Source organism: Aegilops tauschii, chromosome 7 (genome assembly GCF_002575655.3).
Source record: "Aegilops tauschii subsp. strangulata cultivar AL8/78 chromosome 7, Aet v6.0, whole genome shotgun sequence".
Classification (NCBI taxonomy): domain Eukaryota; kingdom Viridiplantae; phylum Streptophyta; class Magnoliopsida; order Poales; family Poaceae; genus Aegilops; species Aegilops tauschii.
Window position 1 is genome coordinate 33,505,193 of NC_053041.3, and position 72,089 is coordinate 33,577,281.

At 45.5% G+C, this 72,089-nt stretch overlaps 2 protein-coding genes and 1 long non-coding RNA gene across 3 annotated transcripts; 1 reads left to right on the forward strand and 2 right to left on the reverse strand.

Moving 5' to 3' along the window:
- Window positions 1-24,582: 24,582 nt before the first annotated feature.
- On the reverse strand, window positions 24,583-31,138 carry LOC141027649 (uncharacterized). Its single transcript, XR_012189314.1, has 2 exons — window positions 27,878-31,138; window positions 24,583-26,898 (listed from the first exon to the last, which is right to left on the reverse strand). It is a non-coding gene; the product is annotated as an uncharacterized lncRNA (long non-coding RNA).
- Window positions 31,139-32,131: 993 nt separating this feature from the next.
- On the forward strand, window positions 32,132-33,878 carry LOC109770799 (uncharacterized). The gene is made up of 5 exons (XM_020329510.3): window positions 32,132-32,282; window positions 32,389-32,904; window positions 33,043-33,204; window positions 33,405-33,488; window positions 33,605-33,878. The coding sequence occupies exons 1-5, from the start codon at window positions 32,253-32,255 to the stop codon at window positions 33,710-33,712; spliced, it is 900 nt and encodes a 299-aa protein (XP_020185099.1). The 5' UTR covers window positions 32,132-32,252; the 3' UTR covers window positions 33,713-33,878.
- A 4,717-nt stretch (window positions 33,879-38,595) lies between these two features.
- Window positions 38,596-40,531, reverse strand: LOC109770798 (protein ENHANCED PSEUDOMONAS SUSCEPTIBILITY 1-like). The gene has a single exon (XM_020329509.4). The coding sequence runs from the start codon at window positions 40,252-40,254 to the stop codon at window positions 38,842-38,844; it is 1,413 nt and encodes a 470-aa protein (XP_020185098.1). The 5' UTR covers window positions 40,255-40,531; the 3' UTR covers window positions 38,596-38,841.
- Between the last annotated feature and the right edge of the window lie 31,558 nt (window positions 40,532-72,089).

Consider the following 72,089-nt stretch of genomic DNA (forward strand, 5'->3'; position numbering starts at 1 on the left):
AAACTCATAATACCGATCGTCACCGAACGTTAAGCGTGCGGACCCTACGTGTTTGAGAACTATGTAGACTGATACGTCCCGAACGTATCTATAATTTTTTATTGTTCCATGTTATTATATTATCTGTTTTTTATGTTTAATGGGCTTTATTATGCACTTTTATATTATTTTTGGGACTAACCTACTAACCAAAGGCCCAGTGCAAATTGCTGTTTTTTTGCCTATTTCAGTGTTTCGCAGAAAAGGAATATCAAAAGGAATCCAAACGGAATGAAACCTTCGGGTGAGTTATTTTTGGAACGAACGCAATCCAGGAGACTTGGAGTGGACGTCAAGGAAGCAACGAGGCGGCCACTGATACGTCTCCGTCGTATCTACTTTTCCAAACACTTTTGCCCTTGTTTTGGACTCTAACTTGCATGATTTGACTGCAACTAACCCGGACTGACGCTGTTTTCAACAGAATTGCCAGGTTGTTATTTTTGTGTGCAGAAATAAAAGTTCTCGGAATGACCTGAAAATCAACGGAGATTATTTTTGGAATTAATAACAAATATTGGCGAAAGAATCAAGGCCAGGAGGCCCACACCCTGTCCACGAGGGTGGGGGCGCGCCTACCCCCCTGGGCGCGCCCCCTGCCTCGTGGGCCCCCTGGTGCTCCACCGGCCTCAACTCCAACTCTATATATTCACGTTCGGGGACAAAAAAATCAGAGAGAAGGATTCATCGTGTTTTACGATACGGAGCCGCCGCCAAGCCCTAATCTCTCTCGGAGGGCTGATCTGGAGTCCGTTCGGGGCTCCGGAGAGGGGAATCTGTCGCCATCGTCATCATCAACCATCCTCCATCACCAATTTCATGATGCTCACCGCAGTGCGTGAGTAATTCCATCGTAGGTTTGCTGGACGGTGATGGGTTGGATGAGATTTACCATGTAATCGAGTTAGTTTTGTTAGGGTCTGATCCCTAGTATCCATTATGTTCTGAGATTGATGTTGCTATGACTTTGCTACGCTTAATGCTTGTCACTAGGGCCCGAGTGCCATGATTTCAGATCTGAACCTATTATGTTTCCATGAATATATGTGAGTTCTTGATCCTATCTTGCAAGTCTATAGTCACCTATTATGTGTTATGATCCGTTAACCCCGAAGTGACAATAATCGGGATACTTACCAGTGATGACCGTAGTTTGAGGAGTTCATGTATTCACTAAGTGTTAATGCTTTGGTCCGGTACTCTATTAAAAGGAGGCCTTAATATCCCGTAGTTTCCGATAGGACCCCGCTGCCACGGGAGGGTAGGACAAAAGATGTCATGCAAGTTCTTTTGCATAAGCATGTACGACTATATTTGGAATACATGCCTACATTACATTGATGAATTGGAGCTAGTTCTGTGTCACCCTATGTTATAACTGTTGGAAATATGCCCTAGAGGCAATAATAAATTGGTTATTATTATATTTCCTTGTTCATGATAATCGTTTATTATCCATCCTAGAATTGTATTGATAGGAAACTCAGATACATGTGTGGATACATAGAAAACACCATGTCCCTAGTAAGCCTCTAGTTGACTAGCTCGTTGATCAATAGATGGTTACGGTTTCCTGACCATGGACATTGGATGTCGTTGATAACGGGATCACATCATTAGGAGAATGATGTGATGGACAAGACCCAATCCTAAGCCTAGCACAAGATCGTGTAGTTCGTTTGCTCAGAACTTTTCTAATGTCAAGTATCATTTCCTTAGACCATGAGATTGTGCAACTCCCGGATACTGTAGGAATGTTTTGGGTGTACGAAACGTCACAACATAACTGGGTGGCTATAAAGGTGCACTACAGGTATCTCCGAAAGTGTTTGTTGGGTTGGCACGAATCGAGACTGGGATTTGTCACTCCGTGTAAACGGAGAGGTATCTCTGGGCCCACTCGGTAGGACATCATCATAATGTGCACAATATGACCAAGGAGTTGATCACGGGATGATGTGAGTTACGGAACGAGTAAAGAGACTTGCCGGTAACGAGATTGAACAAGGTATCGGGATACCGACGATCGAATCTCGGGCAAGTAACATACCAATAGACAAAGGGAATTGAATACGGGATTGATTGAATCCCCGACATCGTGGTTCATCCGATGAGATCATCGTGGAACATGTGGGAGCCAACATGGGTATCTAGATCCCGCTGTTGGTTATTGACCGGAGAACGTCCCGGTCATGTCTGCATGGTTCCCGAACCCGTAGGGTCTGCACGCTTAAGGTTCGATGACGCTAGGGTTATAGGGAATAGAGATACGTGGTTACCGAATGTTGTTCGGAGTCCCGGATGAGATCCCGGACGTCACGAGGAGTTCCGGAATGGTCCGGAGGTAAAGATTTATATATGGGAAGTCCTGTTTTGGTCACCGGAAAAGTTTCGGGTGATATCGGTAATGTATCGGGACCACCGGGAGGGTCCCGGGGGTCCACCAAGTGGGGCCACCAGCCCCAGAAGGCTGCGTGGGCCATGTGTGGGAGGGGACCAGCCCCAGGTGGGCTGGTGCGCCCCCCACCAAGGCCCAAGGCGCATGGGAGAGTGGGAGGGGGCAAACCCTAGGTCCAGATGGGCCTTAAGGCCCACCCTAGTGGCGCCCCCCCTCTCCTCCCCTTGGCCGCACCCTAGATGGGTTTGGGGGCTGCCGCCACCCCTGGGGAGGGAACCCTAGTTGGGGGCGTAGCCCCTCCCCTTCCCCTATATATACTTGAGGTATTTGGGGCTGCCAGAGACACGAGAACACCTCTCTCTTGGCGCAGCCCTTCCCCTCTCCTTCCTCCTCTCCCGCGGTGCTTGGCGAAGCCCTGCGGGATTGCCACGCTCCTCCATCACCACCATGCCATCGTGCTGCTGCTGGATGGAGTCTTCCCAACCTCTCCCTCTCTCCTTGCTGGATCAAGGTGTGGGAGACGTCACCGGGCTGCACGTGTGTTGAACGCGGAGGCACCGTTCTTCGGTGCTTAGATCGGAATCAACCGCGATCTGAATCGCTACGAGTACGACTCCCTCATCCGCATTCTTGCAACGCTTCCGCATCGCGATCTAGAATGGTATGTAGATGCACTCCCCTTTCCCCTCGTTGCTAGATTACTCCATAGATTGATCTTGGTGATACGTAGAAAATTTTGAATTTCCGCTACGTTCCCCAACAATAACTATTACATGAGGAATCGCATCTGGCATAATTCTCCATCACTGATCCAATTCCTACGAGCTTTTCACATATTGTTCTTCACTTATTTACTTTTCCGTTGCTACTGTTACAATCACTACAAAACTATCACTGTTACTTTTGCCACCGTTACCGTTACTTCCATACCACTTTGCTACTAAATAGTTTGCTGCAGATATTAAGTTATCCAGATGTGGTTGAATTGACAACTCAACTGCTAATACTTGAGAATATTCTTTGGCTCCCCTTGTGTCGAATCAATAAATTTGGGTTGAATACTTTACCCTCGAAAACTGTTGCGATCCCCTATACTTGTGGGTTATCAAGACTATTTTCTGGCGCCGTTGCCGGGGAGCATAGCTCTATTCTTTGAGTCACTTGGGATTTATATCTGCTGGTCACTATGAGGAACTTGAAAGACGAAAGAACTAATATTTTCCCCTCAACTACGAGTGGAGGTAAGGAACTGCCATCTAGCTCTGCACTTGATTCACCTTTTGTTTTGAGTAAGCTTGCGACACCTAAACCTGCTTCTGCTATTAATTCTGATATGTCGCATGTTATTGATTATGCCACTTCTGCTATGCATGATACTTATGATGAAACTACATCTATGTTTGATACTACTGTGCCACTTGGTGAATTTCTTGATGAACAACTTGCCAGGGCTAGAGAGAATGAAATTATTGAAACTGATAATATTGATGAAAGTGATGATGAAGATTCTCCCCCTAGATATGAATTGCCTGTTGTGCCTGAGGGTTATGTTATGGATGAAGAAACTCCTAGAGACTTTCTTGCTTGCAATGATAGGAGTGATCTTAAGAAATTATTAGCTAAGCTGAAATAAAAATCTATGAATGCTAGAATGAAATATGACCCTGCTTTTGCTACTTCACCTATCTTCATTACTGATAAGGATTATGATTTCTCTGTTGATCCTGAGATAATTACTTTGGTTGAATCTGATCCTTTTTATGGCTATGAATCTGAAACTGTTGTGGCACATCTTACTAAATTAAATGATATAGCCACCCTGTTCACTAATGATGAGAAAACTCGCTACTACTTTATCCTTAAATTATTTCCATTCTCATTAAAGGGTGATGCTAAGATATGCTTTAATTCTCTTGATCCTGGTTGTGTGCGTAGTCCACAGGATATGATTTATTACTTCTCTGCTAAATATTTCCCCGCTCATAAGAAACAAGCTGCTTTAAGGGAAATATATAATTTTGTGCAAATTGAAGAAGAGAGTCTCCCACAAGCTTGGGGGAGGCTTCTCCAATTACTTAATGCTTTGCCTGATCATCCTCTCAAGAAAAATGAAATACTTGATATCTTTTATAATGGACTAACCGATGCTTCCAGAGACCACCTGGATAGTTGTGTTGGTTGTGTTTTCAGGGAAAGAACAGTTGATCAAGCTGAATTGCTATTGAATAATATGTGGACTAATGAAAATAATTGGACACTTCCTGAACCAACTCCTAAGCCAACTCCGAAGAATAGGGGTATTCTATTTCTCAGTCCTGAAGATATGCAAGATCGAGGCAAAGAAATCTATGAAAGAAAAAGGTATTAAAACTGAAGATGTTAAGAATTTACCTCCTATTGAAGAAATACATGGTCTTAATTTGCCGCCTGTTGAAGAAATACATGGTCTTGATAACCCGACACAGGTAGTAAAGGTAAATTCCCTCTATAGATTTGATGAAGGTGACATTCCTCGTTATAATTCTGCTAGCCAATGCTTAGATGAGTTTGATAATTTTATTGTCAAACAAGAAAACTTCAATGCTTATGTTGGTAGACAATTGAAACACAATGCTGATATGCTCGAACACTTGAGTGATTATATGTCTAGAGTTAAAGGTGAACTTAAACTCATTAGTAAACATGCTTCTATGGTTACCACTCAAGTAGAACATGTGCTTAAAGCTCAAAATGATTTGCTCAATGAATTAAATAGTAAGAAGAATGATAATGCTGTTAGAGTTATGACTAGAGGGGGTAAAATGACTCAAGAACCTTTGTATCATGAGGGCCACCCTAAGAGAATTGAGCAAGATTCTCAGAGAACTAATGTAGATACACCTAGTCCTTCTAAAAAGAAGAAAAAGAAAAATGATAGAACTTTGCATGCTTCTAGTGAACCTGTTGTAGACACACCTGATAATCCCAATGATATTTCTATTTCTGATGCTGAAACACAATCTGGTGATAAACATGAACCTACTGATGATGTTCATGTTGATGCTCAACCTAGTAATAACAATGATGTGGAGATTGAACCTACTATTGATCTTGATAATCCACAATCAAAGAATCAACGTTATGATAAGAGAGACTTCGTTGCTAGGAAGCACGGAAAAGAAAGAGAACCATGGGTTCATACACCCATGCCCTTTCCTCCTAAACCATCCAAGAAAAAGTATGATGAGGATTTTGAGCGCTTTGCTGAAATGATTAGAACTATCTTCTTGCGTATGCGTTTTACTGATGTGCTTAAAACGAATCCTTATGCTAAGTTTATGAAGGATATTGTTACAAATAAGAGAAAGATACCGAAAGCTGAAATTTCCACCATGCTTGCTAATTATACTTTTAAGGGTGGAATACCTAAGAAACTAGGAGATCCAGGAGTACCAACTATACCATGCTCCACTAAAAGGAACTATGTTAGAACTGCTTTATGTGATCTTGGAGCCGGTGTTAGTGTTATGCCTCTCTCCTTATATCGTAGACTTGATTTGAATAAGTTGACACCTACTGAAATATCTTTGCAAATGGCTGATAAATCAACTTCTATACCTGTCGGTATTTGTTAGGATGTGCCTGTTGTAGTTGCAAACGTTACTATTTTAACGGACTTTGTTATTCTTGATATTCCCGAGGACGATAGTATGTCTATTATTCTTGGAAGACCCTTTTTGAATACTGCAGGGGCTGTTATTGATTGCAACAAAGGCAATGTCACTTTTCATGTTAATGGGAATGATCATACGGTAAACTTTCTGAGGAAACAACCTCAAGTCCACAGTATCAATTCTATTGGAAAAATTCTTACTATTACTATTGGAGGTTTTGAATTTCCTCTTCCTACTGTCAAAAAGAGATATGATATTCTTATTGTTGGGGATGTGCATATCCCCGTTGAGGTAACCTAGTGTTATTCGAAATTTCTCCGGTTCCATGTTATTCGGAAAGAGTTTGTTAACAAGACCTGATCAACCTTGTTAGTGGATTCCTTTTGATGAGCATGAGATGGATGAAGTTAGAAATCACAACCTTCTGTACCCTTCTTTTACTTTCTATAATTTAGATTAAATAAAGCAAAAATCGTATTTTCTGTGTGTTTTCTGATTTATCCGTGCAATAAAAAATAACCCGAAAATAAAAGTTCTCGAAATGCCCCGAAAATGAAATATGATTTTTTCTGGAATATTTGAGAATATCTGGCACTAAGAACACATCAGGGGGAGCAAGCACCTGGCCACGAGGGTCCAAGGCGCGCCCACCCCCTGGGGGCGCCCCCTGCCTCGTGGGCCCATGGTGGCTCCCCTCTACTTATTCCAGCCACCACACACTCCTTCTTCCTCCCAAAAAATCACCAACTAGCTCAAGCACGAGTTCTAGCTCATTTTGCTGCGATTTTCGATCTCCTAGCTCAAAGCTCCAATCACAAAACTGCTTTGGGGGATTGTCCTTCGGTATGTGACTCCTCCAATGGTCCAATTAGTTTTTGTTCTAGTGCTTTATTCATTGCAAAATTTTGCTGCCTAAGTGACCCTGTTCTTGAGCTTGCATGTCAAATTTATATGGTCCCAAGTAGTTCTAATGCATGATATAGTCTCTAGGCACTTCTGGGAGTAGTTGCTATCAATTTTGTTGAGCTTGGTTCACTTTTATTTTAAGTTACTAAAATTTTCAAAAAAATCAGAGGAGGAAATATGTTTAGGAAAATGTACCAAGGAGGTTCTTCAAGGAAGCAAGGACCTAGGCCCACAATAGGTGAGTCGGACCATGAACCACCAAGAGAAGCTCAAGTGCGGCCTTGTGAATGGCCGTCAGAAGATTTCATGGTTCGAGCGGGAATTAAGGAGGAATTTGATGCATATGTGTGTAATGATGAACTCGAGGGCTTCATGCTAGATAAGTGCCCTCAATACTATCACCTAACTGATTCCTTTGTGAGAAGGTTCAAATTTTCATCTTCACGTAATTCTCACACTGTCCTATTTGATATCTATGGCCAATCTTATACTATGGACTTAGAGGATTTTAGTATTGCTTGCAAACTTCCACAATGGGGTAGTGTCAGTGAACCCCGCAAATCTGAGTTTAGAGATTTTCTTGCTTGTATTACAGTGGGGGAATCTAGAGATGTAACACAAGCTACCATAGGGAGTATTCATTTTCCTGCTATACATTATTTTGCTCTCTTCATACGTAGGTGCATAAATGGTAAGGATGAAGCTTGTCACATGTGTGTCCCTGACCTTAGTGTTCTCAAGAGTGTTGTTTTAGGAGATAAACAATGTAACTTGGGGGCCATTGTGGCACGGTGCTTGCATATTAATGGTTTAAGTGGAGACTTGTTTGGTGGAATTTATGCAACCCGTGTGGCTAATTTTCTTGGGATACCCATACATGAAAGTGATATGGAATTGCCTCCCACTTATCTAGGATATGAGGCTATGTTTCGCCATCAGTTTATTGAGAGGAACGAACAACCTCTCCAGTACCGACTAATGTTTGACAGGCACCGCATTTTCCACGTTGCTCTCCCTGCTCCTACTTTCTTTGACTTTCAGACAAAAGGGAGATTTATTATAACCAGGGAGGAGGCGAACGAGTATGAGAGGAGGACGAGGCAGCCCACCTCCAAGCGGCAGCTCATGAGGCAATAGCTGCTGCATCACAGTACGACCCCAACTACAACTTTGCATATTCGCCAGGCCAGCCGTGGCAGTAGACCAACTTAGGCCAAAAGCCTAAGCTTGGGGGAGTATGTACTTCTCGCGGACATTTCATTCATATTCACACTCATGCTAGTTGTCGGTGCTCATACTTTTTCATTGTAATATCCATGTTAGTTTATTTTCTTTTTCTTGCTTTCTTCTTGTGTGTTTGAAAAACATTAAGAAAAACAAAACAAAATTAGTTGTAGCTTTTAGCTAGTTTACCTTCCATGCTTGTAGTAGTAATAATTAAAAGAAAACCCAAAAAGATTTCTCGTTCTTCTTTTGCTTGTTGGGAGCTTTCCCGTGTAAATAGTTTTATTTCTTTTCTTCGGGGGTAGAGAGGAGAAGACCATAATGAAAATGTTGAAGTGGCTCTTATATGCATTATTTTTTATTTAACAAAGAGCCCATATTATATTGTCTTCTCCAGTGTGTGAGATGCCTGCAGATTCCAGCTTAGTCCAATGCACGTGCACTATTATTATTATTCACATCGCTCGGTCGTGCAAGTGAAAGGCAATAATGACGATATATGATGGACTGATTGAGATTAGAAAAGCTGGTATGAACTCGACCTCGCTTGTTTTTGTAAATATGATTAGTTCATCATTCCTGATTCATCCTATTATGAATAAACATGTTTGCCATGACCATTAGAGATTATAGTTGCTTATGCCATGCTTAATTAGCTAGGAGTTTATAATGGTTTACCTTGCGTGCCAACATGCTATTAAAATGGTTGTGATGTGGTATGATAGGGTGGTATCCTCCTGAATGATTCAAGTGACTTGACTTGGCACATGTTCACGCATGTAGTTGAAACAAAATCAACATAGCCTCGACGATATTTATGTTCATGGTGGAGTATACCCTATTCATGCTTGCACTCAATGTTTATTAATTTTAATGCATGTTCATGACTGTTGTCGCTCTCTAGTTGGTCGCTTCCCAGTCTTTTTCTAGCCTTCACTTGTACTAAGCGGGAATACTGCTTGTGCATCCACTTCCATAAACCACAAAGTTATTCCATATGATTCCACCATACTTTCCTATATGCGGTATCTACCTGCTGTTCCATGTAAATTTTTGTACGTGCCAAACTCTAAACCTTCAAATATAATTCTGTTTTGTATGCTCGAATAGCTCATGTATCAACTAAGGCTGTCTGTAGCTTCCATGTTAGGCGGTTTATTCTCAAGAGGAGTGGACTCCGCTCCTCACTCACGAGAAAATGGCTGGTCACCGGGATGCCCAGTCCCATGCTCTAAGCAAATCAAATCGAAATAATTGCAAACAAAACTTCCCCGGGACTCTTGTTAGTTGGAGGCACTCGTTGTTTCGAGCCAGCCATGGATTGATGCTTGTTGGTGGAGGGGGAGTATAAACTTTACTATTCTGTTTGGGAACCGCCTATAATGTGTGTAGCATGGAAGATATCGAGATTTCTCGGTTGTTATGTTGACAATGAAAGTATGCTGCTCAAAATATTATTTATCTCTATTTCAAAAATCGAGCTGTGGCACCTCTACAAATCCCTGCTTCCCTCTGCGAAGGGCCTATCAATTTACTTTTATGTTCAGTCATCACCCTCTTATTAAAAAGCACCAGTTAGAGAGCACCGCTGTCATTTGCATCCATTACTATTAATATATATTGGGTATGACTGGATCTCTTTTACCATGAATTACAATGTTTAGTCAGTCCTTGATCTTTAAAGGTGCTCTGCATTTATGTTTTGCGGTCTCAGAAAGGGCTAGCGAGATACCATCTTGTTATATTATATTATGATTGTTTTGAGAAAGTGTTGTCATCCGAGATTTATTATTATTGCTCGCTAGTTGATTATGCCATTGATATGATTAAACATGAGACCTAAATGTTATTGTGAATATGGTTAGTTCATAAACTTTGCTGAAAATTCAATGCTTGCTTTACATATTTACAACAACAAGAGCAAACAGAGTTTGTAAAAGTTTTTCTTTATCACTTTCAGTTTATCAACTGAATTGCTTTACATATTTCCAACTCTATATATTCACGTTCAGGGAGAAAAAATCAGAGAGAAGGATTCATCGTGTTTGACGATACGGAGCCGCCGCCAAGACCTAATCTCTCTCGGGAGGGCTGATCTGGAGTCCGTTCGGGGCTCTGGAGAGGGGAATCCATCGCCATCATCAACCATCATCCATCACCAATTTCATGATGATCACCGCCGTGCGTGAGTAATTCCATCGTAGGCTTGCTGGACGGTGATGGGTTGGATGAGATTTACCATGTAATCGAGTTAGTTTTGTTAGGGTTTGATCCCTAGTATCCATTATGTTCTGAGATTGATGTTGCTATAACTTTACTATGCTTAATGCTTGTCACTAGGGCCCGAGTGCCATGATTTCAGATCTGAACCTATTATGTTTCCATGAATATATGTGAGTTCTTGATCCTATCTTGCAAGTCTATAGTCACCTATTATGTGTTATGATCCGTTAACCCCGAAGTGACAATAATCGGGATACTTACCAGTGATGGCCGTATTTTTTGAGGAGTTCATGTATTCACTAAGTGTTAATGCTTTGGTCCGGTACTCTATTAAATGGAGGCCTTAATATCCCTTAGTTTCCGATAGGACCCCGCTGCCATGGGAGGGTTGGACAAAAGATGTCATATAAGTTCTTTTCCATAAGCATGTATGACTATATTCGGAATACATGCCTACATTACATTGATGAATTGGAGCTAGTTCTGTGTCACCCTATGTTTTAACTATTACATGAGGAATCGCATCCGGCATAATTCTCCATCACCTATCCAATTCCTAAGAGCTTTTCACATATTGTTCTTCGCTTATTTACTTTTTCGTTGCTACTGTTACAATCACTACAAAACTATTACTGTTACTTTTGCCACTATTTTGCTACTTTGCTACTAAATACTTTGTTGCAAATATTAAGTTATCCAGGTGTGGTTGAATTGACAACTCAACTGCTAATACTTGAGAATATTCTATGGCTCCCCTTGTGTCGAATCAATAAATTTGGGTTGAATACTCTACCCTTGAAAACTGTTGCGATCCCCTATACTTGTGGGTTATCAACCACGAGGTAGGGAGGCACGCCCCCCACCCTCGTGGGCCCCTCGTGGCTCCACCGACCTACTTCTTTCACCTATATATACTCATATACCCTGAAAACAGCCGAGAGCACCACGAAACCCTATTTCCACCACCGCAACCTTCTATACCCGTGAGATCCCATCTTGGGGACTTTTCCGGCGCTACGCCGGAGGGGGAATCGATCATGGAGGGCTTCTACATGAACACCATGGCCTCTCCGATGATGCGTGAGTAGTTTACCACAGACCTTCGGGTCCATAGTTATTAGCTAGATGGCTTCTTCTCTCTCTTTGGATCTCAATACAAAGTTCTCCTCGATCCTCTTGGAGATCTATTCAATGTAATTCTTTTTGCGGTGTTTTTGTCGAGATCCGATGAATTGTGGGTTTATGATCAAGATTATCTATGAACAATATTTGATTCTTCTCCGAAATGTTTTATGCATGATTTAATATCTTTGCAAGTCTCTTCGAATTATCAGTTTGGTTTGGCCTACTAGATTGATTCTTGCAATGGGAGTAGTGCTTAGCTTTGGGTTCAATCTTGCGGTGTCCTTTCCCAGTGACAGCAGGGGAAGCAAGGCACGTACTGTATTGTTGCCATCGAGGATAAAAAGATGGGGTTTATATCATATTGCTTTAGTTTATCCCTCTACATCATGTCATCTTGCCTAATGCATTACTCTGTTCTTATGAACTTAATACACTAGATGCATGCTGGATAGCGGTTGATGTGTGGAGTAATAGTACTAGATGCAGAATTGTTTCGGTCTACTTGTCACGGACGTGATGCCTATATACATGATCATGCCTAGATATTCTCATAACTATGCGCTCTTCTATCTATTGCTCGACAGTAATTTGTTCACCCACTGTAGATTATGCTATCTTGAGAGAAGCCACTAGTGAAACCTATGGCCCCCGGGTCTATTTTCCATCATATTAATCTTTCGCCAACGTGCTATTTTTGTCACCGTTTATTTTTTCAATCTTTACTTTCCAATCTATACAACAAAAATACCAAAAATATTTATCTTATTATCTTTATCAGATCTCACTTTTGCAAGTGGCCGTGAAGGGATTGACAACCCCTTTACCTACTGGATTGATACCTTGGTTCTCAAAAACCTAGGGAAATACTTACGCCAATTTTCTGCATCACCCTTTCCTCTTCAAGGGAAAACAAACGCATGCTCACGAGGTAGCAAGAAGGATTTCTGGCACCGTTGTCGGGGAGGCTTACACTAAGCCAAGTCAAGATTTGATCTCCCAATAACTAGCCATTTCTGGCGTCGTTGCCGGGAGATCTATGCACAAGTCAAGACATACCAAGTACCCATCACAAACTCTTATCCCTCGCATTACATTATTTTCCATTTGCCTCTCGTTTTCCTCTCCCCCACTTCACCTTTGCCTTTTCTTCGCCTTCTTCCCGTATGTCTTTATGTTTGTGTTTCCACGTGCCTTCTATTTGCTTGCATCTTTGCTTGCTAAAAATCTATTAATATGGATCCACTTAAAGTGTTCTACTTGGATCATCTTCGATCCTTATGCGCTCGTGCTGAAACCCGAACTAGCCTAGTTGATGGGAAATCTTTAGATGAGCATGCTCACTTTGTGCGTCACCGTTTGTCCGAAAAGGGGAGACTCTTATGGGATCAAATAAACAGATTGCTGTGTTATGCTTGGAATCTTTGTGAAATTTATGATTTTACTTATTGCTCTAAGAACCCTAAAAAACACCTTCCCTACCTATGTGAGTTTAAGGAAAATGAAATCTTATCTTCTTATGCAAAGGGTGTTTATAGTTACTATGATATCGAACAAATTGAAGAATTTGTTGCTTTTAAGGGTGCTTATGAAGTTGCTTCTTTGATTAAAAAGTATGATATTACTCTCTACGAATCTGAAAATTTTGACATACTTAAATATTGCTATGAAAACTATGCTAATAATCTCTATGTCAAAGAATTTATTGAGAGAATGACCGTTGCTTTGGAAGAAAATAATGATATGCATGAATCTATAGATAATGATGATTCCGATGATTTGATTGAAATATCCCTTGATGAACATGATGCTTGCTATTCTTGTGGCCATGATGCCAATATTTATGAAGATGAATTTGCTATAGTTCCTTATGTTAAACATGAGATCGTTGCTATTGCACCCATACTTGATAGTTCCTTCGATGAAAAGCATGATTGCAATAATGTTATTATAAATTATCTTAATGTCAATTGTGTTAATGATATGCAAAACATCAAGCTTGGGGATGCTAGTTTTGCTATGACTACTATTTGTTGCAATGATCATGACTGGGGTGATTCTTCTTATGATCTTGAAAATTTATTTAAGCCCCATGATGAATATGAGATTGATAATATTGTTTGCAATAATATTGAAAGTGGATTGGGAAGAGTGTCAACTTTAGATCCCAAATATTTGGAGAATTTTCAATCTTACGAAGTTTTTGATAAAAGTGGGTTTGGAGAGGTCATGACTTTAGTTAATGTTAATCCCACTATTTTAGAAGAGTGTCAACTTTGCATACATGTGGATCGTGTTAAGAATATGTTTTGTGATAGCTATATTGTTGAATTTGCTTATGATCCTACATGTAATTATCATGAGATAGTAAAATATGGTTGTAGAAATTTTCATGTTAATAAATTACCTCTCGTTATGTTGAGATTGCTATTGTTTCTTTCCGCTTCCTTGCATATGCTAGTTTTACCACACTTGTGCTTCAGAGTAGCACCATGTTCTTCATATAGAGAGTCTCTTGAGTTATCATTTTCATATACTAGTGGGAATTTGACATTATAGAACTTGGCTTGTATATTCCAATGATGGGCTTCCTCAAAATGCCCTAGGTCTTCGTGAGCAAGCGAGTTGGTTGCACACCCACTTAGTTTCTTTTGTTGAGCTTTCATACACTTATAGCTCTAGTGCATCCGTTGCATGGAAATCCCTACTCACTCACATTGATATCGATTGATGGGCATCTCCATAGCCCGTTGATATGCCTAGTTGATGTGAGACTATCTTCTCCTTTTTGTCTTCTCCACAACCACCATTCTATTTCACATATAGTGCTATGTCCATGGCTCATGCTCATGTATTTCGTGAAGATTGAAAAAGTTTGAGAACATCAAAAGTATGAAAATATTGCTTGGCTTTTCATCAGGGTTGTGCATGATTTAAATATTTTGTGTGATGAAGATAGAGCATAGCCAGACTGTATGATTTTGTAGGGATAACTTTCTTTGGCCATGTTATTTTGAGAAGACATGATTGCTTTGTTAGTATGCTTGAAGTATTATTATTTTTATGTCAATATTAAACTTTTGTCTTGAATCTTTTGGATCTGAACATTCATGCCACAATAAAGAAAATTACATTGAGAATTATGCTAGGTAGCATTCCACATCAAAAATTCTGTTTTTATCATTTACCTACTCGAGGACGAGCAGGAATTAAGCTTGGGGATGCTTGATACGTCTCCAACGTATCTATAATTTTTTATTGTTCCATGCTATTATATTATCTGTTTTGGATGTTTAATGGGCTTTATTATGCACTTTTATATTATTTTTTGGGACTAACCTACTAACCAAAGGCCCAGTGCAAATTGCTATTTTTTTTGCCTATTTCTGTGTTTCGCAGAAAAGGAATATCAAACGGAATCCAAATGGAATGAAACCTTCGGGAGAGTTATTTTTGGAACAAACACAATCCAGGAGACTTGGAGTGGACGTCAAGGAAGCAATGAGGCGGCCACGAGGAAGGGAGGCGCGCCCAGGGGGGTAGGCACGCCCCCCACCCTCGTGGGCCCCTCGTGGCTCCACCGACCTACTTCTTTCGCCTATATATACTCATATACCCTGAAAACATCCGAGAGCACCACGAAACCCTATTTCCACTGCCGCAACCTTCTGTACCCATGAGATCCCATCTTGGGGCCTTTTCCGGCGCTCCGCCGGAGGGGGAATCGATCACAGAGGGCTTCTACATCAACACCATGGCCTCTCCGATGATGCGTGTGTAGTTTACCACAGACCTTCGGGTCCATAGTTATTAGCTAGATGGCTTCTTCTCTCTCTTTGGATCTCAATACAAAGTTCTCCTCGATTCTCTTGGAGATCTATTTGATGTAATTCTTTTTGCGGTGTGTTTGTCGAGATCCGATGAATTGTGGGTTTATGATCAAGATTATCTATGAACAATATTTGATTCTTATCTGAATTCTTTTATGCATGATTTAATATCTGTGCAAGTCTCTTCGAATTATCAGTTTGGTTTGGCCTACTAGATTGATATTTCTTGCAATGGGAGAAGTGCTTAGCTTTGGCTTCAATCTTGCGGTGTCCTTTCCCAGTGACAGCAGTGGCGGCAAGGCACGTACTATATTGTTGCCATCGAGGATAAAAAGATGGGGTTTATATCATAGTGCTTGAGTTTATCCCTCTACACCATGTCATCTTGCCTAATGCGTTACTCTGTTCTTATGAACTTAATACTCTAGATGCATGATAGATAGCGGTCGATGTGTGGAGTAATAGTAGTAGATGCAGAATCGCTTCGATCTACTTGTCACGGACGTGATGCCTATGTACATGATCATGCCTAGATATTCCCATAACTATGCGCTTTTCTATCAATGGCTCGACAGTAATTTGTTCACCCACCGTAGATTATGCTATCTTGAGAGAAGCCACTAGTGAAACCTATGGCCCCCGGGTCTATTTTCCATCATATTAACCTCCCGCCAACGTGCTATTTTTGTCGCCGTTTATTTTTGCAATCTTTACTTTCCAATCTATACAACAAAAATACCAAAAATATTTATCTTATTATTTTTATCAGATCTCACTTTTGCAAGTGGCCGTGAAGGGATTGACAACCCCTTTATGGCATTGGTCGCACGGTTCTTGATTGTTTGTGCAGGCACGAGGGACTTGCGTGTAGTCTCCTACTGGATTGATACCTTGGTTCTCAAAAACTGAGGGAAATACTTACGCTACTTTCCTGCATCACCCTTTCCTCTTCAAGGGAAAACCAACGCATGCTAAAGAGGTAGCATAGACATGACCGAGACACGTCTCCGGTCAATAACCAATAGCGGAACCTGGATGTTCATATTGGGTCCCACATATTCTACGAAGGTCTTTATCGGTCAAACTGCATAACAACATACATTGTTCCCTTTGTCATCGGTATGTTACTTGCCCGAGATTCGATCATCGGTATCTCAATACCTAGTTCAATCTTGTTACCGGCAAGTCTCTTTACTCGTACCGTAATGCATCATCCCGCAACTAACTCATTAGTCACATTGCTTGCAAGGCTTATAGTGATGTGCATTACCGAGAGGGCCCAGAGATACCTCTCCGACAATCGGAGTGACAAATCCTAATCTCAATCTATGCCAACTAAAGAAGTACTATCGGAGACACTTGTAGAGCACTTTATAATCACCCAGTTACATTGTGACGTTTGGTAGCACACAAAGTGTTCCTCCGGTATTCGGGAGTTGCATAATCTCATAGTCATAGGAACATGTATAAGTCATGAAGAAAGCAATAGCAATATACTAAACGATCAAGTGCTAAGCTAACGGAATGGGTCAAGTTAATCACATCATTCTCTAATGATGTGACGATCCCGTTAATCAAATGACAACTCATGTCTATGGCTAGGAAACTTAACCATCTTTGATTCCACGAGCTAGTCAAGTAGAGGCATACTAGTGACACTCTGTTTGTCTATGTATTCACACATGTACTAAGTTTCCGGTTAATACAATTCTAGCATGAATAATAAACATTTATCATGATATAAGGAAATATAAATAAAAACTTTATTATTGCCTCTAGGGCATATTTCCTTCAGAGCATAGCTATGACTACCCTCTTGATCCGGCTTGTACGCCATGACAAAAACATACTTGGGGGCTTCCTGCTCATTGAGCATAGCTATGACTACCCTGCTGATCCGGCTTGTACGCCTGGAATGAAATATTACTTGGGGGCTTTTTGTTAATGGACAGAGCTTTGTTGACCCTTGTAATAGGATTGGACGCCAGGTGTATTCACCAAAAAATCCGGGTTATCCTGCCTTTGTAAGTCTGCCACTCCCCCCAGGTAATCCTGGAATGACTCGCCGTACTCTTGACAGTCAATCTTATAAAGACCCTGAACTTCTCAAAGTTAAAATGGCGATTGGTCATGTGAGGCCTGGCTTACAAGGTTTGAAAGAAGGTTTAACTCAGCGGCCGTGCGACCCTTGAACAGCACTTGACTTTGAGGCTTGGCAGCCTATGAAAGCCTTCTTTTTTGATTTATATTTGTTTTGAACATTTTTTGAGGTTCATCTCTTTAACATGTTAATACATGGTTGAAAACCGATGAGGGCCATGTTGCCGTATGGTTATATATGAACTCATCCGAAGTTTTGATTAACCCGAACTGGCTTTGGACTTTAAAAGTCGCAAGTGTATGATGATTTTATGCTTTGGAGTTCTGGATCTAAGGTTTTTTGATATTGTACCTTGCTACATATGGCATGATAAGCCAGCGGTATAAACAAATTGAATAGGGCGTTGTGCTTTGTCCTTTGCTGGTGTGATAAGCCGGTAATGTGCATAAATATCACATGTATGATGTTTATTTCATGACTATATGAGGTTTTGATTAAGACGGCCCTGATTATGGACTATTTAGTCATTAGTGGTTTTTTACAAAAGGGTATTGTGACCCGCCCTCGAGGTAAACCGCCAGGGCACTTGTTCTCTATTTATGTGCAGGAACACATGATACCACTACCCTGCATAATTGATGATGCTATAAAGCATAAGTGGCGGATCTTTAAATAATGGATCAGTCATGTTATGCAAATAAAATACGCACGATGGCGTGGCAGAGAAGAATTGTTTAACTAGCCTATTACAAGGCATCTGACGGCCCAAAAGGACAAATGTTTTTGATATATAGCGTCAAAATGCTATGACTGGCACCGGCTCATGACTTCAGACTTCTACTCTTGGCGGGTTGAAGCCTCCGGATCGTCATGTGCTTCTTCTTCAGCTCCTTGATTATCCATTGGCTGGAAGTCAGGCGTAGACCAGTTGATACCGGTCAAAGCTCTAAACACAGCCTCATCATCAATAAGGTTGGATGGATCAATGTCAGGAGCGAAGGTATGCTTACACGTCGGTGGGATCAGATCCACCTCTGGATGAACCGGAGCCTTCATCTTTTTGTTATCGGCGTCGTAAGCCGCCTGGTATTGAGATAGATTGGTTTGTTCGGCCAGCCGGGTCGCTAATGGACGCATTGCTCTTGGTATATCTGCAAAGTCATCAGCACTGAAGGGTGACCCATCCTCTTTTACACTAGGGCAACCATTGGCCAAGTCTTCCAGCTCAAGATCTGATTGCCATGCCTTTGCCCGGCTTAAAGAAGTCAAGGCGCTGGCTCTGGTAGATGCTCGTTTTAATTCTTCAATCCTTTGAGGCAGCACTGACAACTTTTCCAATGTTTCCTTGATAAGGGTGGGTGGCTGCTTCTTGTGAATAGCAGCAGCAATGGTCTGTTGAGCGCAAGTGTATAACTGTTCTACAAGAGTGTAGACAGCTTTAAGCCTGATGCGCATGTCTGAGCCAAGCTTGACGCTCAGGGAGCCTGCATCAGTGAAGTTATTGATAAGCCGGCGAATCTTTATAATATGTTTATTGGGATAAAAGGAGTCATGTTTACTACTTACCGAAGATGGCTGATGACATGCTATTGATCTGCTGCCTCAAACCAGACAACTCGTCAATCACCGGTTTAAGCGCGGTTTCAGCATCCTCTGCTCTCTTCAATAGAGCCGCCTTATCGGTCTCCCAGCCGGCTTTATCAGCATTAAAGCTTTGCTTAAACTGCTCAATGTTTTCCAAAGCAGTTTTCAGTTCTGATTTGGCCTTGGATGTCTCGGATTGCTGAGTTTTAATGTTGTCCCTCTGATCGTTGAGCTGCGACTCCTTCTCGCTCAGTTCAGCCTGTGACATGAACAAACATGGAAGGTATTATGATCATGATTATTTTTGAAGTCCCAAGCACAATACTGGTATTTTCCTTGGCACTTGGGGGCTAATGCCTATTGCTCTTTCTTAAGATAAATTTATCTGCTGACCCGGACAAAATGATATGATCCGGTTTATAAAGACTACATGTTGGGATATTGGTTTCAACCATGGTGATAAGTCTCGCTTTATTCATACTGACTAAGTCGGCCCTTGGGGGCTACAGATGCAAAGTTGATTACTACTTATTGAAGTCCCGGCTTAACTTCATAATTTAAGTCGGCCCTTGGGGGGCTGCTAGTGATGATGTTTATCTGTTTACGACTATTTGAAAGTCTACAGTATATTCAATGTTATCATATCCTATAGACTTGGTGGCTGATAGAAATATATTTATGAGGAGGATTTGATTGAATTACCTCATAGCGCTCCTTCATCATGTTAACCAAGCCAGCTTCAAAATCACGGCTGGTATATAAACGGTTCAAATAACCGGAATGGATTTCTTGAGCACCAAACAAGGCGTAGCTCTCTAAGTCTACCTTCCACTTGCCTTTATCAACAGCTAAAATTTCTTCCTTGGCGTTGTGCTTGGATAAGATAGTGGGGTTTCCCGGTGCTGTGTAACCAAATCCGGTGACGACGACGTCGTCAGCCTTCTCTTCAGTGGGCTTGGTTGGGCTTGGCGGCTTAGAAATGGTCGGCTCAACATCCATATGATCTATGGTGGCTTCATGCTCTTCTGGTGGCGGGTCATCAATAGTGGCCTCAGCAGTTGCATGAGAGGCTTCTGGCAATTGTTTTTCTGGCTCAGAAGGGTTGGAGTGTTCAGCCGGCTTGTTTAGTTTTGCCTTCTTCCTAGGCTTGTCCATACCACTGAAAATCAAAAAACACAAAAATGTCAGCATATTGACCAGGCATGAAGTTTTGAATGATTGAATATACCCATACCCAGGAACAGTTTTGAAGGTTGGGATTTGAGTCCCCGTTGAGTCACCGGAGGAAGAATGAGATGTTCCCTGATAATTTGAATCAGACGGATTAAGAGGTTGACGAAAAAGACCCACCTTGGGATAATCTAAGTCAGAATTTTTTTAAACATCTAGTCGACATTTGCGAGGTGCTGGGGTATTCGGTAAGCCGGAGGATAACAGTCCGCCGCCACTGCGCCGGGTTATGCGGCGTGCTTCGTGTTGCTGCTTCTTCAAAAGAAAGTTGGGATCCAAGTAAGCTAAAGGGTGAGAAAATCTTACTTTCCAGCTTGCTTGTCGAGTTTTCTGTGTTGGCAGAGGTTCTGAGCCGGAGGAAAGGATAATTACCTCGTCATCATCAGCACGACTGGCTTCCGCATCATCGTGATAATGGTCATTGTCAATAAGATGTACAAAAAATGAGCCGAGGGAATCAAGTTCTACCTCCGACTCATCATCATCATCGTTCTCATCCAAGTTGAATAACTCGGCGGCATTGGTTTTCTTCTTAGCAGGCTTTTTAGCCTTGCTCTTCGTTCGGGGTTTCTTTGGTTTATCCTGAAGCTTCTTGGTCCAAAAGGGTGAATCGCCCTGTAAATATTTGAATGAGTATGAACAGGCAGTACAAATCAAAATATGAGTTAAGTGTGAGATTGATTCAAAACTTACAGCTGGCGGCTTATTCAGAACGCAGAAAGGACTCAATCCGACTTAACTGCAATCTTCCAAGCTCTCATTCAACAGAGTTTTTGTCATATTATTGATGTCCTCTTCAGTTATTTCAATCTGACAGTGGCGCTGAGGATCTGTTAATTCGCCATTGTACTCACACATTAAGCCGGGTCGGCGGCTCAGAGGCAAGACTCTCCAGGTGACCCAGCATCGAACTAGATCAATGCCAGTTAAGCCGTTGGCCATCAAGGCCCGGATCTTTGCAAAAACTGGCACATATTTCTTTTGCTCTACGGTGCTGATACGGTCTGGAAGATGATGGCTGCTACTAAGCCGGCTGGCGCGATAACCTGGCAAGGGATTTTCTCCTTCTCGTGAAGTATCTTGGTAATAAAACCAAGTCTGGTTCCAGTCTTTGGGGTGACTGGGAAGTGTGGCAGCTGGGAAGGTGGCTTCTTTCCGGCGATGTATAGATATGCCGCCTAGTTCCAAGCTAGGCCCATTAGTGAATTCATTCTGCCGGTTCAAGTAGTAAAACTCCCTGAATAGTTCGACGGTAGGCTCCTGTTGAAGGTACACCTCGCAGAATACTTGGAAGTTGCAGATGTTGGATATAGAGTTTGGTCCGATATCTTGTGGATGGAGCTTGAAGAAATGCAATACGTCCGAGAAGAATTTTGAGCTGGGAGGGCTGAAGCTCCGGTTTATGTGATCAGTGAAAACAATTACTTCACCGTCTTTGGGCTCAGGACGAGTTTCATTGCCTGGAACCCTCCAATGGCTGACCTCTTTCTTGGCTAAGACGCCAGTCTGAACATATTCCTTCAGGTCTTCCTCGGTGACTCGGGAAACGACCCAGTTGTAGGCAGTGACAGTCTTGACCATTTTTGAGAAACAAAGGTCTAGAAGAAAGGAACATTACCGGCTTAAGATCATGTTATTAAATCGGACCGTTGATTCAAGGATAAAATGCTATGAAAGGTTAACAGACTAAGCTGGCGGGTAAACATTTGAAGTATGCAGATATTCATATTGGCGACTTAAAAGGGGACTAATGGTACCTACCGGATTAAGGATACTACTGTTAAGCCGGACATAGTTTTAAAGTTGAAAGTATATTATGCAGAACCAAATTATAAGGATTAAGGCATGGTTAAACCGGAGAAGCATATTGCTGGGTCATGCAAGTCATGAAGTATATGATGGCGGTTTAAACAGGGCCTAATATTATATGGTGGATCACAGTTTATAGTATAAGCCGCCATGGCAATTATGATACTTCAAATTTTGCTAAGTGTTGGACAAACAGATTTTGCAAGATGGAGCAATAATTTTGGATCTACCACAGTTCAGAAAAAGCAGTAAAAATCTAAACATAAGGTGGCGGCAGTGGAAATGTGTGGATGTTCCGGTGACATCTTCTATGGAGAGATGCTACTCTGATGATAAAAATAAATGCTAAAACTACTTCCGCGCAAGGTTTATAACCTATCCAGATTAAAAGCTACTGGAGTTGAAGGAAGCAACGAAGAACAACAAGAACGATGATGAACTACCCAAACCCTAACGCAGATCTGAGATGAAAAGAGACGTGCACTTACAGAAGATGAGGAGCAGCGGTGGCGCGCCGGAGTTTCTGGTCCGATCAGGTCGATGCAGCGGCCTGGGTCGGTGCAGCGGTTGGAGGTCGCGGTGGTGGAGCTCAAGCGACAGAAGAGACGCGCGAGGAAGATGAAGGAAGGGGTGAAAATGATAAAGACCTCCGTCCCTATTTATACGGGGGTGGATGCAAGGCATGCACGGGAATCAAGGAAGCCGAAATCATTATATGGCTATATGGACGCCTTGATTTTCGGGATGATTATTAAGATAAGGATTTGTTAAGATGTGCTGGGCCTCGTGCGAAATTAAAGCGAAATGACATCACGGCGGTTTAAGAAGATTCTGTGGGCTGACGTCATGGTGGGTTACAGCAAGGTTTATCAAGCATGTGACGCAAGATTTTGACAAGTCAGGCATTGAAGATTGACATGAACAAGTTCAAATCCACCTGGGGCCTAATGTTGGGGACATAACTACTGGGTATGAGCCGCCCAGGAGGGGCTGGGTCATACCACTGGCGACTTATCAATAAAGATGGCGGGTCATACAAGCTCGTTGATGGCCCAAGACCCAGAGGCGACTTAAGGCCCAAGAGGATGAACCGCCATATGTGTATGACTTGTTTTGTAAGGCAAGCGTAGTTAGTCACCGATTCGGACACATTGTGTATGAGCCGGTCGGGACTCCGTAAGCCGCCGGGCATCAACCTGTGTATATATAGGGACGACCCGGCGGCGGTTTAGGGCAAGAAACAAGAGATCGAGAACTAGGTAAAGCGTATTCCCCCTGGTAATCGAAACCCTAGCAATACCACCTCAAACTGGATTAGGCCTTTACCTTCACCGCAAGGGGCTGAACCAGTATAAACTCTCTGTGTCCTTTGTTCCGATTAACCCCTTTAAGCTAACCTAGTTGCGATGGCTCCACGACTAAGTCCTTCCACTAGGACATCTGTCGTGACAATTCCACGACAATCATGCATAGCAGAACTAGCATCATCAATAACATGCAATATATCAAAATCAATAGCAGGTGTAGGTGTCGCAAGTTTACTCAAAATAGAAGGAGAATGAAGTGCAGAGCAAGATGGCAGTTCCTTACCTCCCCTCGTAGTTGAGGGAAAAATCTTGGTTCTTTGATCTTTCAAATTCCTCATAGTGATCAACAGATATAAATCCCAAGTGACTCAGAGAATAGAGCTATGCTCCCCTGCAACGGCGCCAGAAAAAGGTCTTGATAACCCACAAGTATAGGGGATCGCAACAGTTTTCGAGGGTAGAGTATTCAACCCAAATTTATTGATTCGACACAAGGGGAGCCAAAGAATATTCTCAAGTATTAGTCGCTGAGTTGTCAATTCAACCACACTTGAAAGACATAATATCTGCAGCAAAATATTTAGTAGCAAAGTAGTATGGAAGTAGAGGTAACAGTGGTAAAAGTAACAGTAGCAGTTTTGTAGCAATCGTAATAGTGGCAACGGAAAAGTAATGGACCAAAGATCGATATTAAACGAGCTCATAGGCAATGGATCAATGATAGATAATTATGTCGGATGGCATTCATCATGCAACGGTTATAACATAGGGTGACACCGAACTAGCTCCAATTCATCAATATAATGAAGGCATGTATTCCGACTATAGTCATACGTTCTTATGGAGAAGAACTTGCATGACATCTTTTGTCCTACCCTCCCGTGACAGCGGGGTCCTATTGGAAACTAAGGGATATTAAGGCCTCCATTTAATAGAGTACCCGACCAAAGCATTAACACTTAGTGAATACATGAACTCCTCAAACTATGGTCATCACCGGTAAGTGTCCCGACTATTGTCACTCCGGGGTTGCTGGATCATAAAACGTAGTAGGTGACTATAACTTGCAAGATAGGATCAAGAACACAAATATAATAATGAAAAAAATAATAGGTTCAGATCTGAAATCATGGCACTCGGGCCCTAGTGACAAGCATTAAGCATAGCAAAGTCATAGCAACATCAATCTTAGAACATAGTGGATACTAGGGATCAAACCCTAACAAAACTAACTCAATTACATGGTAAATATCATCCAACCCATCACCGTCCAGCAACCCTATGATGGGATTACTCATGCACGGCGGTGAGCATCATGAAATTGGTGATGGAGGATGGTTGATAATGACGCTGGCGATGATTTCCCCTCTCCGGAGCCTAAGACGGACTCCAGATCTGCCCTCCCGAGGGAGAACAGGGCTTGGCGGCGGCTCTGTATCGTAAAACGCAATGAATCCTTCTCTCTGATTTTTTCTCCCCGAATGTGAATATATGGGGTTGGAGTTGAGGTCGGTGGAGGGACAGGGGGCCCACAAGGACAGAGGGCGCGCCCCAAGTGGGTGGCCGCGCCCTCCAACCTAGTGGCCAGGGTGTGGGCCCCCTTCAGTTGATTCTTTCGCCAATATTTTTTATTTATTCCAAAACTGATCTCCGTGAAGTTTCAGGTCATTCCAAGAACTTTTATTTCTGCACAAAAATAACACCATGGCAATTCTGCTGAAAACAGCGTCAGTCCGGGTTAGCTCCATTCAAATCATGCAAGTTAGAGTCCAAAATAAGGGCAAAGGGGTTTGGAAAAGTAGATATGATGGAGACGTATCATCTGGCATCACGCGGCCTGAGCTGTGCAAAGTGTGTCTGGCGTGTAGTTCATGGAGTGAGGGGTCTAGGGATGTAAATGGCATACTGCCAGGCCGACCGAGATAGACATGAGAGAGGGAGCAAGTTTCTGGATAGAAACTTGTGAGCAATATTTGGATAGGTTCTAGAAGGAGTTTAGTGCTGATCTTTGGAGGTTAAGGGTTTCTTAGGAAGGTAATGAAGCCCTAAAAATTTCAGCTCCATAGGATCAAGCAAAAATGCACTTCCTTCACAACATGCATTTTCTGACCAGAATGGAAAATATTTTCTGTAGAAAAAATATTCTGAATAACCATGAAATATTTGTGCACAGGGAGTTGTGCCAAGGTCCAAAGAATATTCAGGAATTTTCTCATATTTTTGTGGGCAAGAAAAATGAGGGTTGCTTTGGAGTAGAAGTGACTGAAGTGCTATTTCAGAGAGAAAATGAATATTTTTCTTTTAAGAAAAATATTCCTAAGGTTATATTTGGGTATATCATAGGGCAAGGGATGGGTCTGAAGGTGAGATGAGTCACTTGGGTGAAAATCAAAGAAATGCCCAAGCGATTAAGTCCAAATGAGTTGATTCAAAAACTCAAATTCAATTCAAAATGCAATAAAATCCAGAAAAAAGAAACAGGGCAAAAACCAGGGTGTCACATTAACCCATGTATGCGTGTGTGTTGTTGCCCAAGGGGCCCAACCTCCTCTTTTTATACTTGGTGCTAAGGTGACAGGGACCAAAACCAAAACTTGCCTTTTTGTGTGCCTCCGATCGTAGCACAAACATACGAGAAGAGCTCCCCCTTTTCTCTCGGCCAGTTATGACCTGAGATGAAATTCCAACACATAGAAGTACACCTAGATGACGTGTGTGTACAAGACCAACAAGTATAATCGAACGTATCCGCACGCATTCATAGCGTACAGGCATTATCTATATCTAGCGAACCACTTATGGTTGGATGGTTAGGAGCATAGTGATGAGTGTATGCTTGTGTATGTGGACGACTTCAATTGTAATATATTAAAAAAGAATTACCTATACTAGTCGTCAACCCGTGCACTTGCACGGGCTAGCTTCCATGTTAAAAATCATTATTAATATTGGATTAAATATATACGGATTTGGATACTAAAACTTATAGCCACATATGTTGAACCATTATTATTCGGAAAGCCTATTTGTAGTTATCCAATTGTCGATTTCTTGTAGAAGTTCAGGTAAAGTTTCTACTTGTGTGCATATGTATATTTTTCAAGGATAGCGATGTTGAGTAGAAGAAACATGGTGAGTAATATACTCTGGAAAAATGAAAACATGTAAAAATAGTGTTGACACTGTCTATTTATAAATGTAGATCACCTGTCATGGTGATAGCAATAACGCTATTATCTTCTTCTAAGGTAATTCAAGAGGTTTATAATTTAGAGCTACATCTCTATGAACCAAACAATATGAATCGTTTTTTACTTGTCATAGGAATACTACAATGAAAATGTAGCAGAAGATTCAGTCAAAAAAAATTATGGTGGAAGATTTGTTTCAGAAAATACCTTTGATATATCGGAGTAAATCCACAAATTACATGGTGCATGCATGTGAATTCAAGTAGTCATTTTTTTTAACTCTGCAAAAAAAAACAAATTAGGAACCAATCCTTGATTTCCCTAGCTGGGAATTTATCAAACATTTGTTTGGAAGGCTTAATTGACATTCAAAACTATTTGATGAAGCAAGTCATTTTGTTGCAAGAACGCTATGTAATAACTATATTCGACTACCCATATAGTAAATCAATCCAATACAACTTAAATTTCCAATGATGTTCAATTTCTCAGGAGTAGATGAAATACAAAAGAAGCATTAATTTAGCTGCAAATGTGCAGATAATTGCAATGTCTAACATTCACATCATTGAAAGGAAGTAGTGGAATTGGTATCGAGAGGCATCACCAGTGATGCAAGATCTCCTCAAATGAGACAGTTTAAAATACCAAAAATATTATGACTCTTTAGAATATCTAGCGTGTACTAAACAGCAAGGATATGGCAAAGGATAAAGGGCAACATCCAAAGCATAAAGGCCAGAGTCCTAATGAAGGTGAAACAACATAATGAAAAAAATGGAATGTATGGAACTTGATCATTAGAATGTTTGTATGATAGGACCTTCTGTAAATTGGCAGCAAGAATTAAGCCCATTAGTTTTGTATAAACTGATACTACTGTAACTATACATTAAAAAAATTAACTATCCACGGCATCACACAGTATGGTGAACGAAAATATGTTGTCGGGGATCAGGTATTATTCTTGCTGGACAACAATACATAAACAAAATGTGTATGTTCCAGTTTTATTTGGAACGGATAAAATATTACGTACCAATAACGTCACTATGCTATAGGCTTTTACAGAATCAAAATTCTCCATGGGTATAAATATAACTCGTATGATTAGAAAATCTCTTAGGAGCTCAGACTAAATGTAAATTGCCTTATGTGGTATCAATAGCCTGTGGTCACAGCGTACTTAAGACTCGTCTTCCAAGCAGCGCATGGGTAAAAAAGTGCACCTATAATTTCAAATTGAAGAAGGTTGCTTACCAGCGTCATTGTCAAAACTCGCATCGGGATCCAAGGAGAGGCACCCCACTAAAGTCGTCGTCGTGGAGGCGCACAATCTACACGATGCGATGAGGGGTAGAGCACAGTATCGCGAGCCAGGGAGCAGCATGAGGCACTGAGAGAGGCCGTTTGCCAAGAACAACCACAAGAAGCAGTGGCATTGAAGGATAGGTGGTAAAAAATTATTTATATGAAATTTGAACCCAAAGTGAAATTTGTATGTAACTGAAGAACAAAAAACCCACCCAACTGAATGTTTCGTTGATGCAATGCACTTTAGATAGAAACTAACAGTCACAATCACAGCAGCAATTTCGATCTCCCCTCACAATGGACATAACTTTAGTTATGCTAAGCACGAAAATGAAATGCACACCAAGATAAAAGAAGTGAAAGCTCATGCACATGAAACAAAACTAAATCTAATTGAATGCATGTGTGATTTACCTATACTTATGTGTGCCTAATGAATAAGAATGGATGTTTTGAAGGATATATGATCAGAATTTATTCGTTGGACATTTGCGAAAAAAAATCTTCATTGGAAGAGTGTAGAGAACATGTACATATGGTTTGTGGTGCAAGATTATAGAAACTTACTACGAACTACATTCTACTACAATAACTATGGATGTGCATTCGGATACAATTATACTGAATGAGCTGGATTGATATACAATAATGCCACTGAGTGAACTCATGAGGGTAACTTTGTTTCCATCAAAAGGCCCTCAGGCCCGGTACCATGCGTATTTCATTGAAAATGAAAAACATAGAACATCCTTATATAGAACAACTTGCAGCAACACTGCAAGTACAGTTAAAGGAGTAAACAAAAACTGAGATGATCCACTCCACTTCATTGGTAGTCCTCTTGTTCAGTAGCAGGTGAGCGCTTGGATCCGTCCCTTTAAGATTGATTTCCAGGGTGCACTCATCAACATAAATATAGCATGTATGACTGAAATTCCCCTTTTACCAAACTTAGTCTGCAACTCTGCATGTAATTTATTGTATTGATATATACGTATCCTTTGATATCCAATCAATCCAGTGGGCTAGCGCTACAGGTTAGGCAAGAGCAACATAACTCAGGGCATTACATCTTGGTTGCCATTGCCAAGGCAGATGCAAGGCGGGAGACGAAGCCAGCATGAGTTGTTATGTATTGGTCACCTCGTGATAATTTCTGACGGTATTGGTGATCCATCTCTCGGCCTGGCCACTGAGAGTAATGCCTCTGCTAGAAACTACACCGAAACAACACCAGAAGCACACAAACCGAAGTAGATGGCGGCCATGATTTATTTCAGTCAAAAAATCTTTGAAGCAATGCAGTAATAAGTTTCTGATTACATATCAATGCAAGGCTACCTCTACGTAATCATGTGTAACTACAAACAGATAATCTGAGTTTTGTTGCCAGCACACCACATGTGAGGAAAAAAGAATCTAATTTCAGAGTGCTCTTTCGTACCAGGCCGATTGCGAAGACGGCGGCTGCGATCTTGAGCCAGCGGGATAGTGTGGCGAAACCGCCAGAAGGTGAGGCTTTGATCATTAGCCAAGGTAATGAGGCCAGGTAAATCACCATACGTAGGAGGTTACTCCAATGGATCTACAACAGCGACTGGCAAGGAGGAGCATATGCTTGAGACGTAGGCGATCTCAGATTGAAAGACCTCGTTATTGAGGACCGAGCAGAGGAGACGAATAAGGAGAGGTGGGTGGGTTGATTCCTGCAAGGACTCTGATAAGATAAACAATGAAGGTAGGAGCAGCAGAATTGTCCATGTGGGGATGAAGAGAAACCTGACAGGAAGAGGGAGATGAGAGCTCGAGAGAGAGACGTGAGAAAGATAGACTATGATTGCGATCTGATAGATGGCTCGTATATTTGTTTTTTTTTTTCTAATTGATTTCAATGTGGCGATAAAGAGAAACATGAGGGAGGAGGAGGGACATGCGAGCTAGAGAGAGAACCGTGAGAAAGAAAGACTACGATTGCGTCCCATAGAAGGCTCATATATTTGTTTTTTCTCAGACTGATCTACAAAAAAATCAAAAGATCTACACCGTAATAATTCGAACCCACCAGATTAACGGCTCCTAATTACTGATTAATATGGGAATTTACGGGAAGTCAAGAATTAGTATAGGTATAGATACATAGATAGATAGATAGATAGATAGATAGATAGATAGATAGATATAGATAGATAGATAGATAGATAGATAGATAGATAGATATAGATAGATAGATATATAGATAGATAGATATAGATAGATAGATAGATTTATAAACAATTTTCGAATCCACAACAATGCACGAATAACAGTGCAAACGAGTGGTGATCTTGGGCCACGCAGATGCATGGCTCGCACCTACGTGCCACTGCGAATTTTCGTCTATTTATAGCATATATTTCGCAGGCAGTGTCAGCGAGCCAGCGACTGAGGCTATGTAATATGATCGCACGTTAATTATTATCTTTTAGAATACGTTAATTATCTTTAGAGATGAAGGATTGTGCACCGTAGCTTATCAATCACCGACCACCGAATCAAGGTTGACAGTTCACATGCCGAACTGATTTGATCGGATCCGATCCGATCCGATGGTACGGAAAGGGTTAATTAATCACTTGCTAGCTTGGAGAGGATCGTCATGTGACCAGTACATTATGGGTGCTAGCCTCTCGTTTTCTCTTCTTTAATTTGGTTCTCTTAAGATAGTACGATAATTATTTATTGGTTAGTATTCTACTTGTGGAGCTTGCATCATGATCGAGGCCCTCTACATGCGCACGCAACTGCTACGTGGTTTTTCAGTTGTTTGCAGTGTCTTTGTACCTGGTGTTAGATGATATTGAGTCATGTCCTCGTGTACGCCTTTGATAGAGTCCTGGTCCTATTGTTTCTATATGAAACGATTTTTTCTCTCATAGACAGCAATGAGCATTTGAAACTTAAGTTCACTATAAACATTTGCCAAATACCAACCTCAAGAATTGGCATGATTTTTTCTCTTTCGATAGTCATGTATTGTCCATTCATTGAAATAATTCAACTAGAATTGTTTTGTAGTTAATTTCTGATGTGCTTCATAAATTGGTAACCCATGTACGTAAATTTTCTTCCGAACCCTTTCACGGCAAATGTTTTGCTCTCATGAATGAAGGGTGAGCTTTCCTTAATAAGTATCCATTTCCCATCCATGAGCTGTGGGAGCCAACAACCATCAGCCATGTGGCATGCGTTGTCGTTGGTGGCAAGCAACTTATGCTGGAAACTCTCGTGGTCCACAAGGCGGTATAAATTATGTAGAGTTGTACTCTTTTTAGAACACAGTACAGACGCAGATGCTCATATATACATGCATACACTCATATATATGAACACACACGCAGATACTACTCATATGAGCACCTCCTAGAAACTGAGCCAGCATATCAACTTGAGATTGACTAACTCACCACGGGCGCCTCGTAGTCGATGATAACGTCTTCTTCCACGGAACGCTCATCACCGAAAATCCTGAAATAAATCCGGAATTAATGCGAGCACCAAGATTTGAACCGTGATGGGCTGAGGATACCACTGTCCTCCTAACCATCCAACCACATGTTGGTTCACATTTAGAGTTGTACTAGTACACAAGAATAGACAAGAATATGTGCATATACATAACGATGTACTTGATCGATTCTCTCCAAAGGACGGAATCACTACTTTCACTTTTTTGTCGAAAAATTTAGCACGATTTGACCTCCTTCCAAAAAAAATTCCTCATCTGACCTTGTTTGTGACGCCAACACCCATGGCGTTTTTGTTGCATGGATGGCGTTTTCTCCTTGGCATTTTTTCGTGGGACATGACATTTTTTACAGATGGCGAAACGCCACGAACCCTAGCGTTTGGCCTGGTGGTACACGCCATGGACCATGGTCTCCCATACAACCAAAATGCCATTGATGTTGGCGTCACCAAAAAAGGCCAGATAAGGAATTTTCTTAGAAATAGGGTGAAATCTTGCTTAACAAAACGTTCAAAAAGTGATTCTGTGCCTCTCAAACGCTATAGCGGGGTACTTAAAAACTATGAGCACCATGCATGTGGACCACGCAGCACGACAAACAGGCATGGCAGCCAGAAATAGCAAATCCACATCTAATCGTATTAATTGGCGGTAGCACCATTATCTTAGACAATATGAGATCCCGAGCTGCCGGTGGCTACTGGCTATATATTTGAATAACGTGATGGGTTGATCGATCGGCTAACATCACACAGTGCATCCGGCAGTGATTTGGAGCTAGCTAACATCACGTAGGCGGCTCGGCGCTTCTTGGAAATGGTCAAGCGAGCCGTCCAGTACGCCATGGTCAGTGCTCCTGGATTTTTCTCTTCTCGGATAAGTAATTTTCTCAATCACGCGCGTGTTTCAACTTACGTGCATACTTTGTGTGTTCTTGTTGGCATGCACGCAGGTGGATGCCTTCACGGGCGAGCCGTTCAAGGGCAACCCGGCGGCGGTGTGCCTCCTGGAGGATGACGACGCCGACGACCGGTGGCTGCAGTCCATCGCCGCGGAGTTCAACGTATCCCAGACGGCCTTCCTCTCTCGCTGCGACGCCAGCTCCAACTCGTCCACCCCGCGGTTCCGCCTCCGCTGGTTCAGCCCCGCCGTCGAGGTCGCGCTGTGTGGCCACGGGACACTTGCGTCCGCCCACTTCCTCTTCACCGCCGTCCTCGCGGAGCAGCACGACGTGGTCGAGTTCGTGACACAGTCCGGGATCCTGACCGCCCGGAAGGTTCCCGCTGCTAGCTCGCTGCCACGGGTGACGAAGGCCGAGGAGGGGAAGCCGTTCATCGAGCTGGATTTCCCCACGGGTGATGTTTTCGTGGACTGTAGCTCCACCCATGAACACGAGCTGCCGTCCATATTCCAGAAGGCCGCGCCCGTCGTCAGCGTTCACCGAGCGGCGTTCACCGACGACTTCATTGTAAGTATTTGAAACCGCAAAATAGCGTGCTATTTTCTTGGTTGCGACTTACTATATATACTGGTGTGTATTTCCAACCGCAAATAGCTGGTTTGTGAATTTGAGTTGTTTGAGGTAGCAGATCGTGGCTTTTTTCAGGTGGAACTTTCATCAGGAGAAGAGGTCGTTGAGGTCGTCCCTAACATGGAACAACTTAAGAAGTGTGCTGGCAGAGGTGTTATTGTCACAGGACAGGCACCACCTAGATCGGGTTATGACTTCTTCTCACGTTTCTTCTCCCCAAAATGGGGGATAGATGAGGTGATCCCGTAAACATTCTCTAAGCTGAACATACATAATATAATATGTGAAGCTTGTTTAACTTACGATTTTCTTTCGAGTAAGAAATACAAACAGACCAAGTACATTTTTCGAAAGAAAAATGTGGCCTTAATTTTCTATTGTGAATGGAGCATATATTTTGTACGATCATAACCCCTTGTCATCGTGCTATACAACAGGACCCGGTTTGTGGCAGTGCACATTGTGCCGTAGCACCATATTGGGCTCGCAAGCTGGGGAAACAGAAACTTACAGCTTTTCAAGTATGTCTCGACTGCCTTTATGACCAAATGTATCATTTGTTTGAAAAAATGAGAAAATATGCACTTGGTAAACTAAATTATCATGTTGTATTTATTCATTTATTGTATATCATCAGGTATCTAAAAGGACTGGAACGCTATATCTAGAGTTTAACGCTGCAAATCAGAGGATAAAAATTCAAGGCCAGGCTGTTACTGTGATGGTTGGGACACTCCTAGCATAGCTAGCATATATTTCCATCTACTGGTTAAATGCTAGTGCCCCACTATGGGCCACCAAAAAATATTTAACTTCGTGTGTTCGCATGAAAGTTGTGAAGCTTCTGAAGACTCCAGGAAAATGCAACTTATAACTTCTCGAATGAAAAACTTGACAATTATTTGTACCTCCCTCGCAATATGCAACCTTCAATAAAATATCATGCCCCAAATTTGTGTTGTTCGGTTTTGCAGTCTTGTGCACATGATCCTTTTGGTGCCTTCTAAAAGATATACCTTTACTTGATTTCCTTCATGGCTTTGGAAATTAAGTGACTGCTTCCCAATATTTTGCTTGAGCTGATTGTAAGAATGGAATAGTGCATGGTTTGCTTTTTTTAGTTACATGTTTATAGCCAAAGTACCATTCGATAAAAATCCTCTAGTTTTGTTTTGGAAATTGTGGTACAATAAAGTACTTCCTCTGTCCTGTAACGTAAGACACTTTTTGAAGTTACACTAGTGTCAAAAAATATCCTACATTATGGAACGGATGGGAGTACTACATTGACAACAGTTGTTTGTCACAAAGGAAAGCAAGAAAACAGTCAATGTGAAATATAAAAAATTATGGAGCAGGCTGTCCCCTACTTTCACAACCAAAGAAGACCGACAATAATTCTACAATCGCAAATACCATATCATGCAGGAATTACATTACAACAATCAGTAGCCAAATGGTAGCTAGTATGACACAAATAACTCAACATCAATCTCCTTCTGATAAGTATCCTAGAATATTCGTCTTTGAGATTCGAGGAGAGGTGCTTTTCTTTCCTCTCTTTGAAGGCGACATGGAAAAGCCTTCCTTCCCTCGGTCTTCGTCGGCGAGCCCATGGATTTGCCTTCCCTCCGCCTGCCGCTCATGCGGCCGGTGGCGGGGAGGAGAGGTGTCTCGACGCCCGCTAGTAGATAGGTAGGGTTTTAGTCCTCACAGGGACGGCAGTCCTTCTTTGAGTTAGTCTTTCGGGCTCTGATCCTTCTCAAGTTCGTCCGTTGGGACAGATTAGACAGAGTTCTAGCATAGATTTCTGCCAGCTTCTTGGGGCGGTGAGGTTAGGTTTTCTCGTAGTGCATACGCAACGACGATATTTGGTGTCAGGTTCTTCGGATCGATTCAAGGATTCAAAGGCGATGAATGTAGCTCCAGGGCGCTAGTCCTTAGGGCCATGTGCACGAAGACTTCTCGGCTGTCATCGACAAGGTCAGGCCGGCTCCGGTATGAAAGCGCCGACAGCGGCGCGTCGACGGCTCGTTCTGGCGGCGGAAATGGTTGTTCGGTGTTCCATGGACATCGATGTATTTTTTATTAAGTTTGAGGTGCTTTGTACTTTCGGTGAATCTTTGTAATAGATCTGATCCTTTCCGGAAAAAAGAGATTACTGCAGAGGTGGTCATGGTAAAATTCATTACTTCACATTTTGTCTCCCTCTAAAAAGCACAAACCAACACCTATTAGTTAGCATGCAATAGCGCAGATTTGGTCATCGCACAGGGCTAAAAAAAATATCGCACAAGCAGTAGCGAACCATCGCCTTGCGATGGTGTGCCTGTTGCCTGTTTGTGATGGGTGCGCGAGGATGGTTCTCCGGGCATGGTTGTGTCGTCGTATGGATCAGCGCCGTTGATCATGAAAATGGCGGCGCTCAAGCCTGCTCGGTGGTGGTCGTGCAGGGGACACAGGCGTGGACGCTTCCTATAGTTGAGGTGTCAACCTAGACCGGGTGGCTGATGCAGGGCTAGAAGTGAGAGGAGGTGCCTTTCTCTTCTACTATTATGGTTGGGTGGTCGTGATGTCGATGGTCGGTGGTGCCTAGGGGCATGGATGTCGGGCAGTGGTTGAAGACGGCGGACTCCATGGTTGGCTTTCTGGTAGGCTCCATGGTACCGGTCGTGGCTTCACCCTTGGTTTTATAGGCGGCAAGGGGTGAAGTGGCGGGGGGCTCTGGTATGCTCTGGTAGCGCCAAGATCTATGCTGGACAAGTTGGCCCTCGCTATGGTGGTGGTCAAGACTCCTCCTAGTGGTGTAGGCGAGTCTCCAGGCGAAAGCTTTGCGTCTCTGGCATCGGCCATGGCGGTGCCTGTGGGTGTCGTTTGCTTCTTGAAGACGTTGTCGTGGATCTCATCCTTGTGCCAGGGATCTAGGAGAAAACCTTTGTCTTTCCCCAGACTCGATAGCAGCAACGCTTCACGAGGTCATCCTTTTGGGGGCGTTGTCATGGAGTTTAGGAGTCCTCTGTCGGCCATGGCGAGATGTTAGGCTTGTTCTGAGCTCATGTTCTATCTTTTGATCTGCTTTGTAAAGGGGCCTCCTCACCATATTGTACAGTTAGGTCGTGTACTGTGTTATGTTGCTTTATATATAAAGTGGAGTGAAAGCTTATTTCAAAAGAAAAAGTAGTATCCGTCTGCGATCCATGAGCTGTGGGAGCCAACAACCATCAACCATGTGGCATGAGCTGTGGTCGGTAGCAAACGTCTTATGTCCTAGAAACGCATGGTGCACAAGGCAATATAAAATTATTTAGAGTTGTACTAGTACACAAGAATAGACAACAATATGGACGCGGATTTTTGAGACATGGTGCCAGGGGAGGATGAAATCTCAGCAGTCCATGCATGTTGTGAGAATAGCACTTAATATAGCGACTAGATGAATACCTAGACACTACAGTAGGTTAATTCAGTACATTAGTTGGTAGCTGGGCATCTTAAATGAAGTTGGATAGTAAGACCAAACCTTTATTCATTAACTTCCCTATGTTGCTGATGGACTTGATGTTGAGCATTTTAAATAACTAGATGGTCTGGGGAGGGGCAGCATCTTGATGAGACCATTTAAGATGGCTGGTGTAAAATGTCGGTGAGAGGTCTAAGATGAAAGTTGACTTCTCTTATGTTAGAGTGTTTTAATTTGATGCATGTTTTTTCTCTATGACACGCATTGTTAGTATTCACTTAATCACATGCTCATCAGTGGCATGATTAGGAACTTGGGGTTATGCAGCTTAAACACAAGCACATGTTTTGTCTCACTCCCAAATAGGTTTCAACTGCAATACATTAAGCACATGACCATACAAACTTTTGGCTTGTGAGACGACTAACTGCAAACTAACTCATGAGATATTTTGTGAATTTGCATTGAAATATGAATTGCAAGTTGAATGAGAAAATTAATTTCATGTTATTTTTCGACCCATCAAGATTTGTAAGAAAATGAATTTCAAAGAACATTAACTAAGACATATGTGTTTCTAAAATATATTTTTGAATTCTTTTTAAAACTGATATAGATTTTTTAACAGGTAGTTAATGAAATTACGTTTTGAAATTACCGACTTAAAAGTGCTTAAGCAATCCAATTCATATAAGTTTTTATGCTAATCAAACTATAAAGTTCATCGCTGAGATGTTTATTGTTTTATAATATTAATCCCACGGTCTGTGTCAAGCATTAAGGAGGGCGCATGCATTTGCAATGCACTGGCAGAATATTAATTCACAAACAGCATCCATCTGCACCATTTAATCGGTGGAGTTTCGCCAGACAAGGTTTTGTTCTCTCTTATCCCAACCAGGGCAGGCTAGGGAAGCAATAATAACAATCGTTTAAGTGCAAGTATAGTGTCTGAGCTGCTGCCTGTTCTGTTTTAGGCCAGCTATTCCTATGTGCAGTAGGTTTCAACCGGCAACATGTATGAATGAATCAAGCTTCAATCTACTGTTGCCATGGAGGACCATCACGTAGAGAACGAACCAGTCTATCCTCACCGTGCTCAATGCAGCTGGATAAGCACCATGCACTGCACCCCAAAGTTGCCCAAGCACAAGAACAAAAGAGAATGGCTAAGGGGAAGATGATGAAATGAGCGGGGAGGAGCTATGAGCTGGGTAGGGGCATTTGGAGAACAAATGCAGGGCCATGGGAACAGGGGGACGTTGGCTCACAGCTGGACATAACTGCGAAAGGTAGCACGTTCCTCAAGCGTGCTACAGGTAGCCATTGTAATTGATGAGCGATTCAATGTGTCTGGCATGGGACTGACTTGTGGGACATATGATTGTGATGGGACGGTGCCCACAAATCAATATACAAGCTTGTTGTATATTAAGTGCACGAATCACGTGGGAGTGAACAGCACTATGCTCACTCATGATTTATCGCAACCATATGTGCATATATACATCGATCTACTTTGATCGATGCTAAGATCTAGCCTATAAGGCTATAACCCAATGGCCCAACCTCACCAGCTTCCCTTCAGAACATCAGATACGAGCCATTTGATATACTGTACTTAGCATTGTTCTCAATCCCACGACGAGATAACCATGGCCGCTCAGCGCAATCCGACCACGAAGACAGCGTTCGCGCGAGAAACGAGCTGAACTGACGTCAGTTTCTTGGCATTTGGGTTTATTTATATGTGCAAAACCAAGCAACCATTATTCCCCGGTTCGGCTACTGAACATGCATGGATGTTTTGGGTGAAGTTTAATTCCTGGTCAAATCAAAAAAAGCATTCATGCAATTACGTGAAACATATCAAGTCGTTTGTTGATGCACATTTACCATGCCGGCTTGATTTACAAAATTTACAAACTGTTCAGTTTTACAATTACGTGAAACATATCATGCCGGCTTGGTTCACCAGATGACTGAAGTCTGTAGGGACGGAGATTGAGGCCAAGATGCCATGCAAAGTTTAGCCGGCTCTCTTTCAGAAATTTGTCATGTTTCTGCTCCCATGTTATACTAATAATTAATTACCGAGTCTGGTTCTTCTCTTACCGGTAGCAAATACAACATGTTGAACAAGATCTTCTTCATGAAAACCTGCTCGATTTAGATCGGGAAAATTGTATAAATTATATGAAACCATGTGCGACATCCAATCTCTCATGCCTCAAGGAGGTTAATATATGTTCCCTCGAGTCTCATCACATATGATAAATTTTTTTTCTTCTTTGAGGGATATCTCATATGATAGATATGCCAACGGCAACAAACATGGAAGGATCATGGACTGGTAAATAAAATCAGGTAAAAATTGATAGGTAGCAGAGCAGAGTGGCGATATGGATGATGATTCAAGCCTTCTTGTGCGGCGTCGGCACCGGCGCGTCCGGGGTGACGCCGGCCCAGAACTCGTCGTCCTGCTCGAGCGCCACCATGTTCTCCGGCATGAGCGTGAGCTCCGCGTCGATGCTGCCACCACCCTCCCGGCCGGGGTACAACGACGTCTTGCCGTCGAACTTGTTGGCCCTGCCGCTGCGCGCCGCCAGCGGCCTCCCCCACCCGAAGTCGCAGCCGTACATGTCGAACCGCGGCGAGCTCCCAATCATCGTCCCCGTCGTGTCGAAGAAGCGATGCGTGTACACCATGGGCTTGGTCGTCCACTCCGCCACGCGCGCCCTGATGGCCGCGTCCGTGTGCGCCGCGACGGCCCGCCCAACAGCCGCCGCCGCCCAGCCGTGCCCGCGCGCCAGGAGGTCCCCTGCGCGCGCCGGCTCGGTCCCGATCGCGTAGATCGTGTTGCCGAAGTACTCCTGCGGGAGCTGCGGCCGGAGCCGCGCGCGGTTATTGATGGCCGCGCGGCACGCGGTCTCCTTCTCCGGCGCCAGCCGCCGCGCGCGGGTGATGCAGCGCCAGAGGAGCGAGGACAGCGCCTGGAACCGCGTCAGCGCGGCGGCGCCGGCCGCGTCGCCGGCGGCCAGGAGCTCGTCCCGCGCGCGCTCCTTGAGCGCCGCCAGCGAGTCCGCGGAGAAGTGCAGCATTCGCTCGCGCAACCGCAGCGGCGTGGCGCGCTCGATGAGCTCCGACACGTCGGCGCATGGCAGCACGGCCGGCCCTGCCACGCCGCCGTCGGGCGACCAGCGCTCGAACGAGGGCTTCGGCATCGAGGGCGCCGGGGCGAGGCCGAGCCTGGCGCGCGCGAGGGACGCCCAGTAGTTGACAAAGTCCCAGAACGCAGTGCCGTCGGAGAGCGCGTGGTTGTAGGCGAAGCCGATGAAGACGCCGTCGGCGAGGTCGGTGGCCTGGACGGCGAACAGCGGCTGCTCGCGGCCGCCGTAGTTGAGGGCGTCCGTGAGGGGGAAGAACTGCGCCAGCAGGTCGCGCGGCACGTCGGCGTCGGGCGGGGCCACGTCCGCCATGGTCACCCCTTCGGCCACCGCGTGCAGGACCTCGACGCCCTGGCCGTCGCAGTCGACGTGGACGGAGCAGCCCACGACAGCGCCGGTGCGCTCGTCCCTGTGCTGCTCGGTGGCGAAGCGGCCGGCCACGGGGTAGTAGTGGAGAAGCGCGTCGCCGAGGGCCGTGGCGAGGTGGTCGACGACTTGCAGCGCCGAGGAGGCGGGCTTGTGGAAGAGGAGGCCCTTCTGGATGTAGTTGGATGAGAGCATGGCAGCGTCCCAGCAGGTGAGCGGGATGCGCTCCCGCGGGCGCGGCGGCGGGGCCACCGTCCGCTTCGACAGCACGCGCACTATCGACGGCGACGGCATCGATCGGGATTGATTGATTGGGGATCCTACTAGCTGCAGGCAGGACAGCAGATTACTACTCCTAATTAGGGCCGAGATTTATAGGGGTGGATAATGCTCGATCATGTGCAAGCGGCGGGGCATGGACTTCCATGCCACACCCACACCGAACCAGCGCATGCAGCATACCACACTGGACTGGAATACTCTAGTAGCACTTGCTCGTGAGCTGTGGGCTGTGGCGTCGGAGGATATTTTACGTCCACGGCGCTGGAATGGATCCTGCATGCGTTGCATCATATGACAGGGCAACATCGTGCTATGGTGTTTAGGACATCCCCAACGCTGCCTTCAATATTTTTCCGAGGACAGGTCCGGACTCGTCTACGGACATGGAGATGGAAGCCAGCCGTTCCAACCACATCCCCAAATGTCCACCCAGGTCCGGCCAATTTCATTTTAAATGCATAACAATATAAGCAAATTAAAGTGTAGTATCCACAGCGCACCATCACAACAAAATGAGGCGGTTGTTCATAGTTTTTACATGGATCCGATCACAGAAGTTCGTTCTGGCAGTCCATGAAAAAAAAACATTTTTGCCCTCCCAGGTCGGTTGTCCGAGCCTCCTCGCTCACTCTGCCGCCGACTCCTCACAAGTTCCCTCCTCTCCCGCGCCACCTCATCGGCCGCCATGCGCTTCAACATTCTAACAACGATTGCGCACACGATTATCGCAGCATCATCGTCTAACTCATCCATCCCCATGGTCAACATATTGGTATCCTCTGAACGCCCGCAAGCTCAACCTTCCTCTTTTCAAGCTTGATCTTCTTCTCTTTGATGTTGATCTACTTCTCGACCGCCGCCATCAAGATATTAAACCTCTCCACCTTCTTTTCCTCCTTCACGTCATGGCACTTTGAAAGTGCAACTAATTTCGCGGTGGTTTTGGCAATTCATTACAACATATGCATCAATGAACTAATGCCTACTGAAAGAATGAAAGTTCATTTAGGTATTGCGGTGAGTTGTGAATGTGGACCCCTCAAAATACAAAGGACAAGCCTTGGCAAAAGCTTCAAGACTCTGCATTTCTTGTTAAGTGGTCCAAGATCACATTGAGTCCATAAGAAAGCCAATACTATTAAAAGGCATGATGTTTTGATCATGGACTATTTGCTCAAGTGCTTAGAGATATTGCTCCAAAACCCTTGGCCACACTCTCACATTCATCCATGTCCAAAGCCCTAAATCCTATCTTGGTCCCACCGAAACACATATGCCCGAACTCACCGAGACACACTTGACATAGCCACTACCTAAATCCTAGTAACTCGGTCTTACCGAGATGGCCCTTCGGTCCCACCGAAGTGCACTTGCCAGCCTTTTGCTGCCTATCGGTTTTACTTTGGTATTTCTGAGTGGTTTCGATCGGTATCACCGAGCTGTTCCATCTACTCTCACCGAAAAGTCTAAAGTTCAAACCTTTTGCAATAGTCGGTCTCACCAAGTGTTCTCACTCGGTCCCACTAAGTTGTGCATAAAGGTATGTAACGGTCAGATTTTTGGTGATGCCTAGATATACCCCACCCATTCCACCAACTCTTACAGAGCAAACCGGGACGAAACTATCACTTGCCATATCATTTTTCTGACAGAGAAACACCTACACTTGTGTTGAAATCTAGGAGATTCCACTCCAACCTTTGTTCCTTGATTTCTAGCCCCCTCAAGTTGCTTTCTACTCCAACCGGTGGCACTTGGTGTACATGTTGTCCAGTGCCGTGGTGGTGAGGGACTCCATGGAGATCCCCCGCGTGGAGAGCTGCACATGGACGGCGCGGCCGGTCGCAAGGTCGGCGCGCGCAGCGCAGAGCTTGAGGAGAGAGGTGAAGGTGCGGATGACGGAGATGGAAGGCGCGGAGGAGGACATGGCGGGGAAGGTTGCAAGTGCGCCCGGCAGGTCAAAGCGCGCAGCCACGGACCTTGGGCGTGCGTGGTGGTCGGTGTCGGCATGCCCACCGGCGGGAGGAGACGACGATGAGACCGAGCACAACATGTCCTCTTGTATTCTTTTTTTCTCTATCAGAGTTATCCCGTCACCACCTCACAGTCACAGGGAAGCTAAGCATCCGCACAAATCTCCAAGTTATGGAGGGCAAAGATTCATCGAGCAAACCATGTCTATTTCTAATATAAAATGTTCAGTGTTTCAATTGCATCGTTGCTGTATCAGTGTTGGAGAATTTTCCGTCGATATATACACGAGTATATAAATTGTGATGGTGAAACTAAATGACCCGCGGAAAAAAAATGAGACCATCGAGGACTAGCTCTTGGAGGCATATTTTTATAGAAGAAACTCTAATCACCACTCGCCACTCCATGATTCAGCTCTGTGCTATCCTAGCCAACAAGCTGACACCATGCTCTTGCTCGCGAAATAGCAAGAGAACCCTTTGACCAATGTTCTTGTTATTTGTGCAAGTCATACAAAACGTTGTTGGTGAGAATATTCATCTTGTGTCGATTTTATGAAATGTTTTTTTCACGATCCAATGCAATGAAGAGCAAGAGGGCACCTTTATTTTAAGCTTGGCCCAAACTCAGGGCCGTTGACAGGGCTGTGCGAGCTGTGCGCTCGCACAGGGCCCCCTGAGGGAGTCCTGGACTAAGGGGTCCTCGGGCGTCCGGCCTGTTAGCCATGGGCCGCACTGATGGACTGTGAAGATACGAAGACCGAAGACTCCACCCGTGTCCGGATGGGACTCTCCTTGGCGTGGAAGGCAAGCTGGGCGATCAAATATGTAGATTCCCTTCTCTGTAACCAACTTTGTGTAACCCTAGATCCTTCCGATGTCTATATAAACCGGAGGGTTAGGTCTATTGGACCAGATACTCATTATCATAGTCATACAAGCTAGACTTCTAGGGCTTAGCCATTACTATCTCGTGGTAGATCAACTCTTGTAATACTCATATTCATCAAGATGAATCAAGCAGGAAGTAGGGTATTACCTCCATAGAGAGGGCCCAAACCTGGGTAAACATTGTGTCCCCCGTCTCCTGTTACCATCGATCCTAGACGCACAGTTCGGGACCCCCTACCCGAGATCCGCCGGTTTTGACACCGACATTGGTGCTTTCATTGAGAGTTCCACTGTGCCGTCATTAAGAGGTTCGATGGCCCCTTCAACCATCCACAACGATGCTGTCCAGGGGGAAGCCTTCCTCCCCGGGCAGATCTTCGTATTCGGCGGCTTCACACTGTGGGCCAACTCGCTTGGCCATCTGGAGCAGATCGAAAGCTACGTCCCTATCCATCAGGTCAGATTTGGGAGCTTGAATTACGTCGCGGACATCCGCGGAGACTTGATCTTCGACGGATTCGAGACCGCCGCGGCTGCTCCCTGTCACCTCGATGAACATGACTTAAATCTGTCATCGGACCACATCCAGGAGATAGCTCCTGCAACTACTCTGGCCTTAGATCTGGAGCAAATCGCGCCATCCGAGGACGGGAGGCTCGACCCCGCCACGGAGGCCGAAGATCCCACGGCGTTGGAGCCGCACACAGACCTAGCCTCATGTGGTGTCTGTGTCACCGGAACTCCGGACTCGTTTCCGGCTATAGGTTCCAAACCATGTGCGTCCGCGGACGCCGAGCTTGATCGGTTATCGGTCTTCGAATTCAGCGCCGCAGACATCTTCCAACACTCGCCTTTTGGCGATGTGCTAGACTCATTAAAGAACCTATCCTTGGCGGAAGACTCGCGGCCGAATTATGTCCGGTTCGAACTGGAGGCTGATGATGGAGAATTTCGCTTCCCACCCACCACCCACTTCATAGCCATTGTCGATGGCTTAACCGACGCGCTCGACTATGACTCCGAAGACATCGATGGTATGGACGACGATGCTGGAGAAGAGGAGGCCCAAAACCCGCCGTTCACCAGACGATGGACGGCCACTTCCTCATATGACATATACATGGTGGATACGCCGAAAGATAATAGCGGCGACGACAAGAAAAACCCAGTGGAGGATAGCCCCCGTAAGACACAACCAAAGCATCGGCGTCAGCGGCGCCACTCTAAACCATGCCGCAGCAAGGATAGCAACACCGGCACAGGAGACGACAACACTCCGGATGGTGCCGAAGACGTAAAAGACCACACTGAACAAACTGCCGAACAGGACAATCAGGAGGATGGGCAAGTCAGCCCCGACGAACAGGCCATAAATGAAGACTCGGAGGATGGTAGTTATCATCTGCTCTCCGAGGAGGAGGTGAGCCTCGGCAACGAGGACTTTATCGTGCCTGAGGAGCCCCTCGAGCAGGAGAGCTTTAAGCGTCAGCTGATAGCCACTGCAAGGAGCCTGAAAAAGAAGCAGCAGCAGCTTCAAGCTGATCAAGATCTGTTCAACGATAAATGGACTGATGTCCTGGCAGCCGAAGAATACGGCCTTAAGCGCCCAGCCAAAAGCTACCCGCAGCGCAAATTGCTACCTCAGTTTGATGATGAGGAGTTGGAGCCCATACCATCATCACGCAACGCCGCTGACCGACCACCACGGGGTCGGGACAAGGCGGCAACTCAAGCCAAACACCATCCTGCTCCACCTCACCGTAAAGGTAGAGATCAAACAGCTTAGGGACATGCCTATGACCTACGGCAAAAACTGGACAATGATATTCCTTTTACAATTACATGCCTTACCTCAAAGCCTGTTAGAAGGCTAGCGTAGGCTTTGGTCAGTCCACTCTTGGCGGACTGAACTTTCTCAATCACCGTACCCATGAGGATACGGTGTTCATCCACGATGGAAGCGTCTCACAACGCTTCCAGTAGATCATTCGGTGCCCCTGGTTGGACAGAGGTCACCGGCGGAACAGGCACATCTCCTTCCTTCAAAGAAGATCGTTCGCCAGATTCCGGAGCCGTAGAGGTCTCTGGAGCCATGTTCGGTTGGGGGCCGAACTGAACATGGCCCCCGTTGCCAGTTTTCATGGGGATGTTGGAAATATGCCCTAGAGGCAATAATAAATGGTTATTATTATATTTCTGTGTTCATGATAATAGTCTATTATTCATGCTATAATTGTATTGTCCGGAAATCGTAATACATGTGTGAATACATAGACCACAACCTGTCCCTAGTAAGCCTCTAGTTGACTAGCTCGTTGATCAACAGATAGTCATGGTTTCCTGACTATGGACATAGGATGTCATTGATAACGGGATCACATCATTAGGAGAATGATGTGATGGACAAGACCCAACTTAAGCATAGCATAAAAGATCGTGTAGTTTCGTTTGCTAGAGCTTTTCCAATGTCAAGTATCTTTTCCTTAGACCATGAGATCGTGCAACTCCCGGATACCGTAGGAGTGCTTTGGGTGTGCCAAACGTCACAACGTAACTGGGTGACTATAAAGGTGCATTACGGGTATCTCCGAAAGTGTCTGTTGGGTTGGCACGGATCGAGACTGGGATTTGTCACTCCGTGTAAACGGAGAGGTATCTCTGGGCCCACTCGGTAATGCATCATCATAATGAGCTCAATGTGACTAAGGCGTTAGTCACGGGATCATGCATTGCGGTACGAGTAAAGAGACTTGCCGGTAACGAGATTGAACAAGGTATTGGGATACCGACGATCGAATCTCGGGCAAGTAACATACCGATTGACAAAGGGAATTGCATACGGATTGATTGAATCCTCGACACCGTGGTTCACCCGATGATATCATCGTGGAACATGTGGGAGCCAACATGGGTATCCAGATCCCGCTGTTGGTTATTGACCGGAGAGGCGTCTCGGTCATGTCTGCATGTCTCCCGAACCCGTAGGGTCTACACACTTAAGGTCCGGTGACGCTAGGGTTGTAGAGATATATGTATGCGGAAACCCGAAAGTTGTTCGGAGTCCCGGATGAGATCCCGGACGTCACGAGAGGTTCCGGAATGGTCCGGAGGTGAAGAATTATATATAGGAAGTCCAGTTTTGGCCACCGGGAAAGTTTCGGGGGTTATCGGTATTGTACCGGGACCACCGGAAGGGTCCCGGGGGTCCACCGGGTGGGGCCACCTGTCCCGGAGGGCCCCGTGGGCTGAAAGTGGAGGGGAACCAGCCCCTAATGGGCTGGGGCGCCACTTTGGGCCTCCCCCCCATGCGCCTAGGGTTGGGAACCCTAGGGGGGGGGGAGTTTCCCCTTGCCTTGGGGGGCAAGGCAACCCCTTTCCCCCTTGGCCGCCGCCCCCCCCTTGGAGATCCCATCTCCAAGGGCTGCGCACCCCCCTTGGGGGCCTATATAAAGGGGGGGGAGGGAGGGCAGCACACTACAGCCTTTGGCGCCTCCCTCCTCCCCTGCAACACCTCTCTCTCTCGCGCAGAAGCTCGGTGAAGCCCTGCCGGAGAGCCGCTACATCCACCACCACACCGTCGTGCTGTTGGATCTCCATCAACCTCTCCTCCCCCCTTGCTGGATCAAGAAAGGAGGAGACGTCGCTGCACCGTACGTGTGTTGAACGCGGAGGTGCCGTCCGTTCGGCACTCGGTCATCGGTGATTTGGATCACGGCGAGTACGACTCCGTCATCCACGTTCATTGGAACGCTTCCGCTCGCGATCTACAAGGGTATGTAGATCCACTCCTTTCCCCTCGTTGCTAGTAGACTCCATAGATGCATCTTGGTGAGCGTAGGAAAATTTTAAATTATGCTACGATTCCCAACAGTGGCATCATGAGCCAGGCCTATGCGTAGTTACTATGCACGAGTAGAACACAAAGAAGTTGTGGGCGTTGATGTTGCCAATTCTTCTTGCCGCTACTAGTCATTTCTTGTTTCGGCGGCATTGTAGGATGAAGCGGCCCGGACCGACCTTACACGTACGCTTACGTGAGACAGGTTCCACCGACTGACATGCACTAGTTGCATAAGGTGGCTAGCGGGTGTCTGTCTCTCCTACTTTAGTCGGAACGGATTCGATGAAAAGGGTCCTTATGAAGGATAAATAGAAATTGGCAAATCACGTTGTGGTCATACGTAGGTAAGAAATCGTTCTTGCTAGAAACCTACAAACCACGTAAAAAAACTTGCAACAACAATTAGAGGACGTCTAACTTGCTTTTGCAGCAAGTGATATATGTGATATGATATGGCCAGAAGATGTGTTGAATGATATATGTGATGTATGAGATTGATCATATTCTTGTAATAGGAATCACGACTTGCATGTCGATGAGTATGACAACCGGCAGGAGCCATAGGAGTTGTCTTTATTATTTTGCATGACCTGCGTGTCATTGAATAACGCCATGTAATTTACTTTACTTTGTTGCTAAACGGTTAGCCATAGAAGTAGAAGTAATCGTTGGCGTGACAACTTCATGAAGACACAATGATGGAGATCATGATGATGGAGATCATGGTGTCGTGCCGGTGACGAAGATGATCATGGTGCCCCGAAGATGGAGATCAAAGGAGCATGATGATATTGGCCATATCATGTCACTATTTGATTGCATGTGATGTTTATCATGTTTTTGCATCTTATTTGCTTAGTACGACGGTAGCAAGTAGGATGATCCCTTATAATAATTTCAAGAAAGTGTTCACCCTAACTGTGCACCGTTGCGAAGGTTCGTCGTTTCGAAGCACCACGTGATGATCGGGTGTGATAGATTCTTACGTTCGCATACAACGGGTGTTGACGAGCCTAGCATGTACAGACATGGCCTCGGAACACACGCAATACACTTAGGTTGACTTGACGAGCCTAGCATGTACAGACATGGCCTCGGAACACGGAGGACCGAAAGGTCGAGCATGAGTCGTATAGAAGATACGATCAACATGGAGATGTTCACCGATCTTGACTAGTCCGTCTCACGTGATGATCGGACACGGCCTAGTTGAGTTCGGATCATGTTTCACTTAGATAACTAGAGGGATGTCTATCTGAGTGGGAGTTCATTAAATAATTTGATTATATGAACTTAATTATCATGAACTTAGTCTAAAAATCTTTACACTATGTATTGTAGATCAAATGGCCCACGTTGTCCTCAATTTCAACGCGTTCCTAGAGAAAACCAAGCTGAAAGATGATGGCAGCAACTATACGGACTGGGTCCGGAACCTGAGGCTCATCCTCATAGTTGCCAAGAAAGATTATGTCTTAGAAGCACCGCTAGGTGAAGCACCAATCCCTGAGAACCAAGACGTTATGAACGCTTGGCAGCAGCGTGCTGATGATTACTCCCTCGTTCAGTGCGGCATGCTTTACAGCTTAGAACCGGGTCTCCAAAAGCGTTTTGAGAAACATGGAGCATACGAGATGTTCGAGGAGCTGAAACTGGTTTTCCAAGCTCATGCCCGGGTCGAGAGATATGAAGTCTCCGACAAGTTCTTCAGTTGTAAAATGGAGGAAAATAGTTCTGTCAGTGAGCACATACTCAGAATGTCTGGGTTACACAACCGCTTATCTCAGCTGGGAGTTAATCTCCCGGATGACGCGGTCATTGACAGAATCCTCCAGTCGCTTCCACCAAGCTACAAGAGCTTTGTGATGAACTACAATATGCAGGGGATGGAAAAGACCATTCCCGAGGTATATTCAATGCTAAAATCAGCGGAAGGGGAGATCAAAAAGGAACATCAAGTGTTGATGGTGAATAAAACCACTAAGTTCAAGAAGGGCAAGGGTAAGAAGAACTTCAAGAAGGACGGCAAGGGAATTGCCGCGCCCGGTAAGCCGGTTACCGGGAAGAAGTCAAAGAATGGACCCAAGCCCGAGACTGAGTGCTTTTATTGCAAGGGAAGTGGTCACTGGAAGCGGAACTGCCCCAAATATTTAGCGGACAAGAAGAAGGCCGGCAACACCCAAGGTATATGTGATATACAAGTAATTGATGTGTACCTTACCAGTACTCGCAGTAGCTCCTGGGTATTTGATACCGGTGCGGTTGCTCATATTTGTAACTCAAATCAGGAACTACGGAATAAACGGAGACTGGCAAAAGACGAGGTGACGATGCGCGTCGGGAATGGTTCCAAGGTCGATGTGATCGCCGTCGGCACGCTACCTCTGCATCTACCCACGGGATTAGTTATAAACCTCAATAATTGTTATTTAGTGCCAGCTTTGAGCATGAACATTGTATCTGGATCTCGTTTAATTCGAGATGGCTACTCATTTAAATCTGAGAATAATGGTTGTTCTATTTATTTGAGAGATATGTTTTATGGTCATGCCCCGCTGGTCAATGGTTTATTCTTGATGAATCTCGAACGTGATGCTACACATGTTCATAGTGTGAATACCAAAAGATGTAAAGTTGATAACGATAGTCCCACATACTTGTGGCACTGCCGCCTTGGTCACATTGGTGTCAAGCGCATGAAGAAGCTCCATGCAGATGGACTTTTGGAGTCTCTTTATTACGAATCATTTGACACGTGCGAACCATGCCTCATGGGTAAGATGACCAAGACTCCGTTCTCCGGAACAATGGAGCGAGCGACCAACTTATTGGAAATCATACATACCGATGTGTGCGGTCCAATGAGCGTTGAGGCTCGCGGAGGATATCGTTATGATCTCACTCTCACTGATGATTTAAGTAGATATGGGTATGTCTACCTAATGAAACACAAGTCTGAAACCTTTGAAAAGTTCAAGGAATTTCAGAGTGAAGTCGAGAATCAACGTGACAGGAAAATAAAATTCTTACGATCAGATCGTGGTGGAGAATATTTAAGTCACGAATTTGGTACACACTTAAGGAAATGTGGAATAGTTTCACAACTCACGCCGCCTGGAACACCTCAGAGAAATGGTGTGTCCGAACGTCGTAATCGCACTCTATTGGATATGGTGCGATCTATGATGTCTCTTACCGATTTACCGCTCTCATTTTGGGGTTATGCTTTAGAGACTGCCGCATTCACTTTAAATAGGGCACCGTCTAAATCCGTTGAGATGACACCGTATGAATTATGGTTTGGGAAGAAACCTAAGCTGTCGTTTCTAAAAGTTTGGGGATGCGATGCTTATGTCAAGAAACTTCAACCTGAAAAGCTCGAACCCAAATCGGAAAAATGCGTCCTCATAGGATACCCTAAGGAAACTATTGGGTACACCTTCTACCTCAGATCCGAAGGCAAGATCTTCGTTGCCAAGAACGGGTCCTTTCTAGAGAAGGAGTTTCTCTCGAAAGAATTGAGTGGGAGGAAAGTGGAACTTGATGAGGTGATAGTCACCCCTTCCGAGTCGGAAAATAGCGCAGCGCGGGAAAATGTTCCTGTGGTGCCTACACCGACGGGGGAGGAAGTTAATGATGATGATCATGAAGCTTCGGATCAAGTTGCCACTGAACTTCGTAGGTCCACAAGGACACGTTCCGCACCAGAGTGGTACGGCAACCCTGTCCTGGAAATCATGTTGTTAGACAACGGTGAACCTTCGAACTATGAAGAAGCGATGGCGGGCCCGGATTCCGACAAATGGCTAGAAGCCATGAAATCCGAGATAGAATCCATGTATGAAAACAAAGTATGGACTTTGACTGACTTGCCCGATGAGCGGCGAGCCATAGAAAACAAATGGATCTTTAAGAAGAAGACGGACGCAGATGGTAATGTGACCATCTACAAAGCTCGACTTGTCGCTAAGGGTTATCGACAAGTTCAAGGGGTTGACTACGATGAGACTTTCTCACCCGTAGCGAAGCTGAAGTCCGTCCGAATCATGTTAGCAATTGCCGCATACTATGATTATGAGATATGGCAGATGGACGTCAAAACGGCATTCCTTAACGGCTTCCTTAAGGAAGAGTTGTATATGATGCAGCCGGAAGGTTTTGTCGATCCTAAGAATGCTAACAAAGTATGCAAGCTCCAGCGCTCAATCTATGGGCTGGTGCAAGCATCTCGGAGTTGGAACATTCGCTTTGATGAGATGATCAAAGCGTTTGGGTTTACACAGACTTATGGAGAAGCCTGTGTTTACAAGAAAGTGAGTGGGAGCTCTGTAGCATTTCTCATATTATATGTGGATGACATATTATTGATGGGAAATGATATAGAATTCTTGGAAAGTATAAAGGCCTATTTGAATAAATGTTTTTCAATGAAGGACCTTGGAGAAGCTGCTTATATATTAGGCATCAAGATCTGTAGAGATAGATCAAGACGCCTCATTGGCCTTTCACAGAGTACATACCTTGACAAGATATTGAAGAAGTTCAGTATGGATCAGTCCAAGAAGGGGTTCTTGCCTGTATTGCAAGGTGTGCAATTGAGCACGGCTCAATGCCCGACCACGGCAGAAGATATAGAAGAGATGAGTGTCATCCCCTATGCCTCGGCCATAGGGTCTATTATGTATGCCATGCTGTGTACCAGACCTGATGTAAACCTTGCCGTAAGTTTGGTAGGAAGGTACCAAAGTAATCCCGGCAAGGAACACTGGACAGCGGTCAAGAATATCCTGAAGTACCTGAAAAGGACTAAGGATATGTTTCTCGTTTATGGAGGTGACGAAGAGCTCGTCGTAAAGGGTTACGTCGACGCTAGCTTCGACACAGATCTGGATGACTCGAAGTCACAGACCGGATACGTGTATATATTGAATAGAGGAGCAGTAAGCTGGTGCAGTTGCAAGCAAAGCGTCGTGGCGGGATCTACATGTGAAGCGGAATACATGGCAGCCTCGGAGGCAGCACAGGAAGCAGTCTGGATGAAGGAGTTCATTACCGACCTAGGGGTGATTCCCAATGCGTCGGGCCCAATGACTCTCTTCTGTGACAACACTGGAGCTATTGCCCTTGCGAAGGAGCCCAGGTTTCACAGGAAGACCAGGCATATCAAGCGTCGCTTCAACTCCATTCGTGAAAGTGTTCAAAATGGAGACATAGATATTTGTAAAGTACATACGGACCTGAATGTAGCAGATCCGTTGACTAAACCTCTCCCTAGGGCAAAACATGATCAACACCAGGACGCAATGGGTGTTCGATTCATCACAATGTAACTAGATTATTGACTCTAGTGCAAGTGGGAGACTGTTGGAAATATGCCCTAGAGGCAATAATAAATGGTTATTATTATATTTCTGTGTTCATGATAATAGTCTATTATTCATGCTATAATTGTATTGTCCGGAAATCGTAATACATGTGTGAATACATAGACCACAACCTGTCCCTAGTAAGCCTCTAGTTGACTAGCTCGTTGATCAACAGATAGTCATGGTTTCCTGACTATGGACATAGGATGTCATTGATAACGGGATCACATCATTAGGAGAATGATGTGATGGACAAGACCCAACTTAAGCATAGCATAAAAGATCGTGTAGTTTCGTTTGCTAGAGCTTTTCCAATGTCAAGTATCTTTTCCTTAGACCATGAGATCGTGCAACTCCCGGATACCGTAGGAGTGCTTTGGGTGTGCCAAACGTCACAACGTAACTGGGTGACTATAAAGGTGCATTACGGGTATCTCCGAAAGTGTCTGTTGGGTTGGCACGGATCGAGACTGGGATTTGTCACTCCGTGTAAACGGAGAGGTATCTCTGGGCCCACTCGGTAATGCATCATCATAATGAGCTCAATGTGACTAAGGCGTTAGTCACGGGATCATGCATTGCGGTACGAGTAAAGAGACTTGCCGGTAACGAGATTGAACAAGGTATTGGGATACCGACGATCGAATCTCGGGCAAGTAACATACCGATTGACAAAGGGAATTGCATACGGATTGATTGAATCCTCGACACCGTGGTTCACCCGATGATATCATCGTGGAACATGTGGGAGCCAACATGGGTATCCAGATCCCGCTGTTGGTTATTGACCGGAGAGGCGTCTCGGTCATGTCTGCATGTCTCCCGAACCCGTAGGGTCTACACACTTAAGGTCCGGTGACGCTAGGGTTGTAGAGATATATGTATGCGGAAACCCGAAAGTTGTTCGGAGTCCCGGATGAGATCCTGGACGTCACGAGAGGTTCCGGAATGGTCCGGAGGTGAAGAATTATATATAGGAAGTCCAGTTTTGGCCACCGGGAAAGTTTCGGGGGTTATCGGTATTGTACCGGGACCACCGGAAGGGTCCCGGGGGTCCACCGGGTGGGGCCACCTGTCCCGGAGGGCCCCGTGGGCTGAAAGTGGAGGGGAACCAGCCCCTAATGGGCTGGGGCGCCACTTTGGGCCTCCCCCCCATGCGCCTAGGGTTGGGAACCCTAGGGGGGGAGTTTCCCCTTGCCTTGGGGGGCAAGGCAACCCCTTTCCCCCTTGGCCGCCGCCCCCCCCCCCCTTGGAGATCCCATCTCCAAGGGCTGCGCACCCCCCTTGGGGGCCTATATAAAGGGGGGGGAGGGAGGGCAGCACACTACAGCCTTTGGCGCCTCCCTCCTCCCCTGCAACACCTCTCTCTCTCGCGCAGAAGCTCGGTGAAGCCCTGCCGGAGAGCCGCTACATCCACCACCACACCGTCGTGCTGTTGGATCTCCATCAACCTCTCCTCCCCCCTTGCTGGATCAAGAAAGGAGGAGACGTCGCTGCACCGTACGTGTGTTGAACGCGGAGGTGCCGTCCGTTCGGCACTCGGTCATCGGTGATTTGGATCACGGCGAGTACGACTCCGTCATCCACGTTCATTGGAACGCTTCCGCTCGCGATCTACAAGGGTATGTAGATCCACTCCTTTCCCCTCGTTGCTAGTAGACTCCATAGATGCATCTTGGTGAGCGTAGGAAAATTTTAAATTATGCTACGATTCCCAACAGGGGACCTGTTCCGCCATGTATCCGGCGGCCGAGGGGTCATCCCTTGGCGCCACCTTGACGGCCTCCTGAACCTCTCCCCGGCCGGGGCAGGTCCTTTGGGACACCACCTCATCGTCACCCTTGGCCGGGGGAGAGTGAGCGGCCGGCGGTGACACGCTGGCCATCTCCTTCGAATCTAGCGAACCTCCTGATGAGGATCGCTGGAGGCTGTCGTGGGCCGGGCTGTAATAGCACAATTCGACACATTAATGTCATGGGGCCGGACACATGAACGTGCGTAAGTTTTTAATACTTACGATGCGGCCGGGGGCTTGGTCCGGGGAGGCCGCTCCGGACTGCTATCGACGTCCCACGCGGAGTTATCCGTGTGGGCGCGCTTCCCCCTCTTGGGCGCCTCCGCCTCCAAATTTATGGAGGCCATCCTCTTTTTCCTCCCCTCATCAGGGGGAGATTTGTTCCCCTCCTCCGCCTTGTCGTCGTCTTCGGCGGCGGAGTGAGACTCCTCGTCTTCGGACGTCTCGTCCGAAGTACCTTTTCGGCGAGGGCCATTCTTGGCCCCCTTGGCCTTCTTCTCCGGCACCTCAAACGGCGCCGGAAACAGCAACTTCGTCAGAAGTGGGGTTTCTTCGTCTTCGGGTAGTGGAGCAGATAGTTAATCCGTTCCGCTATCTTTATCCAGGCCTAAAAAATCGATAGGAAGGCTCAGACTCCATCCTCAAAATATGCCAGTAAAGGGTACAACTTGAAAACATGAAAGAACTTACCGAATTACCCTGGCGTTTTAAACTAAGCCCACGATCCTCGGTCATGGGCGATGGTGTCTCGCCGGCCTTGAAGAGCACTTTCCAGATGTCTTCGTGCGTCGTGACGAAGAGCTCTAGTAGCATCTGGTGCTTGGCCGGATCGAACTCCCACAAATAGCAAGTCCGGCGCTGGCACGGCAGGATCCGGCGAAAAAGCATAACCTAAATCACGTTGACGAGCTTGATTTTCTTGGTCATCATGTTCTGGACGCACGTCTGGAGCCCGGTCAGCTCGTCCAAAGAACCCCAGGTCAGGCCCTTCTCTTGCCAGGAGGTGAGCCGCATCGGAACTCCGGATCGGAATTCGGGGGCCGCCGCCCAGTTAGTGTCGAGCGGCTCGGTGATGTAAAACCACCCCGATTGCCACCCCTTCACCGTCTCCACAAAGGAGCCCTCGGGCCAGGCAACATTAGGCATCTTGCCCACCATGGTACCTCCGCACTGTGCTTGTTGGCCGCTCACCACCTTCGGCTTCACATTGAAGGTCTTCAGCCATAGGCCGAAGTGAGGTGGGATGCGGAGAAAGGCCTCGCACACGACAATAAATGCCGAGATATTGAGGATAGAGTTGGGGGTTAGATCATGGAAGTCCAGCACGTAGTAAAACATCAGCCCACGGACAAACGGGTGGAGAGGGAACCCCAGTCCACGGACGAAGTGTGTGAGAAACACAACCCTTTCACGGGGCTCTGGGGTAGGGACGATCTGTCCCTTGGCCGGGAGTCGGTGAGTGATCTCCTTGGCCAGGTATCCTGCCTCCCGGAGCTCTTTGATGTCCTTCTTCTTGACAGAAGAGGCCATCCACTTGCCTCCAGCTCCGGATCCGGACATGGTTGGATGGCTTTTTTGGCGGAGAAAGCTAGAGCTTGGGTCCTGGAGCTCGAGAATGGATGGGCAGAGGAAGGAGAAGGCGTGGGCGAACAAGGATGAATCCTTATCCCTTTATAAAGGCAGTAAATATCGAACGCCTCCCCACTCGCCTTAAAACTCGCCTATTCCCAAGGGTCGTGCAGACGGCGCGGTTGGGTTACCCACGCCCGTATTGATGAGAATCCCGCAATAAGGGGACACGATCTCTTCTTTGACAAGACGTGCCAATGGATACCGCATCTCGAAACGTGGAACGGCAGATGAAAACGGTTCGAAATAATGACCGGGTGGATGTGATGTCACATTACAAAAAAGTTGTCAGCGGATTAGACTCGTGAAATATTATCTCTCTGCGGTTGTGTGTGGTGCTTGTGTTACAGGTCTGGATACATTCTTCACGTCCGAAGACTATCTTGGAGTATTCGGGAAAGGAAACCCGCCTTGCAATGCCGAAAACAATTTGCGCGCCGGACACCTCTTCATTGAAGCCTGGTTCAGGGGCTACTGAGGGAGTCCTGGACTAAGGGGTCCTCGGACGTCCGGCCTGTTAGCCATGGGCCGGACTGATGGACTGTGAAGATACGAAGACCGAAGACTCCATCCGTGTCCGGATGGTACTCTCCTTGGCATGAAAGACAAGCTGGGTGATCAAATATGTAGATTCCCTTCTCTGTAACCGACTTTGTGTAATCCTAGATCCCTCCGGTGTCTATATAAACCGGGGGTTAGGTCTATAGGACCCGGTACTCATTATCATAGTCATACAAGCTAGACTTCTAGCGTTTAGCCATTACGATCTTGTGGTAGATCAACTCTTCTAATACTCATATTCATCAAGATCAATCAAGCAGGAAGTAGGGTATTACCTCCATAGAAAGGGCCCAAATCTGGGTAAACATTGTGTCCTCCGTCTTCTGTTACCATCGATACTAGATGAATATTTCAAGACCCCCTACCCGAAATTCGCCGGTTTTGACACCGACACCTCCAAAATTCAAGGGCCCCCAATCTGGGTTCAAATTCATGTATTAGTCTAAAAAACGTGCACCTATCAGTTTTAGGCCTACAATTGCCTGGTCGCTGAAGCACACATTTTGGGCCTCTCGGGCCTGGTCAGCTCCCGCCGATCGCATCTGTCATCGTCGTCCTGAAGTCGATCGATTGAAAGACAAAACGGCGACGCACGTATGTACGTATCCTGGGTGGTTGGGCGATCGGCGGTCCTTCTAGCTTTGGCAGTCAGATCGGCGAGGTCACAGGGCCGTCAAGCGACACGCATCACAGCAGAATCAAAGCGGCACATGAATTGCAGGCGCATGGGCAGCCGAACAGAATGGGGAAGGCCAGCAGCTTGAAGGCGTAATGGGTACCTGCCGCCAGTGATTGGCTACCCCACTTATTCATCTATATCGAATTCTTCACAAGCCTATAAGTGAAGGTTTGATCCTTATCTGTTCTGCTATCTTGAATTCTTGGCAAGCCTACAATACAAGGAGTTCCAATATGCACAGATATTATTTTTGTTTGGTTCAAAAATCAGAAACAATCATGCATTCTTCAAATTATGTTTGCGTTCTACTATGACACAAGAAAGATTCAATGGATTGATGACAATAGCATTTGGAAATGATGTCTTGGAGAAGACTAATTATCAAGATGTAATTGAAGATTTCATTTCAAAGAACACACGACGAGGACACTTTTTGATAACACAAGGTTAGCTTATTGCTTACTTATACCATTTGTCTTTTGCATTGGTATTTTGTATATTCCTATATACTTTATAAGAAATAATATAATTTTCAGTTGTATTATTGATTTAGATTAGCTCTTTTTTAAAAAAAATTAGGGCCTCATCTTGCTTTTCGCACCGGGGCCCGAATTTCTGAAGACGGCCCTGCCCAAACTTATGCTTGTCATTTCAGATTTGAGAGCCAACTCACTTAGTTCTCTGTGTATTTTGGCGAGCATCTCAACCATGAGAGCTTGTTCTTTTGACAGCTGGGTGTGGGGGTACGTCTTATGGGCAAAGCTTGTGGTGGAAGGTGAAGGTGCAGAGGAAGGTCAAAACATGCGGACGCCGTCCTCGGGCATGCGAGGTGGTCAGTGGCAACATGCCCGCTAGTAGGAGGAGACGTCAATGAGGACAAGCAAATCATCCCACCCACCCGCACACTTTTCCTTTGCAAGCGCGTGTGTTCACGTTTTAAAATCTTTTTATTTTGCGACAGGTTGTCCGTGTGTGTTTTCTCATGTGGTCTATGTGTCTCTATAACATCAATGAAATCAATATGGCAAGGCAACACTAAAAAGGCATCTCAGAGTTCAATCCCGAGAGAAAATTGCAACGGTAAGTAAACGTGCGAACTGCAAAAGGTCCATACTACACGTCTAGAAGTCACTGCACATCTTGTTGCCACGGAGATGTCATTGCTTCTGGCTGCCTAACTTGACAAGGTTCTCTGTTGATTCTGGTAGAGTAGAAAACGATCTCACGCTGGAGCAACACATGTTGGAGTACACCATCCTTGCGCACTTGAAGTGTTCCCTTCGTAGTGTCTCCTATTCTCAAGCTACCTATTCTCCCTTCATTATTTATTTTCTTCTTTCTTGCATCATTTCTTGTAATGATTGGTGTAGGAGAAGGTTAGTTAAGGCGGTGATACTCAACGATGCGAGGAGTTTGAAGAACACACAATCGATAGATGGTTGTCTATATGTATATGCGTTGTTGGTGAAATTATTATGTATCTCAGTTCAATATTGGGAGATGTTCTTTCAAGAAATTCTTCATTAAGAGTTTCCGCGTCCAAGCTATTTTAAGCATTTTCTAGACTAGACTTATACTGGTAGTTTTAATTTCTGGAGCCAACTCATAAATGGAGTTGCTCTAGACACCACCGTTACTAGCCCATAGACACAAAAATGCTCAAAGGAGAGAAAAGCGAGATGTCCCTTAAAAGCATTTGCAAAAGTTGGTAGCCTAGAAAGGTGGTTCGGTTCAACAATGCTATCCTAATATGAACATTGTATTGAACTGGGATTGATCGAGCAAAGATCAATATTTATGTGGAACACAATGGACGAAGACCAACTAAAAGATCACACTAGCATAGAAGGGGTACCTCTCAAAGACCAAAAAAAGACGTACTCCTCAAACCAACCACGGGTTGCTCACCGAAGAGACCACCGGTCCCGAATTCAGTTGACTATGTGTCAAATATGGTGACCTCTGAGACTCAATATGCACAAGCTTCTTTGATATTCACAACCAGACTGCCACCAATCCAGAGAATGAGAACGAAATGAGTGTGATTATTTATATATGAATTAGCAAATATGCTCGTACGTTGCAACGGAAGAAACAAAAAAGGCAATACATAATCTAGTTTCTATGGATATAACACCTGTGTTGGCACTATGTGCCTAGTGCGGGAGGTCGGCACGATGCTGCAAAAAAGAGACGTTGGGTCGTTATGTATCTTCTCCGCATTCGTGCATGATGGGAGGGCGTGAGGGAGAACATGAGTGAGAACAACAGTTAGATGTGAGCAATCGGATTACTGGGGGGGGGGGGGGGGGGGGGGGGGGCGAACCGTCAGTGGTTCAATCCTACGAATTGAACGAATTGAACAATCTAATAAAAAAACTGTTTCGAATCCTAATCCTCCAAAGTTCATATGAAAATCATTTGAAACCTGATAATATTTAAAACTGAGCCATTCTAAAATCCCAAGCATCCACTAACATGGTATGGTAAGTACCTGGAAAACTGAACCATCTGAAGTCACGTGAAACTGCTTACATGTGATCGAATTATTTGCCACCTGACATCGTCGTGCCTCACATAAACTGTGATAGTGTTTGAATCTCAGTGCAAAATTTTAGAACATGCATCCTACCTGCTGCTGCTTCTTAGCTTCAGCTTCAGAACCATTTAATGTAGACAATTGAGAATTGTTGCCATGGTTAGAAATTAAAGCGGGTGAAAATAGCAACGCAGTGTAAAACAAATCCGAGAAAATCTGAGTTTATATATACACTACCGTCCATTGTGATCTATGTTGCTGGAGTCACCTAAATAAATAATGAATAAGAGAAGTAGGCCTGCCTGACCAACATAGAAACAAACAAAACAGACTCCCATAGCACCCCACGTCTTTGCATGCACATAAAAATTTACCTTACAGCTCAAAAGCTTTTCTTTTACTAATATATTGCAGCTCAAAAGCGTATGCTTTGCTGGTCTTACCTTTTTTTCTTGTGAGCAACAGATCAATCTAATCTAGTGCACATTTCCACCTCTTTCCCTTCAGGGCAAAGGCCCATTTGGATAGGCTGCTGGCTGACAGAGAAGCCCACCGGGCTGCCAGCTGCTGCAGCCGCAAAGTCCAATCGTTTGGGACTCTATAGGACAGAGTCGAGCTAGCTTGCTGCCTGCGCCGCTTTTCTTCAGCTTCAGATTGAGGACGCTGCTCAATGAGGAGATTGCAAGACAGGAACAGCAAGGCAGTGGGGCAGTCTAGGGCGCACAACGCAGAGCTGCGCAGGTCTGGTCCAGCTGTGTACGGAAGAAGCAACAGCAGGAGGAGGGGAATAGAAAGGTATGTACTCGACAGCCAGATGCGCTCAAGCCTGTCGACGGCGACAGACCCGATCCTCTACAGCAATCCCACGCTCGACTCTGTACAACAATTCGACACCCAACAGCAAGTCGCCGTGCATGGAAATCGGTCCTCGGGGATGAGGGGCTACCGGGCTAGCCCGCCAAGGCTACAATGGCGACGTGACGTGAGATCCACGGCGGATAGGGGATCCTTGCCACGGAGCTCCGAGCCTCCGATTTGGAGGATGTTAGGAATAAGCCGTGGCGGGCTTGAACGCGTGCGCGTGTGTGCGCCGGACGCGTCGGGACCGCCCGTGGCGGGCTCGGGTGCATGTATGTGTGGCCGAGGGAGCGTGCGTGCGTGCGTAGGTTTGCTGGCGATGGAGCCGGAGGGGTGACCGTGTCGGCCGGGCAGTTAGTGGCCGCGTCATCCGCATACGGGCGCGACAGGAGCGCGAGCCAGGTAGGGCAACGGGCGCGGGGCGTGGGCGAGTGGAGCGCCGTGGGCGCAGCGTGGCGTATGTGCGCACGTATAAAGCCTCGCTAATCCTCTGTATCGCTGCTGGTCAGCTTTGAGTTTGCGCTCGGGAAATAGAAAACACGCCGTAGGTGCGGTGGCGGGTGTTCGAGCGCCCGGCAAAACCTGTGTCTTTTCTTCCTCTTTCTTCCTCCTTCTTCCTGTGTATGTGCCAGAGAGAAGTCCAGTGCGAGAGGTAGAAGAGGGTGAGCTAGGGCAAGGGTTAGCTCCAACAATTGGCATGAGAGCCTCGTTGCGGGAGGTGATCGCCGGCGATGTCGATCGTGCCGCGGGTCGGGGAGCTCGCTGCCAACGCCCGTCCCGATGCTCACTGGTGATAACTACATCACGTGGGCGATCAAGATGGAGGCCAACCTAGACGCTGCCGGGCTATGGGAGGCGGTGGTGCCGACGGAGGACGCGGCGGCAGCGTGATTGTCAAGAAGGACAAGCCGGCGCGGGCGTACTTGCTCGGCGCGCTAGCTGAGGATCTCCTGCTACAGGTGGCGTCCAAGAAGACGGCGGCGGAGGTCTGGAGCAGCCTCAAGGCGTGGTTCGTCGGAGCCGATCGCGTATGGGCGGCGCAGCTAGCCACGCTGCACGGCGACTTCAAGCTGCTGCGGATGGAGAGCGGCAAGACGCTGGACGCCTTCGCCGGCAAGATCAGCGGCATGGCGGCTCGCTATGCCGGGCTGGGGTCGACGCTCGACGATCCGGCGATGGTGAAGAAGCTCCTGGACTCCGTCCCGGATCACTTGTATACCGCTGTCACCGGAATGGAGCAGTTCTGCGGCGTGAATGCCATGCCATTCGAGGAAGCTCTCAGGCGGCTGAAAGCGTTCGAGGAGATGCTGCGACGGCGCGGACAAGGTGGCGGCGAGCGGGCAGATGGCCAGCTGACGTACACGACGGCGTAGCGGCAGGCGCGGCAGCGACGTCAGGGTGGTGGCGGCTTCAACGACGACGACGGCACGGCGAGCACGGCATCGGGCGGCGGGAACAAGCGGCGCGGACGATGCTACAAGTGCGACGAACGCGGTCACTTCAAGTGTGACTGCCCCCAGCTGCGGAAGGAGCCGGCGGCGGAGCGGGCGCTGCTGGCGGACGCCGGCGTCGAGGACGACGGCCTCCTCTGAGCCACGGCTTAGGGTGAGTGTTAGGAATAAGCCGTGGTGGGCTTGTACGCGTGCGCGTGTGTGCGCCGGACGCGTTGGGACCGGCCCGTGGCATGCTTGGATGCATGTATTGTTGGGGAACGTAGTAATAATTTTAAATTTTCCTACGTGTCACCAAGATCAATCTAGGAGATGCTAGCAACGAAAGATAGGGAGTGCATCTTCATACCCTTAAAGATCGCTAAGCGGAAGCGTTACAAGAACGCGTTTGATGGAGTCGTACTCGCGGCGATTCAAATCGCGGAAGATGCGATCCAAGCACCGAACGGACGACGCCTCCGCGTTCAACACACGTACAGCCCGGGGACGTCTCCTCCTTCTTGATCCAGCAAGGGGAGAGGAGAAGTTGAGGGAGAACTCCGGCAGCACGACGGCGTGGTGGTGGAGCTCGTGGTTTTCCGGCAGAGCTTTGCTACGCTCAACGGAGGAGGAGGAGGAGTTGGGTGGGAGGGCTGTGCCAGGGGCAAGAGGTAAAGCTCCCATGCACCTCCCCACTATATATAGGGGTGGAGGGGGCTGGTTTCTTGCCCTCCAAGTCCATTGGGGCGTTGGTAAAGGTGGGAGGAAAGAAATCCCATCCTTTCCCTTCCCCACCGATTGTTATCCCCTTTTTTAGGATCTTGATCTTATTCCTTCGGGATATGATCTTATTCCTTCTAAGGGGGGATCTTGGTGCGCCTTGACCAGGGGTGTGGGCCTTGCCCTCACTACCCACGTTCATGTGGGTCCCCCATGTATGTGGGCCCCACTCCAGAACCTTCTAGAACTTTCCCGGTACAATACCGAAAAATCCCGAACATTTTCCTATGGCCAAAACAGGACTTCCCATATATAAATCTTTACCTCTGGACCATTCCGGAACTCCTCGTGACGTCTGGGATCTCATCCGAGACTCCGAAAAACTTTCGGTAACCACATACAATTCCCATTACAACTCTAGCATCACTGAACCTTAAGTGTGTAGACCCTACGGGTTCGGGAACCATGCAGACATGACCGAGATGCCTCTCCGGCCAATAACCAATAGCGGGATCTGGATACCCATATTGGCTCCCACATGTTCCACGATGATCTCATCGGATGAACCACGATGTCGGGGATTCAATCAATCCCGTATACAATTCCCTTTGTCCATCGGTATGTTACTTGCCTGAGATTCGATTGTCGGTATCCCCATACCTTGTTCAATCTCGTTACCGGCAAGTCTCTTTACTCGTTCCGTAACACATGATCCCGTGACTAACTCCTTAGTCACATTGAGCTCATTATGATGATGCATTACCGAGTGGGCCCAGAGATACCTCTCCGTCATACGGAGTGACAAATCCCAATCTCGATTCGTGCCAACCCAACAGACACTTTCGGAGATATCTGTAGTGCACCTTTATAGTCACCCAGTTACATTGTGACGTTTGATACACCCAAAGCATTCCTACGGTATCCGGGAGTTGCACAGTCTCATGGTCTAAGGAAATGATACTTGACGTTAGAAAAGCTCTAGCAAACGAACTACACGATCTTGTGCTATGCTTAGGATTGGGTCTTGTCCACCATATCATTCTCCTAATGATGTGATCCCATTATCAACGACATCCAATGTCCATGGTCAGAAAACCACAACCATCTATTGATCAACGAGCTAGTCGACTAGAGGATCACTAGGGACATGTTGTGGTCTATGTATTCACACATGTATTACGGTTTCCGGTTAATACAATTATAGCATGAACAATAGACGATTATCATGAACAAGGAAATATAATAATAACCATGTTATTATTGCCTCTAGGGCATATTTCCAACAGTCTCCCACTTGCACTAGATTCAATAATCTAGTTACATTGTGATGAATCGAACACCCATAGAGTTCTGGTGCTGATCATGTTTTGCTCGTGGAAGAGGTTTAGTCAATGGATCTGCGACATTCAGATCCGTATGTACTTTACAACCGCACCAGCTGACTGCCCCACCATTCAAAATATACACGTATCCGGTTTGTGACTTGGAGTCATCCGGATCTGTGTCGAAGCTAGCATCGACGTAACCCTTTACGAGGAGCTCTTCGGCACCTCCATAAACGAGAAACATATCCTTAGTCCTTCTTAGGTACTTCAGGATATTCTTGACCGCTGTCCACTGTTTCATACCGGGATCACTTTGGTACCTCCCTACCAAACTTACGGCAAGGTTCACATCAGGTCTGGTACACAGCATGGCATACATAATAGAGCCTATGGCTGAGGCATAGGGAATGACGCTCATCTTTTCTCTATCTTCTGCCAAGGTCGGGCATTGAGCCATGCTCAATCTCACACCTTGCAATACAGGCAAGAACCCCTTCTTGGACTGATCCATATTGAACTTCTTCAATATATTGTCAAGGTATGTGCTTTGTGAAAGACCAATGAGGCGTCTCGATCTATCTCTATAGATCTTGATGCCTAATATGTAAGGAGCTTCTCAAAGGTCCTTCATTGAAAAACACTTATTCAAGTAGGCCTCTATGCTTTCCAAAATTCTATATCATTTCCCATAAGCAGTATGTCATCCACATATAATATGAGAAATGCTACCGAGCTCCCAGTCACTTTCTTGTAAATACAGGCTTCTCCATAAGTCTATATAAACCCAAACGCTTTGATCATTTCATCAAAGCGAATGTTCCAACTCCGAGATGCTTGCACTAGCCCATAGATGGAGCGCTGGAGCTTGCATACTTTGTCAGCATTCTTAGGATCGACAAAACCTTCCGGCTGCATCATATACAATTCTTCCTTAAGGAAACCGTTAAGGAATGCTATTTTGACGTCCAATTGCCAGATCTCATAATCATAGAATGCGGCAATTGCTCACATGATTCGGACGGACTTCAGCTTCTCTGTGGGTGAGAAGGTCTCATCGTAGTCAACCCCTTGAACTTGTCGACAACCCTTAGCGACAAGCTGAGCCTTATAGACGGTCACATTACCATCTGCGTCAGTCTTCTTCTTAAAGATCCACTTATTCTCTATGGCTTGCTGATCATCGGGCAAGTCCGTCAAAGTCCATACTTTGTTTTCATACAAGGATCCTATCTTGGATTTCATGGCTTCAAGCCATTTGTTGGAATCCAGGCCCGCCATCACTTCTTCATAGTTCGAAGGTTCACCGTTGTCTAACAACATGATTTCCAGGACAGGGTTGCCGTACCACTCTACTGCGGAACGTGTCCTCGTGGACCTACGAAGTTCAGTAGAAACTTGACCCGATGATCATCATCATTAACTTCCTCTCTAGTCGGTGCAGGCACCACAGAAACATCTTCCTAAGCTGCGCTACTCTCCGGCTCAAGAGGGGGTACCTCGTCAAGTTCTACTTTCCTCCCACTTACTTCTTTCGAGAGAAACTCTCTCTCCAAAAAGGATCCATTCTTGGCAACAAAGATCTTGCCTTCGGATCTGAGGTAGAAGGTATACCCAATAGTTTCCTTAGGGTATCCTATGAAGGCGCATTTTTCTGATTTGGGTTCGAGCTTTTCAGGTTGAAGTTTCTTGACATAAGCATCGCATCCCCAAACTTTCAGAAACGACAGCTTAGGTTTCTTCCCAAACCATAATTCATACGGTGTCATCTTAACGGATATAGACGGTGCCCTATTTAAAGTGAATGCGGCTGTCTCTAAAGCATAACCCCAAAATGATAGCGGTAGATCGGTAAGAGACATCATAGATCGCACCATATCCAATAGAGTGCGATTACGATGTTCGGATACACCATTATGCTGAGGTGTTCCCCGCGGCGTGAGTTGTGAAACAATTCCACATTTCCTTAAGTGCGTGCCTCGTGACTCAAGTATTCTCCTCCACGATCTGATCGTAAGAGCTTTATTTTCTTGTCACGTTGATTCTCTACCTCGCTCTGAAATTCCTTTAACTTTTCAAGGGTCTCAGACTTGTGTTTCATTAAGTAGAGATACCCATATCTGCTTAAGTCATCAGTGAGGGTGAGAACATAACGATAGCCACTGCGAGCATCAACGCTCGTTGGACCGCATACATCAGTATGTATTATTTCCAATAAGTTGGTTGCTCGCTCCATTGTTCCGGAGAACGGAGTCTTGGTCATTTTACCCATGAGGCATGGTTCGCACGTGTCAAATGATTCATAATCAAGAGACTCCAAAAGTCCATCTGCATGGAGTTTCATCATGCGTTTGACTCCAATACGACCAACGCGGTAGTGCCACAAGTATGTGGGACTATCATTATCAACCTTACATCTGTTGACATTCACACTATGAATATGTGTAACATCACGTTCGAGATTCAATAAAAATAAACCATTGACCAGCGGGGCATGACCATAAAACATATCTCTCATATAAATAGAACAACCATTATTCTCGGATTTAAATGAGTAGCCATCTCGCATCAAACGAGATCCAGATACAATGTTCATGCTCAAAGCTGGTACTAAATAACAATTATTGAGGTTTAAAACTAATCCCGAAGGTAGATGTAGAGGTAGCGTGCCGACGGCTATCACATCGACCTTGGAACCATTCCCGACGCGCATCGTCACCTCGTCCTTCGCCAGTCTCCGCTTATTCCGCAGCTCCTGTTTTGAGTTAAAAATAACACCGGTATCAAATACCCAGGAGCTACTACGAGCGTTGGTAAGGTACACATCAATAACATGTATATCATATATACCTTTGGCGTTGCCGGCCTTCTTATCCGCTAAGTACTTGGGGCAGTTCCGCTTCCAGTGACCATTTCCCTTGCAATAAAAGCACCCAGTCTCAGGCTTGGGTCCATTCTTTAGCTTCTTCTTCCCGGCAACTGACCTATCGGGCGTGGCAACTCCCTTGCCGTCCTTATTGAAGTTCTTCTTACCCTTGCCTTTCTTGAAACTAGTGGTCTTATTCACCATCAGCACTTGATGTTCCTTTTCGATCTCCACCTCCGCTGATTTCAGCATCGAATATAACTCAGGAATGGACTTCTCCATCCCTTGCATATTGTAGTTCATCACAAAGCTCTTGTAGCTAAGTGGAAGCGACTGGAGAATTCAGTCAATGACCGAGTCATCGGGAAGATTAACTCCCAACTGAGACAAGCGGTTGTGCAACCCAGACATTTTGAGTATATGCTCGCTGACAGAACTGTTTTCCTCCATCTTACAACTATAGAACTTGTCGGAGACTTCATATCTCTCGACACGGGCATGAGCTTGGAAAACCATTTTCAGCTCTTGGACATCTCATATGCTCCATGTTGCTCAAAACGCTTTTGGAGCCCCGATTCTAAGCTGTAAAGCATGCCGCACTGAACCAGGGAGTAGTCATCACTAGGTGACTGCCAGGCGTTCATGACGTCTTGAGTTGCTGGGAAAATGGGCAACAACCATTATTCTCGGATTTAAATGAGTAGCCATCTCGCATCAAACGAGATCCAGATACAATGTTCATGCTCAAAGCTGGTACTAAATAACAATTATTGAGGTTTAAAACTAATCCCGAAGGTAGATGTAGAGGTAGCGTGCCGACGGAGATCACAGCGACCTTGGAACCATTCCCGACGCGCATCGTCACCTCGTCCTTCGCCAGTCTCCGCTTATTCCGCAGCTCCTGTTTTGAGTTAAAAATAACACCGGTATCAAATACCCAGGAGCTACTACGAGCGCTGGTAAGGTACACATCAATAAGATGTATATCATATATACCTTTGGCGTTGCCAACCTTCTTATCCGCTAAGTACTTGGGGCAGTTCCGCTTCCAGTGACCATTTCCCTTGCAATAAAAGCACTCAGTCTCAGGCTTGGGTCCATTCTTTGGCTTCTTCTTCCCGGCAACTGACCTACCGGGCGCAGCAACTCCCTTGCCGTCCTTCTTGAAGTTCTTCTTACCCTTGCCTTTCTTGAAACTAGTGGTCTTATTCACCATCAGCACTTGATTTTCCTTTTTGATCTCCACCTCCGCTGATTTCAGCATCGAATATAACTCAGGAATGGACTTCTCCATCCCTTGCATATTGTAGTTCATCACAAAGCTCTTGTAGCTAGGTGGAAGCGACTGTAGAATTCTGTCAATGACCGAGTCATCTGGAAGATTAACTCCCAACTGAGACAAGCGGTTGTGCAACCCAGACATTTTGAGTATATGCTCGCTGACAGAACTGTTTTCCTCCATCTTACAACTATAGAACTTGTCGGAGACTTCATATCTCTCGACTCGGGCATGAGCTTGGAAAACCATTTTCAGCTCTTGGAACATCTCATATGCTCCGTGTTGCTCAAAACGCTTTTGGAGCCCCGATTCTAAGCTGTAAAGCATGCCGCACTGAACCAGGGAGTAATCATCACTACGTGACTGCCAGGCGTTCATGACGTCTTGAGTTGCTCGGAAAATGGGTGCGTCACCTAGCGGTGCTTCAAGGACATATGCTTTCTTGGCAGCTATGAGGATGATCCTCAAGTTACGCACCCAGTCGTATAGTTGCTACCATCGTCTTTCAGCTTGGTTTTCTCTAGGAACGCGTTGAAGTTGCAGGCAACATTAGCGTGGGCCATTGGGTCTACAAGATAGATTGTAAAGACAATTTTAGACTAAGTTCATGATAATTAAGTTCATCTAATCAAATTATTTAATGAACACCCACTCAGATAGACATCTCTCTAGTCATCTAAGTGATACATGATCCGAATCGACTAGGCCGTGTCCGATCATCAAGTGAGACGGACTAGTCATCAACGGTGAACATCTCCATGTTGATCGCATCTACTATACGACTCATGTTCGACCTTTCGGTCTCTCATGTTCCGAGGCCATGTCTGTACATGCTAGGCTCGTCAAGTCAACCTAAGTGTTTCGCATGTGTAAATCTGGCTTACACCCGTTGTATGCGAACGTTAGAATCTATCACACCCGATCATCACGCGGTGCTTCGAAACAACAAACCTTCACTGGTGCGCATCGGTCCTAAACAAACGGTTTTTAACCCCTTTCCGCGACGGCATTCGGAACCGTCGCCAAGTGAGTGTGGGCGATAGGGGGTCCTTCCCACACGACCCAGAAACCGTTGGGGATATGCCCTCCTGGCACACACGCTCGGCAAAATGAGGTCGTGTGCGACCGGCAAGCACTCAAATACAGAAATACGTACAGTAGTGCTAAAAAAATACAATTATACAGGCGAAATCATTTCCGGTCGTAAGTACATCCCACACAGTCAGTCATCACTAAACGTTTCTGTTCGTATATACATCCCACACAGTCACTACAAGGAAAACGTTTGCGCAAGGTGGCGTAACGCAAACAGTTTTGAAGAGAATGTCGTGTGTGATTGTTCATTGATCCAACACAGTTTATTCCTAGAAACTGTGTGCGTTGCCTCAGGTCATCGCCCACGGTGGTTTCTCATTAACCGTTTGCAATAGGAAAACCCAATTAGCAAGCTAATTGGCCAATTAGCGGGCTAATTGTCCTATTATTAATAATCCATTTACTAATCTAATTGACATTCATATTAAGCACATAATATATTCCATTTCCATATTAAGGAAGCAGGATTTCATAATTGAAATACATCAGAGTACAACATGATATAGCTTCAGCACTCAGCTACCCCATGACACAACTGCACCAGCAGCAAGTTTCACATGCAACATCTAGAACCTTTCGAAATTAGCATCATAGATGGTACATAGAGAGATGCATCTCATCTGGAAAACTGCTAAAGCGGAAGGCGAATATTGAGCCTTCATTCATGTTGAAGGTCTGTGCAACTTTAGGCCAGTGCCTGTGGATGATTGACCGTCCATCCTTCGACCTCTTCAGGAACACTTCAATATTGAACCTTGGGTGTTGTATGAAAACTTTCCTCGCCTCCTGACCACAGAGGTGGTTTGAGAGGTAATCATCAGTGAAGCCTGAAAACAAGGATGTGCATAAATATCTTCTCTATATTGGAAATGGGGCAAAGGAATACAAAAAGGCAAGGTATAATAGTTAGTACCATCTTGTAAACCTCAGTGCTTCCCATTGTTTCCCTGCAACACATATAAGGTAGTTAGTCATCAGGTCAAGTAAGGGTTCACATGCTATCAGTAAAATATGTTGATGATAAATAAGTACATTGCAGATTCATCAGATTAATTCAAGCCACATGGAAAACTCACTTATCCAAACCAAGCATGATTAAGAACTAGGAAATATAGCACTTGCATATGTTTCTCATGTATTAAGTGCAGCCAAATTCGATTTATTCCTCATATGGTATACAATAACAGAATGCGGCCACACCAATTGAACATCGCATTGCAGAATTGAACCAAGCATTAACTAAACACCACAACAAATGAACCAAACGTTAACTGAGCACCACATTGCACAATATAACATACTCCTAATAGAAGATCAGACAGTTAACCAAACCAAGCATGCTTAACAACTTGGAAATATAGCAATTGTATTTGTTTCTCATGTATTTAGTACAGCCAAATTCGATTTATTCCTCACATAGTATACAATAAGAGAATGTAGCCACAACAATTGAACATCGCATTGTAGAACTGAACCTAGCAGTTAACTAAACACCACAACAAATGAACCAAACGTTAACTGAGCACCACATTGCACAATATAACATACTCCTAATAGAAGATCAGACAGTTAACCAAACCAAGCATGCTTAACAACTTGGAAATATAGCAATTGTATTTGTTTCTCATGTATTTAGTACAGCCAAATTCGATTTATTCCTCACATGGTATACAATAACAAAATGCAGCCACAACAATTAAACATCGCATTGCAGAATTGAACCAAGCAGTTAACTAAACACCACAACAAGTGAACCAAGCCACAATAAATGAACCAAGCAGTTCAGTAAACACCAATTGAACAATATAACATACTCCTAATAGAAGATCAGACAGTTAACCAAACCAAGCATGCTTAACAACTTGGAAATATTGCACCCTGAAGAATTGAACATCACAGTTGCAGAATTGAACCAAGCAGTTAATTGAACACCACGTTGCACGACATATAGAACATATACACTATAGCAGAAGATTGCATGGTGAAAGTAGATAGCACAATTCACTAGGATTTGTTAAGGAAAGGCAGTAGCTAGCAAACTGAACATGGGTCCTTATAGTGAGCTAATAAGACAAGCTACTCATTGTCGGAGATATCGATGACGATTGGCTCCTTGGACATGGAAGAGGGCGAGGCCTCCGCATCGTGGGTGCCCTCGCTGTAGTGGTGAGTTGCCTGAGCCGCTCCGGGCACCAACCTTCTGGCTCCCGAGATGAGGTAAGCACGTGCACGCTGAGAAAACACCTCGTAGTCTTTGTCGAAGGCACCGACGGTGGCCTTGAGAAAACGCCATAAACTGTTGTTTAAAGCAGCCAACCGCGTCGCGGCGTCGGCGCGCGAGGCGTCAACGGTGGCCTCGACGGCGAGGTGCTCCTCCAAGATCTGGGGGTCGGCACGAATGGCAGCCATCGCGACCTCATCCGCACGTGCGGCCGCGATTTGCTTCTCCGCTGCCAAGTGCTCCTTAAGGTCCTGGCTATACTGCGTGCACCATGGCTTAGGCCGGTGCTTATTTGGTGGAGGGGTCGGTGATTTGGGTGGAAGGTGTCGCGTTCGCGCCGGCGGTCGGGGCATGTGGGATGTGGAAGGAGGAGGAGGATGGGGGTCGGGTGTGGATTACCTGCCTGGATAGGCGAGGCCGAGCAGCGTGAAGGAGGGTCGCCGGCGAGGAGGCGGCGGTTCTGCAAGCAAGGAGTGAAGGTTTCAACTTGGAAAGGAAGGCGGAAAGAGGGGAAATGTGGCTTTTGGTAAGGGGGAGGGGGCGGGGAGGTAGATATTTCCGCGGAAGCCGAAAATTTGGAATCGCTTCAGACAAAAAACTGGCGCGCAAAGTGTCATCAGACACGGTCCCTTATTCAGACACGGTCCAAAGATATTTTTTGCTGCATCTCACACGGTTGGTTATAATAAACTGTGTGGGATCTACTTGATTTTTGGTCTTGATTTGAATTACATAATGTTGGAAATATGCCCTAGAGGCAATAATAAAATGGTTATTATTGA

What these genes read in the sequence shown, in the direction of transcription:
- LOC109770799 (XM_020329510.3), top strand. Translation starts at nt 32,253, where the DNA reads ATGGTCAAGCGAGCCGTCCAGTACGCCATG. An exon ending in GAGCCGTCCAGTACGCCATG is followed by an intron (nt 32,283 to 32,388) that starts GTCAGTGCTCCT and finishes GCATGCACGCAG; the next exon opens with GTGGATGCCTTCACGGGCGA. An exon ending in AGAAACTTACAGCTTTTCAA is followed by an intron (nt 33,489 to 33,604) that starts GTATGTCTCGAC and finishes GTATATCATCAG; the next exon opens with GTATCTAAAAGGACTGGAAC.
- LOC109770798 (XM_020329509.4), bottom strand. Translation starts at nt 40,254, where the DNA reads ATGCCGTCGCCGTCGATAGTGCGCGTGCTGTCGAAGCGGACGGTGGCC.